General features: G+C 42.5%; 3 protein-coding genes across 18 annotated transcripts; 1 reads left to right on the top strand and 2 right to left on the bottom strand.

Moving 5' to 3' along the window:
• The first annotated feature begins 14,002 nt into the window (after positions 1–14,002).
• Positions 14,003–18,346, top strand: LOC124297880 (UDP-GlcNAc:betaGal beta-1,3-N-acetylglucosaminyltransferase-like protein 1). Of its 4 annotated transcripts, none has more exons than XR_006906677.1 (10): positions 14,003–14,372; positions 14,595–14,817; positions 16,189–16,253; positions 16,404–16,469; positions 16,558–16,721; positions 16,873–17,025; positions 17,104–17,260; positions 17,461–17,610; positions 17,700–17,871; positions 17,926–18,346. XR_006906677.1 is itself a non-coding variant. In XM_046749232.1 (9 exons), the coding sequence occupies exons 1-9, from the start codon at positions 14,334–14,336 to the stop codon at positions 17,778–17,780; spliced, it is 1,098 nt and encodes a 365-aa protein (XP_046605188.1). In that variant the 5' UTR covers positions 14,003–14,333; the 3' UTR covers positions 17,781–18,346. The 4 variants fall into 4 exon arrangements, 2 of the variants coding, with proteins under 2 accessions (XP_046605188.1, XP_046605189.1); XR_006906676.1 differs by having other exon boundaries at positions 14,005–14,372; positions 17,937–18,345; XM_046749232.1 differs by having other exon boundaries at positions 17,700–18,346.
• Positions 18,347–18,456: 110 nt separating this feature from the next.
• On the bottom strand, positions 18,457–35,718 carry LOC124297879 (facilitated trehalose transporter Tret1-2 homolog). 7 transcript variants are annotated; one of them, XM_046749227.1, is made up of 12 exons: positions 35,211–35,246; positions 31,524–31,722; positions 27,151–27,311; positions 26,522–26,687; positions 24,220–24,355; positions 20,804–21,012; positions 20,330–20,599; positions 19,970–20,192; positions 19,616–19,818; positions 19,176–19,355; positions 18,798–18,932; positions 18,457–18,664 (listed from the first exon to the last, which is right to left on the bottom strand). In XM_046749227.1, exons 3-12 carry the CDS (start codon positions 27,198–27,200, stop codon positions 18,587–18,589), a joined length of 1,650 nt encoding a protein of 549 aa, XP_046605183.1. In that variant the 5' UTR covers positions 27,201–27,311; positions 31,524–31,722; positions 35,211–35,246; the 3' UTR covers positions 18,457–18,586. The 7 variants fall into 7 exon arrangements, with proteins under 7 accessions (XP_046605183.1, XP_046605182.1, XP_046605186.1 ...); XM_046749226.1 differs by lacking the exon at positions 31,524–31,722 and having other exon boundaries at positions 35,211–35,718; XM_046749230.1 differs by lacking the exon at positions 27,151–27,311.
• A 7,311-nt stretch (positions 35,719–43,029) lies between these two features.
• On the bottom strand, positions 43,030–68,466 carry LOC124297842 (uncharacterized). Of its 7 annotated transcripts, none has more exons than XM_046749164.1 (5): positions 68,111–68,466; positions 54,349–54,449; positions 54,058–54,195; positions 52,268–52,464; positions 43,030–46,920 (listed from the first exon to the last, which is right to left on the bottom strand). In XM_046749164.1, exons 3-5 carry the CDS (start codon positions 54,119–54,121, stop codon positions 46,366–46,368), a joined length of 816 nt encoding a protein of 271 aa, XP_046605120.1. In that variant the 5' UTR covers positions 54,122–54,195; positions 54,349–54,449; positions 68,111–68,466; the 3' UTR covers positions 43,030–46,365. The 7 variants fall into 7 exon arrangements, with proteins under 7 accessions (XP_046605120.1, XP_046605125.1, XP_046605122.1 ...); XM_046749169.1 differs by having other exon boundaries at positions 52,268–52,458; XM_046749166.1 differs by having other exon boundaries at positions 68,115–68,466.
• Between the last annotated feature and the right edge of the window lie 1,979 nt (positions 68,467–70,445).

The following is a 70,445-nucleotide window of genomic DNA, read 5'->3' as shown; positions in this document are numbered from 1 at the left end:
ATATATATATGTATATTCTGTAGGTTTCCATAGCTTTTAAAAATTTAACAAGTACATGTACTCCGACATTTTTCAACTGTGTTTATGAAATTTCAGCTAGTTCTGTAAAATTACTGACTATTTTCTGCCTCGCCGATGAGGCTGTAGTGAAATCACGTCATGCAGACACGACGAAGGGCAGAGAGAGAGAGAGAGAGAGAGAGAGAGAGAGAGCGAAAGCTTGCGTGCGACGACCCTGAACTTGGGGTGCGCGAATAGTTGAATTGTTCGCGGTGCAGCCGACGATAGCAGCTAAAACCACGTGGTGGGCGCCCCGCCGGTTCGAATTTCGATCGGGCAGGTCATCGCCGAGGAGGCCCGACCCAGCTTCGGATCTTCCCGGCACGCGCGGCGTGCCGAGTCGCGACGCGGCTTAAGGGATGCTGGAAGCTCGCCCGCCCTTTTCCACCCCCGCTGTGATCGAGGGGTCCTCGAACCTCCGATAGTTTGACGGGAAATATACCGTTTCGACTCGAGCGGAATACCTTTTCCGACATTCTTGAATAACTGTGTCTATATTTACCGTCGAGAGAGGGAGAAAATTTCATCCGAATTTCGAACTGGTGTTACGTGTGATTTTCACGTCACCGAAGATGCCTCTTCGAGTGAAATCCCGTATTTTTTTTTATTTTGTAACAATTTAAGGATAACTGAAAAATGGATGCCGATCGGTGGGATGACGCTTGTGGCGGAATGATGATTTTCATTTCTTATTCAATCGCGGGGACGATGAAGGATTTTTAATCAGAACTTTAGGGAAAAAAGAAGTCGTCAGGGATATTTAAAAGTATATCACAAGAGCGGAAATTAACAATAATACTAAATGAGAAAAATTTGGAGTCCAGGATCCTTTGACGAATTTTAAATTCCGATAAGAAATCTGCGAGTACCTGAGAATCCAATATATGTAAAATTGTGTTAAGAAAATCTTAGATGCGAGAAACGTGAATATGTTTTTTTGTACTTCAACAATATCTCGAGTGACTTCTGAATACCAATATGCGACGCAAAGAAGTTTGGTTCATTTTCCTTAACGCACTGAAAATAATATTCATTTTTTTGATTACTTAGAAAATGCTGATAAAATTGATATTCTTTAAAAAGAAAAAACGGTTTAAACATTGTTAGAATTACGTGAAAACATGCCATAAGCAACCATTAAGTGTGGTTACAGTGGCCCATACTAAATTTTCTGATTACTGCAACATTACGTCTGTTTTTACGATCGACTAAATTTTTCGAGTTAAAAAAACAGCCTAAACATCGTTTCATTGTACCAACAGCATGAAATTATCGCAATATTTTCAAGAAAATACAGAACTCCTGACTGCGATAAGAAGGAGTTTGGTAGGAAATGAAATAACACATACCCATAAATTTTACGGCCACGGTTACAAAGCCAACTTCCATTTGGTACTCGGAACAACTAATTGTAAGTGTATTTTACATCTAGGGTAAAAAATGAAAATACTCAAGGACCGTGGATCAGCCTGCACGGCTGGATTTTTTCTCTTGAAACAAGGAATAAAAACCCTGGCGAAAATCGAAGGCGGTCTTTTCAATCCCCCGTGGATCTAACAATAAACCTGTGAAACTAATTGTGATAGGTGACATTATAAGCCTGGAGCCCCGAGATCCGCCGTAGTGGGAGCCAACCGAGTGTGACCGCTCGATAGCAACACAGGCACACACAACACACCCCTAAATTAACCCGCAAGAGTGGCGTATTTCCCGTGTGCCCTTAAATTGCCCCCAGGTCCGTTCCCTCTTTCACCCGGCTGTATGGTACGCGCGCCGAGGTTAAACACGTGGTAACAAAAGCTCGCTCACCCTTTTTCCCATTAATGCACGAGGTGCGCTACCTACTTTCCTCGTCCTTCGCGCGGCTTGGCGCGAAACAAGGACGTTGAAACTTTTCCTGTAGCCAAACCACGCGGAAGGAGGTCAAGGAGTCGAAATTTTATGCATATTATGCGACTATTTGCTTTTTCCCTTTTGCTACCGCGTTGCTGTTCTATTCTTTTGCCGTATTGGATACAACGACAGGGTGGCGACAGATCTTTGGGAAAAAAGTTCCATGACATTTTTCTAGTTCTGGAAAAATTTCTGAAACTTAAATCTTTCGTATCATTAACTCTATGTTCGGTTCGAATTCAATTCGAATTTATGAAAAATATAATGTAAAAAAGATCAGTTGAAGCGAGTTTGTTTTCTCGACGAAAAAAAGTAACCTTGTTACCTCAAAAAATCATATCTAATTCCCATCACAGAAGACTGTTATTTCAGTGTTTTCCATTACCAAATTAAAAATCCCCTGACAATTCCAGGTTTTCAAGATGTGTGGCCACTCCGAACGATACACATTTTCACCGTTCACTGCGATGCGTTTATTTTTCTCCGTACGTACCGCGTTTTCTCCCAGCTGTTTCTCCTATACTTTTCCTCCTCCCCATGGAATCCCGCCGCTTATCCACCCGCGTGCAATCCACGCGAGCTAGAGCTGTCCGGTCTGGAATTTATATTGCATGTTTTATATTCGTTCGGGGGTTAAGAAGCTGCAGAGGTCTGTATTCGGGTGTACGTGTATTCACAGGTTCATTAACGGAACGAGCTTTCGCAGTTTACCGGGCTTTTTATACGGGGCAGTTTTCTCCTACCTACACATGCATACTTGACGTTCTCTCACAAATAAAACTTATCGCGGTAAGAAGACTGTATCGCCTCACTTCGCTTCACTCCGCGGTGTTCATGCCACCCTGTAAGTCGGGTTGCTTTTCTATGTATGTGTGTATTACACCCTGCAGCACTCCTGCAACTTCTTATACTTTATTCATCACTTATTCACTCTTATAAATCGTCCCGCTTCGTTCAACTTTTCTCTTTGAATTCTATTCTCTTTCTTTCTTTGCTCCAGCTCAAGTTGCCTGAATTTTGCATTATGCCTTCCAGCTCTCTCTCTCTCTCTCTCTCTCTCTCTCTCTCTCTCGGCAATCATCCCCCTCCCTCCCACTCACAGCAGCTTTGAGAACGATGAAAATAAGAACAAAAAAATTATCCCCCGGGTATAAAGCTTACACGAGTTTGCAACTGTCCTGATTATTATACCAGTTATATTTCGAGAAGTTTATGTACGAGTTCATCACGCCCCTAGGATTGCGTATATTTTATTCGACTTTTCGAGGAATAAATTAATTCATGGTTCTGGGATAAGAAACGGTAATTTATATTAGCACACCGTAATCGCGATACGTGGATAAAAGATTAATTGACTTTCCAGAAAAATCCAGTTCGTACACAATATTGTCCAGATCGGAGATCAGCTCGTTCTGAATCTTCTTTCTGAAAGTATCTATCTTCTTGCCAACAAAATTATCGTTATACATTGAACAACGTTCATTATTAGAGAAAAATTGGCCACCATCCAACGTTCCGCGTATCACGATCATCGCGGCAGTAAAAGAGATTGCACAATTCTCAATTGGCTAGGTTGACTCCAACTCCGTCCGTGTGTTTTTTTTTTTGTTTTTTCCTCCTGAGAAGAGGAAATTAGTCCTTTATTCGAGGGCAACGATGCTCCGGAAGGTAAACCGCGTGCGGAAACATCGCGCGGAGGTTTATCAGCCCCGAGTAGGCGAGTCAACTGCAACGAAACCGGTGAGCGTTAAATCAGAGAGACAGTGAGATTAGTTTTTGTCCCTTTGATGCCGCGGGGGTGGAATGGAGGTGCTAATTAAAAATTGCGCGACTGAATTTACCCGGCGAAGCGGACGATCAGTCAGCCTTGACATTAAGGCTGAGGCACATTAATTTATCGTTAAGGGAGCTGGTCCCTCGGAGTGGGATCTACAGCTACGCGTATATTTCTGTACCCCCTACCTCCCTTTCTCACCCTGCAGACCCGAAGCGTTTTTACCCCCGTACCGTTTCATCCTGTACACACACGCACGAGTGCCTTACAGACACGCGATCCTGCGCTGGAACCCCCGAGCCATTTTTCAACACTTCCAAAACGAGACGACATCAAAGGTATATTACTATCGTCCGCTCGCCCGTTGTCCGCTGGCTAGTTTCCCGGCTCGCCTGCTGCGGACGCAACGTCTCTACGTTATTTACGTATGCATGTATGTACGTATTTACGTAGGTACATGCGCATACTTTATACCCAACGGGCAAAGCTGCCGCTTTTTATCCGCTGCAGCGTCGCGGATGCTTGTGCACGGAGCTACACGCCTTGCAGGATGAAAGGCTTTTAGCTCGTTCTTCCGGGAACGAGAAGGAACTAATTATTTTATTAAACCCGGCCGGTTCAAGGCATCGCCGTTTTATTCGTGACTTTAACACCTTTCGTTCGACTGTGATACGGAGGAGATTCTCAAGATGTTTGAGAAAATTGTGCGTTTTAGCTGCCGATGCGAAAGGCTCGAGCAATGCGGTATTCTCGAAGATTTACTAACACGCAATTTAAGGCATGGTCCATGCTTTTTTTTTATATGCTATGAAACAAACCGTATCGAATTATTCAAACGAACCATCATTTTTTTAAATGCTTTGACGATCGTGGCCAAAAATAGTATTTTTTCTTTGGTCAAAAAAGTGTTTAAAGAATATCAACTCTCTAACAATTATTTGTTTTTCGAACTAGACGCTGTTGTTCCACATTCTGTACCCCAAAAAACGAAACCTTTCGAACAAACCGATCTGCTGTTTGGGATTTTCTACTCAAATTCATTTAACAAAATTCGTTTTCTTTTCCCAGACCAGATATGATATTAGCGTTTGCTTTCAGAGTTTCCTCAACACCTGTTCCGGGCGGATTCTGTCTCTCGCGATCGTAAACAGGCTTTAAAAACACAGGAGCGCGCCATGTACGGATCACTTGACCTTTGCACAAGATAGGACGAAGGAGGACTCCCTTTGTTACCCGAAGCTGGACGACGGGAGGAAGCGTTATACGTCGAGTCTGCAGCAAGAAATTCGAGCCTGGAAAACGATTTTCGAGTAGAAACAGCGACGAAGATTTCGCTTCTCATCGAAGGGATGACTCGACTCGCCCACGCAGCTGCCCGACATACTTTGACTCTGATTAATTTATCCCTGAGCGTTTCAAACCTGCTGAGGAGGATGACGGAAATTTTTTGCTGAACTTGCGGGAAAAAAACTGTCTGTACAATTTAGACTAGCGGTTAAAAAATTATTACCGCATCGATGCTGATAGATCGAGATCAAAATCCCGAGGATAAGCGATGTAAGCATAACCAAGCTGCAAGCTCCGAAAGCTCGCGCCAATTCTCGGCGAGCGAGTTCCACCCTATTCGCTCAACATACTCGCACCCTGATACACGTGGGGCAGTCCAAACCGTTTCGACCAGGGTTTGACCCTTGACCCCTCGGATTTCGCCCGTGATTTTTTGTATAATTGTTCTCACTTTGAGAGGCACTCTGTTTTTATTTTCAAATTTTTTCGACACGGTTTTAATTTTCTACAATTTTTGGAAACCACGTTATTGATGGACACAATTTAAAAATCTGAAAGATCGCGTGTCAGATGTCACACAATGTTTAAGCTTGGATCTGGAGTGGGAAGATTTTTCCATCTCACTGTTTTCAAGCCGTTTCTGGAGAAAAAATTAGAAGTGAGAGTCATTTTACTGTTGATGGCTGCTCAAACATTTTTATACGTCACATCGGATTTAAAAAAATTTTTTCTAATTTTTCAGAACCATTTTACCATGTGCAATTTTTTTTACTAGCTAAATAAGGAAGAAAAAGAATCTCTTGCCAAAAATATGAAATATTTTTCAAAAATCCGACGTGACATATGAAAATGTTTCGGCGACTATCCATGGTAGAATGACTGCCGCTTCTAATTTTTTTACCTTTTTTTTTCGGAAATAGGTTAAAAACAATGAGAAGGAAAAAAACTGTCAGCATTCCGGCTCGGAGCTTAAAAATTTTCATATCTGACACACAAATTTTCAGAATTTTTTCACATTTTCCAATTGCGTCGATCAATCGCATGCTTTTGAAATATTGTAGAAAGTCAAAACCGCGTCGAAAAAATCTAAAAAAACAGAGTGCCTTTGAACTATTGTATAAAAAATCGCGGGCCAAATCCGAGAGGTCAAGGGTCAGACCCTGGTCGAAATGGTACGGACTGCCCCGTATACATAACTCTTTCTTGGGGTGTATAAGAGACGCGAAAACTACCCCGAGACTACCTCGAGATTGCTGTCCAGTTAAAGATTTACCGCATCCGTCTCTACCATCGCCGACAAATTGATTAAAGGACAAGATCAAAAGTCTTTCCTGATTAAATTCGCTTTACCGTTGTACCTGACTAGGAGCGAAAGCGCTGGATATGTATGTTCAGAGTGCGGGACGCAAAGGCGAGACGCGCATCTTATATCTGTTCCAATCTTTATCAGAAACGATTGAGCAATCACCGGGCGACCTCATTCTTTTTTTTTTCCTTCTTTTTTCTTTCCTTTTTTCATTCACTGCACTGGCAGACCGATGTGAAATATCAGTTGTACAGTGTCTGGGCTTAATCAAGTTTGTCATTTAATTGGCAAATTGTTGTTTAGTTTGTCTGTATTTCCAAGTACGATACACAAGAGAGAAACGGAAGGTGAGAAGAATTTTTTGAATTATTACGCTATCGCCTGACGATTCGAAGTTACTCGAGATTCGGGCTTTGCACGTTGAAATCCGCCAGAAATTGTTTTTCCGGGTTCAAAGGTTGCGGAACCATGCACGCCCTTTTTACGCTATATGTACGTCAGTGTGTTATAGTTTTCTTGTACGGCTTCCTAGCATAAGATGAGAGAGAAATGTCGGGGGGAAAAAGAATAGCGAAAAAGGTGAAAGGAATGAACCCTGAACAATTCCGGGAGGCGAAGCAATATGCGAATTCAAAGACCGCAGAGCGGAACAAGCATTTCTTCCAGTTTATTTATAACTCCCACAGTGATACGTTATACATTCGATATTGGCGCTGCAGACCGTGCCGATGGCTTTCGCTTCCCATAAAAGGTATGGGAAAACTTTCAACCGTGTTTCGAATCAATTACGAACTGCTTGACTGCGGCTATGCAGTGCTTCCACGGATATGAACATGTGTTCGACGTCATATGTTCGCTTACGTCGTACACCCGAACACTGTACCCATACGCAAATACCTTCCCCGCACAACCGCTGAAGGAGAATTGCGCTTCGAATGTTTCGCATATATCCGGGTATTACGAACACACGATCCGCGAATGCATGTACGCGGAAATCCCGAGGGAATTCGATGCCTCCGTGACGGATATCAACGGATCCTTGACGTGTCCTGGACGCCTAATGGATGTCTAACGTTCTCCGAATATCTTCGGCCTCGCATATTCTGTACGGGTGAAAAAATATCTAATGGATGTCTATCCGCCGGCTCCAAATATTTACAAATCATTATTACGCCTTCTTCAACTCTTAATGTATAATACGTGATGCCGGTTTGCACCGTCGACCTCGATTCCTTTCGAAATGGATTGCATCACGGAAATGATTCGTAATAATATGAGACGAAGAAAATCAAAGTACTTCGGCGAAACGTCTCAAAAATGTTGGTATCATTTTTTTTTCCCATCAAAAATTCACGATTTGCAAATAAATGCTTCGGTAGCGTAAGTACGTACAATTATACATAGTAGTTAAAACGCGACGAGACCGGCAATTTTTTTTCGACCAATGTCTGGAAAATATCGCTTAAACTTAACGAGTTCCATAAAATTACAAATATACCTACATCCAAAATGACGTTTTGCCGATATCGTTTGGCTGTTGGATTTTCTTTTTTCTTTTTTACTCCTTTTTTTTTTTTGAAATAACACCTTCACGAGGGATGTATAATTTGCACTATCGCATAGTCAAGGCTGGTGAATGCTTTACAGGAGCAATAGAAATTCTTTTCTCCCAAATCAATGTACCTTCTCTTTTGCCAATTTCCCTTCATTTTGAACGGTTGAATTTGTATCCGCGGTACAAGGAGCGAGCAAGATTTGTAATAATCGTTCACGGCGTAACCGGAGAATGCGAAATTACCGCTGGGACCGGGAAAGGGAATATTGGTCGAACGGGAACCGTGCGCGAAATAGAGTATGCGGTGTATTTTAGCGAGCCGTTTCCCGGGCCGTAATCACGCGACTTAAGGCACCTTCGCCGGAACCGAGAGAGGGTGAAAGGGAATTGGTGACAGGCGAACGGTGAAAGATATCGGCGGGGAGGCCGAGGAAGATAAGGTTTCGGTAAACCGCAAATTAATCGATACGTAGGCGCCGACTTAATTAACGTACTTTGCGGACTCACTCGCCGCTTCCTGCTCGACGTGTGTGGGTATTCTGACATTTTCAGAGGGGGGCTAAAGCCGGATATTAACAACCTAGGCGATCATGCCGAGGATATTTCGCTCCACCTCTCTCAAGTTCAAAGAGTTAAGACGGCCTCCGATGCGGCTAGACGTCTGAACATTATCGTAGCGAAGAATGCCTTGTACGTAATTATTTTATCATAAACACAAGTATTTCGCGAGCGCGATTCCCGAGCTTTTTTATTTTTATTACGCGGCGAACCGCGCTGAAGGCAGCTTTTACTTCTGTTTCGGTATTATTTGTTGAAAAGATTTTTCTCCCCCTGTAGCGTTGCGTTCCTTTTTCAACACCAGCTTGCTTCTAGCTTTCTATCATACCCTCGATTTCTTATGCATGTACAAAGCGGAGCTTGCGGCAAGGCAAGTTTCGCTGCTTTACGGACAGAAGCGGCTTATTTGAGAGAGGATCGTCGAGTCTATTGCCAGCATTCAAGCTTCCACTTCACAATCGTAGCTTGTTCGCGTCTCTGCGGATATACAGATGCCGATAAAGCGTCTGTGGCCGCTTCCAACTTTCGTAAATACATCTACTTCGTATCTATGTATAGTGGAAGGCGGGGATCCAGCTTTTAACTTTCGAATGATTCATACAGTGCGGAGAGTGCGACTTAAGTGCCTCTGATTTTATTTCCTAGAAATACTAGGCGATGTATAAATTTATAAATACATTTTTTGTTTCCCATTTATTTTTTCACTTACGATGCGTTTATTCTACTTTGGATATACCATATTATGTATGAATAAATTCCTCGTTGAGCTTTAAACATTTCTCCAGATGGCCGAAGTATTTTTATACATAATAATATGAAAAAAAAAAGAAGTGAAAATAACACGCTTATCGCACGAAATTGAAATCTGTGATGCGTGCAGGATACTTTGACCTCTCAGGTTTCAAATTTGAATATTGGATGTGGATGACGCTTCGTTATAGCGATTTCTCGAATTTTCTATTCTCGCATTCTTCACCCAGTGTTTTCTACTTTTGGCTTCTTAAAATAAGTTCCCGTACTTCTTGAATAAATTTCTAAACGTCTTATACCTGGTCTGCACTCAATGGGTTATATTTATCTCATTTTCTTTCAAAATAGACCAGTCAGTTCTTCGAAACTTCTGTAACGTTGCCACGAAGTCTACTTGACCAGGATCCAAAAAAATGTCGAGTGCAAAACAGGTCAGTGATCCGAAGGTGCAGAGTTAAACTTCGGAACGATTAACGGTACTTGTGACAAGTCCTGATATCTAAATTAATTGAGTGAAATCATGTTCAATTGGAAAATTCGAGAGGGGAATCAATAATGTAATAAGTTTATCCGATTTCATTCTACAATTTCTCTTCTCTTTGGAAGAACATTTCGTAAAAAGTCACTGAAACAGATTTTTTTTTTCTTTTGTATAGTATTTATAAATTGTATACTGCAATTGATTAATCACAATCAATATCGGGAAAATGTTGTAAATTGAAATGTTTAACGATGCTAAGAGAATAAAAAAAATTATAAATCGTGTGCTAGTAAATTTTGTGGGAAATAGTCTTCTGAATGAATCGAGCCATTGGTGAGTGAAATCGATGGAATATGGATACTAGAATTTCAACACTTTCGAAGCGGTTCATAAATTCAGCATTTTCTATTTTTGTTCGAAGAGATCCTTTAGCAGATTAGGAATATAATAATGTGAAAGATAATTATACCTAAAACTCTACGATTTCTGGCGAACCGACCTCCTTCAAGTTTCTAAATGTCGATCAGCACCTGGTATAATAAATGATATAACAGTATGCGTGTGTTTGCAGTAGACGGCAAGCAACTTCGTGCAGAGAATTGATGTCAAAAAGGTGTAAAACAATTTGCCACTGACCCGTACCTGTGATTATTTTCCGCAGAAGTTTCAGCTGGGTGTAAATAAAAAGGAGAAGAAACGATAAAAAACGTATCTGGTTCACGCGAGGCCTAATCTTTTATCGGGCAGGCGTTACACGCTAGCAATGGATCTGGTTATTTATGCCCGAACAGACGTCGTGCCGGAGTGCCGGACACGCGATACTAAATTGAAAAAAAGTAAACTTTTTCCCCTCCTTCCAGTCGTCGTCGTGCCTATTACAATCGAAGTGGGCGATAATGGCAGGTGATCGTTGATCTTCTATAAAAATATCCGTCTCGATCGGCGAGTTAGATCACACTCACGATCAGGGCCAACTTCTGCCGATATGCCTTTACGATTATACGCTTCCCGTCCATTATCTACGTCTGCAGGCGAATATCGGGACGCGCCTGTACAAAACCCCTTGTCGAATACATCCGGCTGTTCGCTTATGTCATATACGTATACCTATACAGAGAACTTTCCCACTTCCTGTCACCGGGGCGACGAAAAAGTCGTTTCCTAAACTTTGAACGGACTCTGGGCGTCAGGAACACTTCGCCGAAACAATGATAAAGCAAAGTTCCATGAACTTTAGGCGCGGGAAGGAAGCACGAGGGGCGAAACAAGCGCTGAGAGGGCGGCTAATTTCTTTTACATAAATTCACCGCTCGCTGTACCGCGCGGGTATTTCGCGACGTCCTTTATGTGCTCCTTTCTGTTCCATAACTCGCAATTCAATGCGCACACTGCCAGCGTACATCGTATTACTGGCCGGGTTTCCTCTCTGGAAAATGACGTCTGGAATGGGTCGTATGAGTTACATACCGATGTACGAAACGCGCGTATCGCGCGTTCCGCGTCACATCGCGAATGTGCGTTTCGGTGTGTGTGTGGATTGATGGGTTCACGGGTTGGAATGGTTCGATACTGACGGTATACCCTTATTCCATGGATACTTCTGCCACACGACGCGGTACATGCTCTTTACGTTTTTGGATACCAGCCAGACTTTCGTCGAACGAACGCAATTTCCCGGACGAGAATCTGCTGCAGTCTGTTACGATTTGGCTCGGCGTACGTCTTGTTCAATAACCCAAAAGACAAGCAATATTACCAGCGTCACCGCTTACGTTATGTTATACCTGATGTATACTTTGAAAGAATCCCTGCTCAGATTGTATGTATATATTCGTATTTTTTCTAAACTTGAGTTGTTTTAAATCCGACGTTGATCGCGAGTCTCGAGCCTTCGGCGCCACGCGTCGGTCTATTGTATTCGGCTCGCTATCTCTACTGTTATAGTGCCTATGGTATCAAAGCTTTCTATTCTTAAATATGACGTGATTTTACGGAAAATTTAAACAATGTAACGGTCCGCCTGTTGTACTTTATGCTCGGTATTTATTTTAAAAAAAACTGCGAAATGTAACACGGTGCGAAATGTAGAGCCTCTTGAATTTTTCATTTCAAGAGTCGCTCTTGCAAGCTTATACGTTTCGCCCATCACGTGCAATGTGTCGGTCCCACTTTGATATCATGAGCCGAAAAGAGTGCACATCAAACAACACAGAAGAGCAGGACTCGAGTAGCGAGCTGTCATTTCCCGCCACCGACTCTTATACTTTTGTTTTAAAAAAAATACACTCGTGACACATCATACACATGCATATAAATTCACTTGTACATGACTGAATTAGCTGCTTCGTATGCTCCGTGACTGTGTAGGTACAATGTTGAAAATGATTCTGAAATTACCATACCTTTACCGCCCAAAAGAGTTGTCGATTTACAAAATCAGGTTGCAAATTTACAAATTCGGTGCAGTGACATATATTACTATGTAATTGTCTTAAATATGCAATGAAAATTTTTAATTTACTAAAATTCGTAGGACTAAATTGTGTGGTAAATTTGTTATGTTTGTAAATTGAATAAACAGTAAATCTATGGTGAATTCGCTGTTCGTATCCGAATAAAACTTCCAATAGGTACGGCGTAGAAAGTTCCATACATAAATTTTTAACAGTGATAGAGTCTCTCACGCACTGTAGCAATGGAATTTTGGTGAAAATGATTAAAACTCATCCGAGAACTACAAAATATCATTAGTTTACCCAACTTTGAAGACCGAGTGAATTTCGCGAATTGCAGAGACGAGACGGCGTTCCACAAGACGCAAAAAAACTGTTTGAGGGACCTAATTACACCCGGCTCCCATATCCTGCGGAGAAAGCAGAGCTTTTCTGTTTCTTTACCTTTTCGTCGAAGGTTCCCTTTTTGCTCTCATGACACACGAAAGAAAGTGCCGAGTCGTTGGAATTTAATAATGCCCATGTGTCAGCGGTATCGATCATATCCAATATCGTATGCACACAGCGGTATTCGCTTAAAGGTGTGCTCAATAAAATTCTATTGATATAAGTTACACATGTGCTCAGTAGGGTGGTCCTTATTCAGGGTGTTGACGAATTTTTGCCAGACCATCTCCCAAATCAAGTTCAAATAATTCGAAAACAATCGGCTAATTTTTTCAGATTTTTACATCGACTCTAAGATAGTCCGCATTGTGATCGAAGTTTCTTATGGAAATTAACACGAGTAAAACTTTTTTCTCAGTATATATCTTATTGCAAGAGTTCAACAATAATGTTCCCGATAATCTGTAACCGTGAGGTTTTGGTGAGAATTAGTGTTACTATCTGGGAAAAAATACACATCATCGTACCAGGCAATCTAGACGAATTGCGCTACCTCGAAACCCGACTTATTTTTTATTTAGAGGAAGTGCAATTCGTCTAGATTGCCTCGTACGATGATGTGTATTCTTTTTTTCATATAGTATTACTAAGGCCGACTAAAACCTCGCAGTTATAGATTTTTTGGAACATTATTACTTTCACGATAAAATACATAGTGCGAAATAAAGTTTTTCTCACCTCACTTCCATAAGAAACTTCGATCACAATGCGGGCTATCTCAGACTTGCTGTAAGAATGTGAAAAAATTTGGCAACTCTTTTTAAATGATTTGCAATTGATTTCAGTGATGGGGCGGTAAAAATTTGTCAGCACCCTAAACAAGGACCACCCTAGTGCTTAGATTTCCACATCTTTTTTCTTAGACTTCAACGGAAACTGACATTGCACGCTTCATCTCATGATCAATAAAAACTCACGGGTGGGTAAATAAATAACAGGACGGATATCGTGTGGACTCTGGTGTGGGGGAAACGATTGATAAGAAAACAGACTATAACAAGACTACGTTTGTTTGGTTATAAAATAACGTAGAAATTGCTCCCAGTTGTGTAGCACAAACAACGTTTTTTACAATACCATTCATGCGATATCATCGATTTCTACAGAGATTTTGAAGAAATTTTAAAGAATTGAGGTACGAAGTTGATGAAAAATATTTTCTGTTGTCTAAAATTTGTTGTTGATCTGGAAATCCGCGATAGTTTGCAATGGGAATGCGCAGCAATCTATACACTTTGTGAGCGTGAAAAAATACTCAAATACATGCTTACCGTGTGACGTAATGTTCCGTGAATCTCGAATATTTGATTGGCTGAAACACTCACGGAGCACTTCACATCATTCCATTATGACGTCACGTCTAAAATGATCGGATATTTCGACGATGTAGCTGTGCTTCTGTCGCTGAATTTGACAAGTTATAACACACGTGATTAATTTGTCGAAACACTTAGCTTATTCACCAAAAATCAGACAAAAAACGATCCAACTAAACAGAGATCTTTCCTCTTTTCCAAGCGAACACGTTCCGTGGCGTTCAAATTTTCCCGCCACTCGGCCTTCCGTGAATCGACGTAGCTTTTCCGACAACTGCGCCATCAGCTCTGCGACTGCCGACTGTCGTTTGTTTCGTCCGCACTGCAGGCATTCTGCTTTGCTTTCAACGGCCAGCTGCCGTTTGCTGTCATAAAAACAAACCATGTGCTGTTGGTTTGAACTAAAACCGGGCAATAAAATGGTTTTTTGCAGTGTATAAGCGCGGCTAGGCGATGCTCACGATGAACGCAGATACCGCCGACCCCTTAGTGGTGCGTAAATGTTTTTATCATCAATAACAGAATCGACCTCAATTCTCTAACCTATTTTAAACCGCGTAACGCTTCGTTTTATTCAAACTAGGAAGATGTTACGACTCTGGTTAATTTGCATGCTTTCCAGTTTCTCGCTATGCTAATTATCGGGCTAACATCTTTCTCATTCTTCCGTATATTCTTTTCAATCATGTTCTAACGTTCTGTCCATATTTTCAGTCCATCATCATTCCCATTCGCAATGGAGAAAACTGGATCGACACCTGCCTTCAATCTGTTTTAAACCAGACAGCGTTGAGCTTCGTGAAAGTTGAGGTTTCCGTTTGTGACGATGCCAGCACCGACCGAACCCCGGAATTACTCTGTACGTGGAAGTTGAGACTGGAAGAACTGTCCATTCCTGTCAAGATATTCAGGAATCAAAACCAAGAGTCTGGAGGGGGTGAGAATTTTTATTTTTGAAGGCAATGTCCGTATTCTTTTTTCGCTGGTAAGGAGAGTGGAATTTAGGAACGTCAAAACATTTATCAAAATTGAGAAAACAATCAATACGTCACTGTGTGTACATTTCGCAGATGAAAAACAGAGTCTTTCGCAATTCTCTTTGTACCTCAGAGAATCTAAGCATCTGCATTATTTTGACTTATGCCACAATAGCAATAGAGTTAAGCAAACTATTCGACTAGTAACAATAATTTAATCCATATTTCTAAAGGATATCTTTGTGAAAGATCATATGATTTATGCCTAATGAATCATCGGATGTTATGAAGTGAACTTTTGGTAGTCGCAATTAAAATTTATTGAAAGAGTTATAGTTTTACGTACCAACGATTTAAAATTTCCCACCCAGTTTGTAATTGCACAAGAATTATTGCAGCATCTTTGGCCTGGAATTCAAAGGAAAATTTTTAGTTACTGTTTTGGTCTTGGGATGCTTAACAAGTTATTTCTGAATGACATATGATAAACACATATCTTTCGTCTCTATCCTGATTATTAATAACATATAAAAGTAAAAAGTTTGACGGCGTTGAAACAATTTCACGAAACTGCTGCAGCTGCTGACAGATTATTCTTTGTGCAAGCCTTTGGCAGAGCCTTTGATCTGAAACAGTGCAAACATATGCCTGTCTATATACAATGCTTGCAGTTACTGTTCAAGAGAAAGAAAATTGCAGTTTAGTAGGGATTATTCAAAGTTCTTAGTGTTGAATATCACTCAAAGTAAATAACATTACAGCTGTTCGATGCTCCAGTTGCAAAAGTTTCTAATAATAATTATTTCCGCTTATGCTAAAGGTTCAAATTTCTATGTTAAATTTCAGATTAAAAGGAACTGAATTTGCTAGTAAAGTTTTGCAATGTTCTACTTTCAACTAAAATTAGCACATACTATTTCCATTGAAATTCAAGTTGTCACTTGATCATAGTAGTTAGATCTCCTAGAATAATCAGTATTGCAGGCATTGAGGCCCGAAGGCATGTTTTGACCGAGAAAGAAATAAGTGCAATTACCCCAGTATGCAAATGATTTGGTATTGTGAAATATAATGCATGCAGTTTCATACAATCTGTGATTATTTGACCCAGTATAATATCTGCAGTAGGATGCTGCAAACGAAAATAATCAGTGAGTTATTTGTTTGAGTAATAGCATTAAAAACTTCAAAACTTATGTTTTCACTTCAAACATTATTATTTCATGCGCGTTTTTACCAAACTTATTCAAAAAGTTGTGAAACAAAATCAGATCAATTTGTTTATACCACAATCTGATTGATCTTTTATTTATACGCGTAACTTCTTACAGTTGGTTATGCTAAAAACAGAGCGGTTGAAAATTCTACTGGAGAATTTCTGTGTTTCCAAGATGTGGTAAGCATGCGTTAATCTTCTACAGAACCAGGATTGAAATTATTAAGAATAAAATGCAATTACCTTTTCGAAATAACATCGTTGGAAATTCTCACAATTCTAATTATATATTTTTCTCCTTGCTACTATCAACTGATGGAAAATCTGCAGGATGACATTATGCTGCCGTGTAGGATTCAGGCCCAGTACGCTGTTGCAAAAGAGAACGAAAATGCAGTAGGTAAAATTTGGCATATTATTTTTTCACTGCCGTACGTACCGATGAAGATTCCAAGTAAATACTTATTTCCCAAATGTTACACAGATTGTTGGAGGGCGGTTTAGAAGAAAGCCGGAAAATGCAACCGCCAGATTTTCACGATGGGCGAATACAATCGCGAGTGAAAAACTTGAGGAACAAATCTACACTTCTCACGGACCCACGATCGTTATGCCAACGTGGTTTTGCCACAGATCCGTGTTTCAAAGGTCAGCGCAAGAACTGGGTTAATTTACGAGAAAAGAACTATGTGCAAGACGAGATCTCTGTCCTTTTCACACTTATTCGCAACTCACCGTTACAGCTGTTTGAATCTTTTCTCCCCACGATAAATTGCATGTTTTTTTTCACTTGTTTCAGGGTCGGTGGCTTCTGCGAGGCTGGTCGCGGTTGTCCAGAGGATTTGATATTCTTTTATTCGCACCTGGACCTCGGTGGCAGAGTTCTGAGGGTAGATGATACGGTTTTAGAATATGTGTATCATCCTCAAGCAGAGACTTTCTCGATTTGCGAGTAAGCGAGTGTACTCCGCGCACAGTTTACATATGTCGAATTTGCTAATACTCCAGAATCAACGATTTCTGTTGTCAGAGAGGTAATCAGGATTCTTATCAACAGGCAAACAATATGGGATCTAAGAGTTGCGCGTTTGGAAAGACTCGTTCTTCCTCTGTGGGATAAATTGACGATATGGAACGGCGGCAAACAAGGCAGGCGATTATTACGCAGCCTGTGTCCTCAGTTTCGGGTAAGTCTGCAGTTATTACGATTTTTGATAGTCGAAGTAGTTCATGGTAAGGAGTGATTAGTAATTGAAGACACTCTTTCGCTGATTTGGTCAAATCTCCTTTTCCTTTCAGTCCGATAATTGTTCGACTTACTGAATAATTTTTAATAATCCCGTTTTCAAAACTCTGTCATTCTTATTCCTGAATTTTCATTCTTCAGGACAAAGTTGTGGCCTTTTGTGACGTGGACAAGCATAAGATCGGACAGAATTACGTATCGTATGAACCAGTCCGAAAGAAAATAGGACGACCAATTCCGATAATTCACTTTACAAAAGCCAAGCCTCCGTTTATCATTTGCGTGAAAATGGTACGTAAGTACTTACGCGACGAGATTATTCGTAGCGAAGAGAAGCTTGTATTTATAGGAATCTTGCGATACATCGGCACGTTTTTCAGGACATGACGAACGGCGAGTTTGAACGGAATTTAGAATCCTTGAACCTGAAGGAAGGAAAAGATTACGTCCTGTTTAGCTGACACCTCTGCATTAGGCCCGATGGCTTCAGAAACGAAAACGAAGAACAATCATGAGTCAGAACCCGACGAATCTCCAAACTGCAATAATTGGGTAAGTTAACAATACGCTTGTTTATTATCCTTACAGACCCTATATTGAAAAAAGAGTTTCGTCAGAGTTACCACGGGATTCGGGGAAAAAGGGCGCTGCAGACACCAGCAGCCGACAATCTCCTTACCCTCGACTGGTTTTCCTCCTTTACTGTGGTAAAAAGTTTCACTGCGGTGATTCTTCTGGTCGGTAAGCTAAGTCGAGGTTGTTGGATTCCAACCAGCTAGGTTTATTTTATCCGGATCTAATAACCTGGGTCTGTATAATTCTAGGAATGTCCAACGGTCGGTATATTTTCTATATATATATATATATATTTTTATTTACGACTTCTAAGCACTAAACGAAACATTGATGTGAAGAACAGGTTTTACCGTCGAAGTGGAAAAGGAATTTGAAGATGTATTTTTCAATATTTATATGCGCGTTTATTCATCCGTCGCTGTCGTGTTGTGAAAACAGTAAAAAACATAATGTATATATCAAGGTACATAAAAAATAATAACGAATTATCTAACGTATATTACAGCATTTTCATCTCCGTCTTTTTCACTCTTATCCTTGTTCCCACTCTTCAACTCTTATTTTTTTTCTATAAATTATTTGGCCAAACGTTTCCACAGCAAAAATTTTCACCTCTATTTACAACATGTCTATTATATAACAATTTAATACTCAGGCCCCGCCTAAACTAAATCTATAACACGTGAACGCGTTAAACATTGACCAAAGGGGTAGTCGCCGAGTTTATCTTTGGCTGTTTCTTCCTCGTAACCCAGAGAACATTTCCCTCCTGAAACAGGATAAACCAAACACACGATGAAACTAAATACAAAGTTACGTGATATATTTCGAAGTTGGGTGCGGTAAAAGGAAGTAAAAAAAGAAAGAAAAAAAAAAAATTACGCAACAGCGGAAGAACTTACCTGGAAGTAGTCTTCTATCTCTTGAAGCGTTCTCCCCTTCGCTTCCGGCAACGCAACGTAGACGAATACAGCTTCCAAAAGTGCCGAGGCGCCAAATACCGTGAAAATTCCCGTCATACCGATCGCGCCTTTGACCTAAATCGTCGAAATGAATAAGAGCTCGAAGAGGAGGAACTGTTGAAAAGGGTTGATTTTAAAGAAGAAGATTCATCGGGTGACGTACACAAGCGCAATGTTTGACCGCGGTTCAGAGCCGAGAATTCCCCCGGGGTGGTAAACAAAGCCACTGTTCAAACCTACCCAGCTCTGCACCAGTGGTATCACGTTTGTTCGTGACTTTCGCCGTTTCTCTAGACTAATTAGGAAATTTCCACTCACCCCTGGGAAGACCTTTGTCACTCCGAAGAGAGTCAAGTTGAACAGGAAGAACGTGCAACCGCCGCCTATTCCTCGAGCGTGTTGGGGCAAGAGCTCACCTACCATAAGGCCCGGCAACGTTAAAAGGCCCACCGTATTCGCGCTGACGTAAGCGATTATGCAGGTGCCGACTACGTACATCTGCGAATTCGAAAAATGCCTATTACTGCACCGAGAGAAATTCCGTTCATTAGCATCGATTTATTTTTGAATCATTAGTTTGAAAAAAGCAAAAGACAAATTCAATTGACCATAATCGAAAATAATAGTGACACGTGATATTATATGCTAGATTTTTATAAACTTGGAGTTTTGGTAAAAATTGAACACGGTCCAAGAATATGCATAGTTTCTACAACTAGAATTTTTCAGTCCACGAGAGTAAAACGTAAATTACTCACGTCCGCGTCGGTCGTCGGCTGCCCTTTTCTGGCCAGCAGGTATCCTGCCAGGACCAATGACGTAACGGCTGTTCCGAGCGCCGAAATGATTCCCAAAACTCTTCGGCCCGTGGTGAGCAGCAGGACGCAGGAGACGAGGCAAAAGACGAACCTCACAGCAGCCGTGATCACTGCCACAAGATAGTGATCCACTCCGTCGCCCTCTGCGCAATTATTGGGAAAAAGTTTGTCCGTTAGTAAGCAAACCCGGGAATTCATCGTCTGCTGTCATGCGGGAAGTAGTTACTGAGTGGAGAGGAAAATTGGTTGAAAGAAAGCGAGAATGTTTTCCATGTGAAGCTTGATTCGTTTTACCCATTTCCCTGATGAATTCAACGGCGTAAAAGACGAAGACGTACGTTCCGGACAACATCTGAAGAAAATTGAACACGTTTATTATCGCCAGAGGCTTGATGACTCCGGGACTCAAGATATTCGACAACGCCGAGGACGCCTGCTGACGCAAAGTGGCCGTTGATGATATTCGAGCGATGTCTTCTCTGGCTCTTGACTCAAGTTGGGCCATTTCCGTTTTCACCTGAGAAACAGTGGAGAGCTTTTATAGATTACGGGCTTATTTGTTACGAATGTACCGATTGGTATCCTTAAAGTTTTTGCGAAATCTTACTTAATCCGATAAAATTTGAACTACGACAGTGATCGTTGCTGGCTTACCTGCATCACATCCGCCCCGCGAAACCACGAGAGAGCTTTTCTGGCGGCCTCGGTTTTCCGCCGCCTGACGAGCCACACGGGGCTTTCAGGGCTGAGGCAAAGAGCGACGAGGGCCAGACCGGGGAGAATCATTCCGCAGAAGGCGACCGTTCTCCATGCGAAGCTTGCGCCGAGGGCGTATACCAGCAGAATCCCAAAGCTATAGGTGGCGAAGGGTGCGCCGACCAGGATGCCGCGAAGGCCAGGATCCGCTATTTCGCCGAGGAGAACCTGTCGGAATGAAGCTTTTTTTTCGTTCTCTCTTTCACCTTTGAACCAAACACTCCTCCTACAACCGCTGTTGCCTTATTCGTCGCGCGGAGAAAAGCAGCAAAGCTTACGCCGGAAGGGCTTTTGGCTTTTGGAAAAGGCTTTTGCGCGTGGAAAATGATAATGTCAACTTCGCGAGGACGCGAGTGATTATGCTCAACTCACCTGACCGGGCACAACGACGAGGCCAACCGCGAATCCTGACATTATTCTACCGGCTATAATGCACGTTATGGTCTGCGCCAAACCCATAACGATCCAACCTACGGCTAGCGGAATTGCAGATATTTGCAACGCTCCCCGTCTGCCAATCGCGTCCATCAGGGGACCCGATAACAGCGAGCCAAACGGCGCCGCCAGACTGTGTACCGAGGCTGAAAAAATAAGCAAACATTCTAGAAACCCAAGACAACTGCGTTGGGAAACGTAAAAGGATTTCACAAAAGGGTCTGATGTCATTGATCTGTCGGCTTATAGTAAGAAGGATGTCGCGAAGACTAATTTGGTTGAAATTTAAATGAAAAATTATCCACCTTTTCATCGATATTCAACGTTTGAATGCCAGGATATTGAAATAAAAAGTCATGTTTGGCTAACCGCATTTTTATTTTTAATTTTCATCTCCGCGATTTCATCTTTTTCACTGCAATAAGCTAAAATTTCGTATCTTCTTGACAGAAGCAATGTGGCGTTGCTTTTTCTGTGATAATACTACACGTTGACCTTACATTGCAGAGAAATTTAGGACGGAAAAATATAATCTAAACTCAGGAACAAAAACATGAACTGACATCGTGAAGCTCGAAACACTCGACCTGTCCGAAAAATTGAGTGTGTATCGAAGAACTGTATCTATAAGTTATCATCGCTCGAACTGTTGAGGATGTTTTTTTTTGTCCTCGATTAAGAATCCAAGTAAAACACCCTGCGGTGGAAATGCGTAATAGAGCGGAAAAGGATTGAATGGGTCTGGTGGCGACCTGGATAGAATCTAGTTTGGTCCAGAGCCTGTATACTCCCTGAGAGACAGTGACGAAGAAGTGAGGATATAAAAGGATGAAAAAGGGAAATAAAAATAAGGAGGCAGCCTATTCGGCGCCGACTGTAGAATAAGTAAGGTGGCATAGAGTGAACGACGTGACGGAGCAGAGTAACTTGATTACTTAGGAATTCATCGATTGAAACTCAAAAGCTTTTAATAACTTTTTCAATTACTCGCTGCTTGATAAAAATTTCAAACGACTGTAATGAACTTTCCTGCCAGTATCCATTTCACGCCTTCGACTCGGCGTGTCGCTGCAACGACTGTGAGGGAGGAGTCTCCTTGTTAAATGACAAGCGATTATCGCGTTGGAAATAAAACTTTTTTATGTGCACTATACAACGGAGCTTGAGTCCCATGGGGATGCAGGACGATATGTAGATGGATAATTGTTATAGAAACGCAAAGAAGTTGAGTGAAAATGACTGTAACCGCATTTGAGGTGTGGTTCGAAGCGTTTCACTGACGAAGTTCCCGTTTATCGAATCATCGTTTATAAAAGGCACGATTGTCCACGATCAGCAGTTGTTTGCAACAGTATGATCAATCTATCGTATGTACCTACATACTTGCAGTAGCAATGAATGAAGCCCGTAAACGCGTACAGCGCGAATTGCGCAAGTGTTGACCTAGAGCGGGGTCCGCGGCTTAGGGACAAGGTAAAAACGATCACGATCAAAGATCAAGTGCAACGGGTATAGGGATCCGGAGCCGGTGACTGCATTCAGCTGGACAATCATCAACTACGCCCGGTATTATAATAATAATAAAAGGTACGTCGTGGTGGGAATTGGGATTAATCTATTATTGCATACCGAGCAAAAGCAGAAGTGGTTACAGTGTTTTGAAGGTCAAGCATTATGCGTTGACCTTGACACACATATCACTTCCTTCCTACGCGTTGTACGGTTCGCGTACGGGTGGTGCAGGCTGGTTAATATATCCGTTTGAGTAAATCAATTCTAACGGCACGACAAATTGTCACTGCCATATAGAAAGAACGAAATAAAACGCCCTTAACACTAATAGCTAAATTGTCTTTGCAAAAATCAGGCTTGATCAGTAGGTCAGGGGATCCGGTTTTGGCAACGTCTCTACACGCACGCAACCGCAATTTCCGTCGATCCTTCGTTCCAGATCCTTCCACAATGTACGGTACTTGCCTTCTTTCACACCCCGAACATTCTCTGCTCGTCAATTTTCTAACTCACTTTCGTACCCGAATCGCACTGCCGAAATTTACGCCGATGTAATTCTGGAACCCTAACGATCATTGCCGTGCCGATTTCACGACTGACACTGGAAATTACATATCCCACCTCCTTCCAGTCCAACCATCATCCGCGACGTATTTCCGTTTGACAAACGTGACACAAGACACCTGGACAGAAGTCCATAAATTGTTCCCAGTCTCGGGGATAATAATGGCTGAAAGTCGTGAAAATTTGAAAAACAACCCCATTCTACGAAGGAAGGCGAGACGCTTGATTGGTTCGTTATCGCGTCTTTCCCCGTCGGTTCGAACGCCTCTCGTTCATCGGTTTTTACCGCGGAGCTTCAAGTTCCATTCGATGTTTCGCCCCTTGGCTACGAATTCACCGAACCCTCGGTACACCGAGTGAGACGTGCCGTGCCGCTCATTGTCGGATGACCCGAGCTTGCAGCCATTCGGCACGAAAACAAAGAAACATTAACCCCCCGGTGGCAGCGACACCGAGTTGACAACGTGGTGGTGAAAATAAATGCATTTTAAATCAGTACCGACGATTGTACAGACGTTTCACGTTCCCCAAAAGGACCAGACGAAATTATTCAATGAATTCGTGTATCTGTGTCAACGACTCGGTCCGACGTCAATTGCCTGTCGCACGTTGTCCCCGGGGTTATAATGTCGATGATTTCCAATTTTTTCGACCCTTCGTTATCCCCGCCGCCGTCGGAAGTCCCACCCCCGGAACTCCGGAAGCTGCTGATGCAGGCATCCTGGGGAAGAGTCTGGGAAATGATGCTTTTCGCGAAACTCCTTTGTCGGCGTGTGCGGTATGGAGATATCTAGTTTCGAGCAGCTGTCAAATGGGTTTTATAGTGCCGTTCGTGAATCGTTAACCTCTTTGTTAGTACCTACCGACAGGCGGTACAGCCGCGTTACGGGGGAAGATGAATTACTATAATATCGTCGCTGGAGACAATATTATCCAATGAAAAAAACATATCTGGGTCAGTAAGTTCGCTGTCCGCACACAACGCGTGGGGCAGTTGCGAATTTCTTTGCCACTTTAAACGGTCATTTTACCATCCAGTAGAGGGTTCTGGCAATCTAATAAATAACATCGTTACTCACTAATCTCCGAGTAATGCGGTGCGGTCATTTTTACTACGGCGAAAGTCCTCGCCTTCCTATGCTTTCCACGCGTCGGTTAATTACCAACCATTTGTCAACCCCCAACGCGATCGAAAACCTCCCGATCCCCTCCTTAGCTGCCCTTGTAAATTTTAACCACGTTCATGAATAACAGATCCAGCAACATTCAAGACTTACCGATCCACGACCCTAGGTCCTCGTCCACTTGCAACGATCCGTTCGTTTGGGCAAGTTTTGGAAGAAGTATGGCGCTGTATCCTATGGGCATGCCACATCCGGCCGTGAGTAATAGGACGGCTCCGGTAACGAGGCACTGAAAAAACATGCAAATATTTGCACTTCAATGAAAGTGGGTAGTACACCTGGGCGATGATCGGACTACGAAGATGACGGTGATGATAATTTGAGGGAGTGTCGTAAGTAACGTGTGCGTCATGTATGTGCGGGAAAAGCTCTCGTCGAGTGAAGCTTTCCAAAATTACGGCTTACGGACAGCTGGGGAAAATTGGCAAACATGGTAACGAGATTCAAATTATACTGAGAGCATATTCTAGCCACCCCTCACCGTATAACCTATAATTGTCAACCACCGCGCTTTATGCAAGAGTGTGTGATTATATTTCCTGGCGAAGTGTCGGAGCGCGTTTGACGCCTCGTTTCGGAGCACGTTGAGTGACTCGGTAAACCTTGAGTGTAACGGATCAAGTTTTGAAGAAAATTTCTCACTCAGTTCGTGGTAGGGATAAGGTGAAATGAATCTCCGGGGCTAGATTAGATGACACCATAAACTCTAACGACCTTAACGATACACTCCACTCTAACCGGATTGAGCAGCGTCCCTTGTCTTCATAAACCGTCTTTGACGCTTCAGTGGCGAAGGGAGCGAAAACGCTTTGGGCGAAGTAATAAAGTTGCAACGTGCTCCAGTTTTGAAGAATTTAATTAACATATGAGAGCTGATTTATCTCTGCTGTTAAAGTTGCGAATGAAGTCGTAAAAATTTGTCTAAAGCACCTTGAATTTCAGTGAATTCGTCATTTAACGAATTTTCTCATAACTTGGATAGACTTCAAGTCATCAAATTCACGTTCCATTATGCTTATCAAGTTTTTTCAGTCTTCAAATCAGATCACGCTTCATTAGTCAAGCACTTGGCTCTTTGGCTGTGAGAGGGTATGAATAAGTTGGATAAACTAAATCGAGTAATATATACGGTTGAAATTTGTTCGCGTTGGCTACGTGCTCAATTCCACCGGCAGTTGTTCCTGATTAATGTGGGAAAGATTCTTCGCCGTTTAGTCGGTAAAGCTCTAATTGAAACTGTGCTTTAAGATGAATTGATGCCGACCGATGTGCAGTCTTGTATATCTCGGATTTACAAGCTCTTTGGAAAGCTTCATCCTGGACTTTCGGGGGCATCATAATGGTGAATTTTTTAAAAGCAGCTTAACGTCATTCACGTTCAAGCGCCCGAAGTGGAAGCACTTATTGAGTACCATTGCTCTTGCCCGGAGTGCTGGGATTTTCAGAGATCTCAAATATATTCTCCAGGATTTTCCTAAATAGCTTCAAGCGGTCCTAACGCAGAAGAACTTTCTGAGAAATTGCAATCTCGTCTAGAAATTTAGCACGGCGAAGTTATTATACCCACTCCGTTTCTACTTGGGTAGAAATTGTATTTAGATGTGTTCATTGTTCGAAGCTCGATGTGCGCTGTGTATTGTAGCCGTTCAAATACACACGATTTTTTCTTTCCAAGGGAAAAATATACATTTTACCAGCAAACTATATAAACGTGTTTACAGTAATCGTAATCAATTACCATGTTTATTTTCAATTCGTAATTTGCTATCCCATAGAATACAGATATTGATTGAAACGTAATTGGACTTCTTCAACGCCACAATTAATATTTAGGTGCGATTGTACTAATGACTTTTCAAATTCTGTTCTTCACTGGTACTAAAAAAAAAAAGAAAGTTTTCGCGAACCTTAAACTACAATATTATAGTGGAATTTACAATAAAAATAATTGAATCATTTTTATCACGATATCAATGAATTTATCTCTGATATTTTGATCTTTATTTAGACTCTGATCTTCATACTTTCACCACAAACAAGGCAGCGAAATGTTTTGAACTTATTGTAAAAAAGCTTTGGCATGTGGTCTTACCAGTATTCACTGTTGGCAGATTTTTTTTTCAGCAAAGTATTCTCAACCGCGAAACTAGTTTCCGTCAACTCTTTATACCCACCTGTCGTTTAGATTGTAGAATACATGCAGCAATAATATCATAGCTATTTTCCACCGGCAATAAAACCGTCCTGAGGCGAAAAGTCTCGTAAAACGAGTAACGTTTCTAGTGAACCATTTGCCTCACTTTTCCGTGCGAAAAATTGCGAGTAGTGTGAAAACGCGAATAGCCCGAACAACAGTCGAGTGAGAAAAGGCAGTGAAAAAAAATCGTAAAGCTACCTGAGCGAAGACCCCTCTGGGATTGGAGGAATACTGATGTTTCGTTCCTACGACGCTGATGTGTGCTCCGTGTTTTCTTCCTGGAAACACTTTCTCTCCACCTTTCTTCGTGATTGATCCAAGAACCTTCGGGTGGCCGGAATTCAGGAGCATTTGTGCGTGGTGTCTAAAATTGAAGAATCGAGAGGAAAAATTTAAAAATCACACTTTGATACTTTGTCACAAAAATTCTACTCCACACATGCGATTCTGACGCTGACTGCAATTATGTATTATCAAAAATGCAATTGGTCGATAGTTTAACTCGATTATCATGCATTAAAAACAGTTTCTGCCGTGTCATCTTTTTTAATAATTTACGTACACGAGCAATTGATTGCTGACTTTGTACATTGAATTAGAACAAAGTGTCTTTTGGATTGTACTTTTATTTCCAAATATACGCGTTCCTCCATTCTTTGCAAATTTTAATTAGCGACTGATTAAACATAATTTTCGGAATTAAGCAAACGATTCACAGCCTTTCATAGTAAAACTACTCAAACGAACGAATGAAATTACATGCGAATAAATTTGCCGCTAGCACACTGAATGCACAAATTATGTTTGAAAGAACCTTATCAACTCACCCCAGTCCTTTCTCCATCCTGCCTGGCAAAATCGGTTTAACCAGTGCCATTTATACCGCAAAACACACCGTGGCAGCACTATGATTTGCACTATTGTTCGAGTGTTTGTTATTCTTCCTTTTTCCCTCTGCTCCAGTCGTGCAAATGGTTTGATTTTATCACTGTACGGTGAATAATATTTTAATTTCAGTCACTGTCCCTGCACATGCCTCTACCAATTCCCACCAGACTTTCCATTTGATGAGTAATACCCACGTATTATACTTATTTTTTGCGTAGCGAAGTTTTCGTGGGTGCTTAGAATCAACAGGTCAGAAAAAATTCCCCTAAAATATGTTCTTCGATAACCCACGTTTGGAAGATTAAGTTTCTTGTGTTGAAATTACGTAGCGATTTTCGTTGAAAATATACGAGCTTCTTGAATCGTGAGTATTTTTATTTTTTTTTTTTCAATCTTTTCGTTTCACATCGGGTTCGAATTTTAATGCATTTCAATCGCAACGATCTCGATGTAAGGGCAGATCGGTGATCAGTGATCGTTCGCCGATCCGCCGAGAAATTGAAAACCGAGTGAAAGAACGCAACAACGAAATGAAAGGAGCAAACTGTAAACGGTGCGTTTTGTTGTTCCTTTTCTCGTTACTTACAATTCTATATAGAAAGACTCGACGTTTCGCAACGTGGGCTTATCCGCCGTCTGGCGATGAGTAAGAGATTTGCCGGGTCCGCACTCATATAAATAGTGACTTAGTTAAGCTTAATATAGTCTCCACAATCATACAATTATTGTAGACCAGTTAGCCCCACACATGCCGAATAAACACGCGCGCGCGCCTCGCTCGGCCCAACGTGCGATCTACGTCACAAGTGTTTCGTGATTTCGAACTCTTACCTACTCGGCCAATAGGAATTACGAGCAGCTTATTACCGCCATAAACTTGAATGAATGAAATTTGAACGGAAGACCAATTTTCTTGAAAAAAATGTGAAGTTGAAGCCGAAAGTGCGAAAGTTCAGCTTGCGAATCTAAACTGGGAACGATTTTCGAATATCGCAAAAATTGGAGCGCAAGAGTCGTGTCCTAGTTTGTTACTAGGTTAAGTTTAGAGCACCCTCTGTCGTTTCGCAACAGCGTGTTAATTTTCTCTTCTTTTTCTATATGCCAGAACGTGATTTGATTTGTAAATTAGCATTAGCCAGGCGAAAGGTAATGATTTGGACAATTGGTGCAATGTAGCGAATTGAATCAGACAAGTGATTACGGTCTTTACAGTGACCAGGTTACCGCGTGATCTTATAACTTCTTCAGCCGAATGTAGAACTAGGTGAAGCGGAAACGCGGGATTACACAGCGCGAGAGAACGAGAAATCGATTATAAATTAAACTTTGTCAACGAGCTTGAAATTTACATCATTTATCCGTAACCACCGTATCCTGCTCGGAAGTCCATTGAAGTTTGCTGCCTAATGTTTGGCACTCGGATTTCGAAAGGTCTCGAAGACGAAGAGCCGAGGCAGAATCTCCGTGTATATTATCGCCGAGTTTTCCCTCGTTTCCTTTTTTCACCTCCCTTTTGGGCCGACCGTTTCCGAATCCTAGCAGCATCCATCGGGCGTCGATCGGTCCCTAAGTACACGCGCCGTCGCGGCGAGAATTGAAACAAGTTAATCTCCGATTACAGGGGCGCGGAATAGACATGTAGGCAAGCGAGGCTCGCAGACCTTGACCCATTATCTTGATAACCGCAACTGACAAGGCTGGTGGTCAACTTGACGGACCCTCAGATCGATCTCTTCCTACATTTCTCATGGACGAACTGCGCGTATTGAAACGGTACGAAAGCTAAGGTACCTAACAAGTGGACTGGAGTGGAAATTCCGCGTTGGATAATCGCTGAAACTCATTCGGGGGAAAATTGCTTTTATTCATTCCTCATTGCGCAAGTTGAATTACCCCGTCTGGATCAGCAAGTGACGACGCACTCTCCGAGTCGGTAAATAACGATTCATGCACTTATTGTTCACGTCTGCATGGCGAATGGGTGACAAGTGCATGTTATCGACCCGTATCAATCCTTACAATTCGTCGACTTTCGAAGAGCAAACTTGGTCCTTTACTTTGCAGCTCGCTGGAGTGCGGTTGCCAGGACAGACTGCGCTGCAACCCGAGCTTTCGTCGATACACTGGGAATAACAACCGCGGGGACTTCGAGTTGAATAAACACGCAATCTTCACCCTCTCGCACGCCTCTTACGTTACGTAACAACAGAAAAAAAAACCAGAGAACGTTCGAGGACGTTGTCAGTTTCAATTTCTCGGTTTGGTTCGGATCTGCGTCGGATGGAGAACGATGGAATTCACTCAGCGAATCACGTGTATCTCACTTCCTCTGATGGGACGAGTCGATTTTCCAATGAAAAATTGGAACACGATCGGCTGAAGCGGGCTTTCAAGACCGACACCGATTGTACAATGAAGCTTGTCATGAGGGATAAAGGCCTCAATGGAGTCGGACTGAACTGGAAACCGATCGCCTCACGTTTGTTTCCGATCCAGAGGCGGGGAGAATTCATTGTCTTGGTACATCTGAGATTAGCGCGAGTTAAGGAAGAATTTAATTGGCGTCGTTGTGCCCTGCTGTGACTACATTATACCAGCACAAAGGCATGTCAGCGATTCCTATCTGTTCCCCTATCTCTGGTGAGATTTCCATTGTCTTGGACGATGTAGGACCTGTAAGCGTTGATTATCAAATTTCTGCTTCGGCTCTGGCAATTACATTGGAGTCTTGCTGCGTACGATGATTGAAGATTTCACGATATATGCGAGTTGAGGAAAGACTGAAAAGTTGTCAAAAGTGTAGCAGCTGCACTTTATTGCACTTGCAACACAGAAGGAACATCCTTGATTTGTATCTGATAAGGAAGGTGTCCCAAGTCGATTTCTTTTGTGATACGTTACAGTAGACTAAAAACTAAGGGACACGTATATTTCTTTATCTGCTAATAAACGGTTTAGAGAGGTGAAAACGACCCCCAAAAATGGGCACCTAAACGGGGTGATTTCTTGATGCGCTGGATGTATTTGAACGACATCAACGCTGAAATGTTTCATTCGTGACGCGCATCAAGAAGGTGCTCATCCTTTCGTTTTCACCCCCTGGAAGTATTTTTTGTCCGATAAAAAAAGTACGTGTCGCTTGGCTTTTAGTCTACTGTAAGATATTACGAAACAAATCAAATCAGAGAGACCGACCTGGTATACTTTCCTTGCGAGTTCTTTCCACGTTCCATTTTCACTCCACTCACCACTGGCCGATGGTGGACGATGAGTGGAGACATTTGTCATGCGAAATGGTCGCGACCCGATAAATCGTGCCTGTAATGTATGACCGTGCTGGATACTTCGTCCCGTATTCAAAATATCTCGTCGTAAAAAGTGGAGACGACCAAACGATGGAATTTTACGCCGTTTCCTCTCCGACGTGAAACTTCGATAGGAGGTCCTTTCACCATCCGTCCGCTCTCTGCCACACCCTCATTTTTCTCCGTAACCGTACAAGTTCAATTTTCACGATTTATAATACCGAGATTCAAATCTTCCGAACGATTAATGCTCCCGAACACGTCCATTGTGCACCTCGATAATCTCCCTGCGTCCAGAAACCGTCCAGATAAATCGTAACTCTGTTTATCTCCAATTTCTACGGCGATTATACGTATCTGCCACTGATTTATCGCTCTCCCGGTTTTTTTTTTTTTTCTTTTTTGGCAGGCGGCGAATGAAATCTGTGAAAGTGAGAAAGGGAATCGTTTCGAATTCATTTATCCGATATCGTTTTCTCCGTTTCGCCTTTTCTCTAAATCGCAAACACATTAAAAAGCCGCAAATATTCTTTGCTTCATCGTAGCGCCGCGAATTCACTGGGGTGAAAACCAACGGATTTTATAATATTACGACTCCTCGAAGCTAAATTAAAATCTCGTCGGTCTAGACGAGTTTATTACTTACTCGCATATCGATGCAGGTTTACGACCCTGTAAAGAACGGCTGCTTATGAATTCTTGCTAATCACAGTCGAGATACGCAAGGGCATGGAAGGGTACGCAAGGTACACCACCTATGCATTACTCGGGGTAATTCGAAACAGTCGAGACGTACAATCGGCTGTCTATAGACAGGTGTTATAACTCCTGTTTTCGATCGATATGCAACTACCGGCGATACGTGTGCCTCGTGAAATATTGAAATCTATTTTCTGCAGAAGTAGCATGTGGTCGTGCCATCAACGGGGTGATTACTACCCTTGTGCAAACACTTCGTCAGTCGATTCTCCGGCTCCGAGTAGTTCCAATGGCGTCGGGATACTTACAGTTGTTAGGTACTTTCGGTCCGGGCGTGACTGCGAGGCGAGAATAGAGCCAGGACAACTCCGAGGGATATGTCTTGATTGGAAACGTTAGACGAGTGACATCGGAGAAGAAGAATGCGGCTTTCACATCAAGGAAATTCCCATCCTCCTCCATCCACCCGTCAATCACTTTATACCTCCGACAGATTCCGCCAGAAATCTCAAAGACGAAGAGGCGTCAATCAGTCAATCTACCTCGAACGATCTCACGAACAAACTCGTTGAATCGTCAATCACAGGTCTTCTCATTCGGCATTCGCACGACACTTATGTTCAATGATACAAATTAATCTGACGAATGCCTCGATCATTGACGTGTAACCCGATTAACCACGATCCGCATATTCATGAGCGAACATTTGCGGAAATTACGCATCGAACTTCGAACTGTACCTGCGATTTGGAATGGAATGGCAGTTGAGATAATCCTGATCAGGTTTCAAGTTCAATTTCAGTTATACCTGCCAGACACCCAAGAGTCAGTTTGCCTGAAAACTTGAACGAGCATTACGTTAGTTTCGCAAACATCGACGGCAGAAACGTGCGAAATCCGCTTTAGTTCCACCTCGTTGCATTGCAGATAAAATGAAATCCTTTTATGCTCAAGGTCGCCGGATGCAAATATATACGCAGAAGGTTGTGCGGACAGAGAATGGAAAAATGAGATGATTCATATTCAGAACTGCAAAGTCGGAATTTCTTTACTCCGTACAGTGGTTCTGTTTCAAAATCCCGGAATAGAGAAAATACAAGGGTAACTCACACCGCTTCTGAAAATAAAGCGGCAGGCCCAATTTTCCCTTCATGCGAAAATTACAAGCAGCGAGTTTTCGAAACTACTTTTAATTCGACTTATTGTTTCAAGAGGTGAAAAATCAGCCCTGTATTTATATTACTTAATTAAGTCGGACTGGTCCAATTCTCTGCTCTGTTACGACGATGTTGAAATTCTGCAAAACTCTCATCCCGAATCTTCTGTTCACTCTGAAGAGAAGACTTAAAAACAATCTAAAGCTTACCTCCGCGGTATATGGATGTAAATACACGTACCTACCTGTACAAGGTTCAAGAGTACGTGGAAAGAGATCTCTTCGTTCCTCAAAGTTTGTTAGACCCGGCTCATGCGGTTCTCCGTCTGTTAAACACAGTGTCTGACTGAGGCTTCGTCAAAAATTCAACGCTTGAAGTACGCGTGCCTCTATGCTCCGAGGAATGGATTTAAGACTCTATCTCTTTAGCTGGAAAAGCGTGTTACAGACAGTATATTCATGCCGTATTCTACGGAGATATATATTTCGCTTGCAGGCTTCGCACGGGCTTGAAGGAATCCACTGTACTAGTTCCCGAGTAGACCTAGTTATTATTTCGAGCTTGTGACAATAGGCGCGTATCAAGTTCCTCAAGGCATACCGGTGCGAACTAACACAACCAATCCTTGTCGCGATTAGCAAAGCTGGAAAATAAAGTAATCTTGAAAGTTATCTCGGATTGTTTTTTACAGCTTCGAAGTAGCCGAGCGAAAGGCAACGTGCTTATCTTCAGTGATTCTCCGCGGGTAGATTCTCACCACTAACAGCTCCGTAACGATGATTGAAAGAAAGAGGGAGGAAGAAAAAGAAACACACAGAAAAAAGGAAATAAGATAAAACGAGAAGCTCAGGAGCGAGTAGAGAAGAAGCAATGTCTACCATTGTCTGGTCGTTAACCCTCCAGGACTTTCAGAGAAAGCTCTATATGTACACCTACATAGTGCGGCGGAGGAGTTTTACAGCCGTTGCTGGAAAGGGTGTCATCTCAACTGCCACGGTCGACAATGCGCCGCCGTGCATCCTGGATTACGTTTGTCCTAGGTCGAGAATGCGGTTTTATTAGACGCAGGAAATGCGCAGATCCAACTTGAGTGCAAAGTGCACTGCTCTTGATCTCCCATTTTAACTTTTCCTGCCGATCCTTCGCGTGCGGAGGATACGTAGAGATGCAAACGGCTGCTATAAAGGCTGTGAAGGTGAAAGAGGGAAGGAGGAGGAAATAAAAAAACATTTCCAGCTATGAAACAACGCCGGTTCATTGTCGCCGTCAAACAATCGCGCGAAAAAATACAAACCTAAAAATTTACCTACTCGGCAAAGTTTCCGCCGGGGATTTTATTATCCGGGCTTTGGTGCAGCAGCGTGAAATATGATCTGGATTTGAAATTCAAATCACATTGTTCTCCGTTCTATATTGATTTACGAAGACGCTGGACGATTCCGGGCAAGACGTACCGAAGAACATTGTCGGGCCCACTGAGGCAGAAATAATGTAGTAGCTTCGTAACTGAGCTTGCGGTAGAATGTAATTAGCACTGTGGAAGCGACCTACGCTCGTTTGAATATAACTCGATAAGTATTCAAACTGATTACGGTCACAGTCCAGCACCTTCAACGAAGCTTTATTGCCATGTAGTAAAGAGTTAACGGTGTTCTCTCTAATATTCGCGAATTTTATTTCTCTGAACTGATCGTTTCACGCATCAAAGTTATTTATGCTTCTACGAAGACGTAGGCTTTTCACACCTGCTGATATGATAGAAGAAACTCGTTGCACTGAATTCTTTCAAATTACATCAGCTCAATAGACAAACAATTTCCCTTTTTCTTCCCTTCTTTCTTTCATTCCGAAGTTTCTTTTCTCCTGCAGCTGTTACGCTTGAAACTATCGATGGCTGAATCACGGCCTCGTTGGGAAAACAAATATTCGTCGATGGATAAATATTTTCATTCGTGAACTGACTACAGAATAGGAAATTTCGTTGCATAACAATATCCGCACCTTCAAAGGGAAAGTGTTTACGTAGCGTTCCGTAAACCTCCGTTTTCCGCCCAAGCTGGCTATTCATTTGACATCACAATGCTCTTAATTAATACCCTACCTCCTCATTTGTTTCGTAACACTAACAAGGTTCGCATGAGAATGACGTACCAGGTATAAAGTACGAAATTACAGTAACTCGTCGTAGTTTCACGTCACTTGCATACGTCACGTGCGCTAAAGTAATATCGTAGGATTGGCCGGAATCGCGCGGTAAGCTTTGTCACAATGCACTATTGAGCCGTTGCTGACGCATGTCGATATTCACGAGAGAAAATAGAAACACATATTCAGACCTGACGTGTATTGGTCATGCTTAAACCCCCTGAAATCCGCCTGATTAAAACCACCGCCGTTTACCACATCACTTTCCACTGATCTTGCATGACGCGATATCGCACAATGCAGGTGTAGCCTCGATACCTCGGATTTCTTCGCAGCTTGCAGGTAAAACGAAGCTATAAATACTGATGAACCCTTTGGAATTCTTGACGAATCTTTCAATCAGATGAATTCTTCTGCCTCGATAAAGAGAGAAAAGAAAAGACTCCGGACTGTGGAAGAGAATCAATTTTCGCATTCGAATGTCGATTGATCCAACGTCAACAGGTGAACAGAATGACATGAAAGTTATGTGTACTGAGAGCTTTTAATGTTTCTTCAAAATGAGTTCAAGATCGTTACTGATATCGGAAAGTTGCAAAGAAAGAAAGAAAAAAATAAAGAGAGAAAGCCCGCTTAGTGGCAGCCAAAACGCCAGTTTCGAAGTTTAGTAAAGGTGATTTATGTAAACCTTACCCTTCTCGCGTTCGAACCATTGAATTCATGACGTTTTCAACCATCCGAAGTTTTCCGGCACTAAAGCTGAAGGTTCAGCGTTTCCGTTTCGTTCCTCGTTCCTCGTTCCTCACGCCCGCAACAGTTGAGAAAACTCCACTTAAAACCGCATGAGTCACGGTATTTACCAACGAAACGTGTCGAAGATATTCCAGAAGGTTTGCCGAGATATCGATAAATCACTTTCGATGCCCAGGAGAGGTTCTGGGCTTCGGATAATCCGATTTCAAAATTTATCGACCCGCTGCTTGCAGCTGTGATGCAAAATGTATAACGCGCACTCGAGAGGAGTGGAGAGCTTATCGCAAGTCAATTTATTGGCCTGCACGACGGTTGATGCCTCTCGGATGTTGACGACAATAGTTCGTGGCGGGGTTGAAGTTCCGGATTCCAAAAGTTCCGGAAGCGCCTTATTCCGAATTATTTGGTGGCGAAACTTCAAGTAAAGAGATTAAACTTTTATAAAACAACGTGGTTTAGAAAATTCCGAAAATTCAAGTTACGATAGAGCGAAATTCCGAAAAATAAAGTTTCGATAGAGTGAAATTCCGAAAATTAAAATATACTCACACAGCGTAGTTCGCTCAACGATTGGGTGTAAAAAAATCAGAAACACCGGAAGTCAGAATGACCAGGATACCGAACGTAAAAATATCGAAAATCCAAAACAAAGAGAGATCGAAGTGTTGAAATTTCACCAAACCAGCAATTCACAGTACTGAAAATCTTCGATTTAAATCTTCTCATTCTCGCACTTTCGGAACTTTGACTTGTCGGAGTTATGACCTTTCGGAACTTTGCACTTTCGAAACTTTGACCGTCGGGTTTCGGACCATGAGAAACTTCAATGTTTGGTCAAAGTTTAATTTCTTTACTTTAAGTTTCGCCCACAAATAATTCGAAATTTGTCGCTTTCGGAACTTCAAGCCCGCTCCAGTAGTTCGACACTGGTCCAATTCCAGGTGATTCAACGCCTGCAGATGTGCCAGCAATTATCGAGACGAGAAAAGAACTCCCGCTGTCCCCATTCGCCGCGTTAGTGATGTTCGCGTTTTTACTAAGAAGCAATCTTTGCCGGACGTGTTTTTATCCCTACTCGGTTCATCCATTTTGCCGTGCAGCTCAGCAGCCGCAGCATCGTCGATCTATTTGTCCTAGAAACAAGATATCGAATTGCTCTGCACCTTTCCAGATAAGATTGCACCGCAACTTTTTTAAAATGATTGATCAGCGGAATCGCCGTGACGACGATTCCGGGAACGTTGACGGGGTGGCCACATACTTGAAAAATTCGGAAAACCTGAAATTGTCAGGGAATTCTTAATTTAGTCACGAAAAAACTGATAATATTAGTCTTCTATCATGGGAATTAGAAATGATTTTTTGAGGTAACAAGTTTACTTTTTTTCATCGACAAAACAAATTGGACTGAACTGACGTTGTTGTACATTATATTTTTCTTTTATTCGAATTGAATTTGAACTGAATATAGAGTTAATAAGCTGAACGATTCAGGTTTTAGTAACACGCCAGAGGTGGAAAATGACTCAGAGAAAACGAGGTTTTAGATTTTAAAAAATCTGGAAATGTCATGAAATTTGTTCCCAAAAATTTGTGACCATCCTGGTTGATTCGTAATTGCGTACGCTAATCGTTAATCGAGCAGACGTTTTGTTTTTTCGCCTCTGTATCCGACCGAGTAACGTAACGACCGTTTCACAATTTTCTCCATTTTACCTACAGGTATGAAAATCTTTCCAACACTAGTTAAGCGTGTCAAGCTTTCTGGGGAAAATATGGCGTGAGTCAATTTATTTTTCAACTCGGATATTATCTTGCCTACTCACCGTGGTTTGAATATTTAAAAAGTTTGGCTGGATTCCACTCTCGATAATACCCCGTGTCGTTATCACGAAGGCACGTACGTGATGTGCACGCAAATTTTTGCGGTTCTCTCCCACCTTTTTCAACCCCTATTTTTCATACCAATTTTGCAAAGCACCGAAACGAGCATCTCCGATCAGTCGCCGAGGACAGAGAAGGACTCAACTTTGAATCGCCGTCACAGTTTGCTCAACTTCCGAATATACTCAGGTGAAATACTCTCTCCAATTCGTGTTCCCACCTCATTTGCCACATATCAGGACTCATCCATCTCTCCATCCGCATTCTCGGCGTATACATTCGAATTCCACTGATCGTCAATAATCACATTGCACAGGGAATGGAATGCCAAATGCACGTTATTTATAGGCGAACAAAGGTGTACCTGGTCTCTACCTGCCTCCGCTCCGGGGCCTTATGCCACGCAAACACACCAACATAAATGTACGTTCTCGTGCACCGATGCATATTGTTGTTTGTCGAACGAGATTTTCTCGTTGGTTTTTATCTGCACCGTCGTTCGCTTCGGTTATTTTATATCTACAGCAACGACGTTGGGTGCAGTCGCGAGCAGTTACAATATACCGGCGTATCTCGCTTGTCTGATGCTTCGCGATGCAGACGTTACCGTCAACTTCGAATGGCTAAGCCAAAATAAAGAACAGGATATTCAATTTTACCGCAGACATTTAACTGTGTAAATTACAAACACCAGCTTGTTCCGATCCTCTCAACTTCTCCTAACCTAAAAAAAAACTAACATTAAGCTAAGATCTGTCCTCCCTTCATTGAAACTTTGCAGAGGCTTTTCATTCGACGTTTAAGTTCCAACGAGAATAGTCTTTATGCCTTTGAATTTCCAAATTCCATCCACCTTCAGAAACGAGAATCTCGAGTCAAGGATTATATCGAAATATTTGAAGAGGTGAAGGGCGACATTATCGCGAGAAGGGAAAAAAGCAATCACACTAGCGGAGTCACGTGAGCTGCAGACCTTTGTCGTTGGGGTTCAGATTTATGGGAGACCTTAGCGGTGTCCGATGATCTCCGTGTCCGGAATTGGAAAACCCAGACCGGTATCGATCCCTCGGCGCAATACGTACGTCGTACGTTGTGGTACGTAGGAACTGCGCGTTACGCTTGGCTTTGGATTTACACCGCGATCCTTGATCCAGTCGTCCATTGCTCACTAGGAAGCGGTTGCCCATTTCCCTCTCGATTTTATCTGCGGTTCGGAACACCAACCGGCATAGCAATTGCCGCACGTCCGATCAATCAGGCAACGCAAACACTCGATTCCAGGGTTGAGTTACACCCTCGAGATGACTTCAACGACTCACGACAATCTGCAAACGAATCGACGTCGTCGATTGAAGATAGGACGGGGCAAAATGCTGCAAGCGAGCGTCGCAGCGCACGGAGATGAAGAATTGAGAGGTATAAAGGTAATTCGATACAGAGAAAATCCACGACTGACGCCGCCGGAATGGTTTCTCTATTTTCCCGACTGCTGCACCGGATTCGCTTATCCGTCGTTGTATCCCTCAGGACTGCCTCCCGTAAAGGGTCAGCCCATTCGACAGTTCTCACTTTCCTCTTTTCCCCCGCCTATCGAACTACGTTCTCTCCATGCTCCCATTCTTCGACCTTTGTTATATTTTCTTTCCTCTTTTATTTCTTTTTTCGGGCTCTGCTCTTTCTCCGAGCTAACCAACTAAACCGATCCGGTCCTAGATCACCCCGTTACAGTTTTCCAGGCACCTTTCCACGGCGAAACTTGGCCGTAATTTACTCAACGCATTCCCACCACCATACTGCGGCATCCTTTTACAAACAGGTGAGAAGACTACACCATTCGTGCAGTCCAACGGCAGCTATTCACCAACAATTCACTTCTCTATAGGCCCGGAAGGAAAACTTGAGACATGATTTGCGAGCCGTTCAATACACCGTGTATTGGATGCTCGGAATTTTCACCTTTCGAAAGTTCAAAACATGCGAAATTTCGACTCTCTCAAAAGTAGATAATTTGGAAATTTATAATTCCCTTGTAATTTTGATCAATTCTAGTCACGTCATTCGAGAATTACAACGGTTTCGAAGTTTCCAACCTTTGAGAATGTTTATGCCATTCAAAAAGTTGGCCGTTCGCTTTCGAGATCCAATCGACAATGGCGGATGGGCTTTCATTGCGAGGACGACGTTGGGATGTTCGACTTAGACTCGAACTCGAGACTTCGTTGAGCTTAATTTCTCCGGCAATGTAACCGGGGGTTGAGCTTTATTCAAGTATTATTAACCACTGCCTGCCGCTATACCGATTCGAAGTGCCGAGTATCACGGCTGTGCGCGGTTTACGACGACGCGGTTCCAGTTCCTAAACCTGAATGGGCCGTTAATTTCCCACTGCAGTAACGACCTTGCCAGGGACCAATTTGTTATTACCCCTGCTTTTCGACGTGGGGTTTTACTTACTTGCTTCTTCATTTTTTCTTGCCTCTTTCGGACCCCCGCAGAAGCGGATAATTCTCTCTCTGCAGCCTGCTCAAACCATATACGGCGAAGAGTTGCGATTCGCACGTGTGACGAGGGAAGAAACAGGGAGGGGTGGATAACTTTTTTCATTCCGTAGAAAAAATCGGCACGAAAAAATGATCGTGAGTGGAACGAGTTACTGGCTTTTTTGGTAGAGCGACGACGTTTTCTTTTCCTTTTTTTTTTTTCTTTCCATTCTTGCTTCTCGTTCCTTCGTTCGTTGTTTTTCTTTTCTTTATCACCCTTTGAAACTCCTTTCTCTTTTCATCCCCACGGAGGCTGAAGGGGGGTGGCGAGTTTTATATCCAGAAAAAGAAACCGGGGAAGGATAATCAAATCGGAGGGGAGATAGCCTATTTCTCGCTACTTGAGCCTCCAGCCCTCGACCCCGGCACGTAACACCGTCTCTCGGCATTTGTCTCTTGGGGTGAAAAGCAGTTATTTCACTTCGCTTTGCGACGCCTTCTTTCTGCAGCCCGAGACGACGAACGGCGATGATCAGTGGCAGTTGGGAAAACGTATTCACACGTACAAGATTGATCTGTGGCTGTTTCCTGTATGCGTCTACATGCGCAAGGTACACCGATGCCTGTATGCACACCGTTTTGTCGCTCCAGTAAATATTGCAAACACTCGGCAAGTTAATGCGAAACACAGAGGAAGCAGATCCTTCAGACGCAATTCGTATTCTCCTAGAAACCAGAACTTTACTGTACATCGGTTATACCAACTCGTAACCACCCTCTAGCTGCCAATGCATTCTCTGAATATTCACCGCTTTCTTATATTTCTGTCACCGCGATTCATCGAAAACGCGTCGATCCTGTGACATCGATCTTATCAGCCGCGTGTCAAAACTCTGTAAGCGTCAATCGCTAAATTATATTCGAGATCGCGGTATCAGCACAAATTTGTTTGGATCACTCATCGGAATTAGAAGGAGTGTAAAAATGAAACTGCGCGATTGATTCAATATTGTGGTTATATATGGGGCATTCCGTCACATCTCGATCAAGATTCTACGTTTAAAAAAATTATAAAGCCAATCTGAGATATCGAGGTAGAACCTTGGTCGAGATGTCATGGAACGCGCCATATGCACAATCAAATTCCGGAATATTTGACCAAATTTTCACGGCAAGCAATCGTGAAAGGTACCCAACCATAACCGCAGCAGTAAAATAAGGCTGCGAATGAAATGGATGAAAAATGTATCCCGGACTTGATCGAGATCTGAATTTTACAAAATACGTTCTCTTAGCGTTCCAGCAGTGAAGTATGTAGAAGATACGTTTGATACAGCGATTTTTCCGTCCCGTGAAAACAGAGTCTCACCTATTATAGTTTAGGCCTTCACGCGGTTGTGGCACTCAAAAAATACGAGTCGCTCGCAACCTCGCAGAAGGGCGCGGCCTTTCCTCTGCTACTCGCGTTGAGTTTGATTGAGGAGAATTTAATTGTGCCACGGGGTTAATCTTCGGGTCAGTAGTAAATCCGAACAACATTTCAGCCGCACGTGCTTTGCAGGGAGTAGGTGTACACGTACGTGGGTTCGTACGCGAAGCACAGGATCGGAATAGTTTCTCGGTCTTCCTTTTCTAGTCTCCCTCTTCTTCTCCCATCTTTCCAGCAGAGAATTAGCAGTCTTCTGAATTTCCGCTGATGTTCCCGCTCGGTACGCTGGCCGCGTCTTTCCGCCCTGATAACTCGCCGGCTTTCATTAAAGTTGCACCGCTTTAAGACGGGGTCGCGTAGTCGAAAAATGAAAATATAATACGAAATTCATAACCCGTGAATATAATTCCCGAGCTACGCGGCATCGGCAGGCAGCGAAAATTCTATAATCCATCCAAGTCCGTCGCGCGGAGGGTTCTCGATCCATCCCTCGTCCCATGTTGTACCTATCGGTGAATTACGCAACAAGGGGTGAAAGTTCACGCACAAATAATCGACGCGATCCTCCGGAGCTTTTCCGACGTGCCAAAGAACAAAACCCCTCTTCTGTTACATCCTTTGGCACTTCACCTGGGAGAGGTGTACAATGAACGCGAGCAGCTTTCCTCACCCTCGACTTTTTTTTACCCGCATTGTGTACCTCGCACGATGTAAAACCCGTTGTTGCTGAAAGATATGATGTAAATCGATATCGATATTGAAATTTATCACGGGCAGGCTTGTTCCTCGTCGTATTTGAAAATTTTCACGTCGAAAGGAACGCTTGGAAACTAAAATTTATACAGTCAGACGCAGGCTCCAGAGATCGTGGATGATACCTGATGACGGGAATATAATTGAGGAAACCGTCGAAAAATTACGAGTAGCGATATCGTATTGGACCGTATTTTATTTATTTTCATCCCCCTGCCCCCCTCATCCATACTCCTCGCGTCTAATAATACAGTCTCTACTTTTGAGCTATTAACTTTTCTTTTCTTTAAACTGCCAAATGTACATTATTTACTTGGCTCAAGATATTCGGTTACTTACTTTACTTTGTATTTTTCCTTCACACGTAGACATCGTTATATATACTCTTGATTTTATTCCGTTCTATACATCGACAACATTGTTTAATAATATTATTATTATATATCTTTTCACTTTTGCAGACCTCGTTAAACTTTTACAACCATTTTTGATTCATGATATTTTATAATACATTATGTGTATAATACACAAGTACATGATGTAACTTATCCACATACGTGACAAATAATGAATGTAGAATTCTTTCGGTAACGGTACGTGTTGTTCACGTTGCCGTGTTACCGTTGTCGTTATCGTTATCATTATCATTATCATTATTATTATTATTATTATTTTCCGAGAATACGCAACGAAAATGTCGACGATCAATCATTGCGAATGTTTTCAATACCACGTCCGATACACGCAAGTTTATATCAGTAAACAATTCAATAGTAAACCAGAGTCAGTTATATGCGTTACAAGCATGCAATGCGTGGGATGGAACGAAATATCCAATATTTCCCAAACCACTCGCGTTGGTAAAAAAAATTGATCACCTCAAACATAACAACGTTAATCGCGAAACAGACATGATTTGTACTTGAAAATAAATCTCTTCGATGACATTCATGCAGAACGATACACGTAATACTTTTTAACGACCAAACTTTTTTTGTTGCATTTCTCATCGATGCTCAATGTCTAAGTCGTATGTTCTTTTTTAAGAGGGTGCCTTGGTCGATTTCTACGTTCGCGTATCTCAAACTGTCATTTCATGATTTCTGCATCAAATGAAAATGTATCTGAATTTATTTGTTCAGAATTGCTTTTAGAATTGGCTGTTGAGCGATTTATCGCGTTTGAGATACATGGACTTCGGTATTTGGAGATATACAGACGTATGTAAATAATCAATAGAGATAGTTGTAACGATCTAATTGCACGTGTATAGCGTATGGATGATCGGATGTTTTTTTTTTTTCATTCGCTGTACACGTTATTCAACTTACATACTATGAATTTGATCAAAGGTCCCAAGGTTACCATTTTAGCGTCGATATATGCTTATCCTATTATAATAATATGTTATATTCTATTATTCTATACCTACTGATAAACTATAGTTATAATATATGCTACAGATTTACACAGTCTAAGGTTGTTGGTCTCAATTATTGACTTAAACAATGCATACTACACATATCTCATTCAACACGCGATGTTTACTAGAAACCCACAGTTTGAAGACCTCACGTATCTTCATTAGAAAACGATATAACGTTCATCATTGCATAAAACCGAAGCGAGTCTCGTTGATACGCCCGAAAATTTATGCTTTTAATTAAACCCACAAAAGGTGAATAAATTTTTAGCATTTTGTGAAGTTTCGTTCGCCGGTATATGTTTGATTTTATTTTTATTCGTTCATTTTATCTATAGTACCAATTATATTAAAGGCGTTCGATTCGCTCAGCGAAATTGGAAAGACTGATTCACTGTTGTATAAATTGTTTATACGCAGGCATTCGAAAAAAAGGGGGGAAAAAAAATTTAAAGCGTTACACGATGGCGGTTGCGTAAATATGTTGAAAATACGTATCCTCCGGCCCACCGTAGAAACGTGGGTTAAAAATTGTAGAAGCGACCGCTGAATTCCCAGATTTCGATATAATTCCAGATGTTTGGAAATACAATATTTACTGCGACTTTTACGACGACCAATACTATCGATTTAATACCTACTCCATTTGGCACGGGATTCGTAGAGAATGCAGCTGTCGGTGGGTTTGCATAGAAATATTATATCGTAATCAATTTCTCATACAAAAATATCATCTCACTCGCGTTCGAAGACCGAAGAAAAGACTTTAAGCGAACTCGTGGATATAAAGTGCGATAATTATAAACGGAACGGGGGTGGAATCCTCTAATTCAAAGACACACCGATCAGGGGCGGGGCGGAGAGAGGGAGAAAGAGAGAAAGAGAAGAGCTTAATTACGATGATATAAAGATATACAGAAGAAAGAGAGAGAGAGAGAGAGAGTGAGTGAGAGAGAAAAAGAGAAACATGCAGAGAAAAGGAGAAAAGGAGAAAACGAGGTCCAGACGTCCGAATGGATAGTCTTAAAGCTTTCGCACTCGTTCAGCTTCCTCTTCTTCTAATTCGTATTTTTAGGTTCGCTCTTTGTTTTTTTTTTGTAAAAATAACAGTTTCTGTGCGCCACGTTTTTTTGTGGCTGGATGGACGTCATCGTACCTAACAATATAACGACTATCTAGTATTAATAAGTGCGTTAAAATTTCTTTCATGTTACATCGTAGTTGCGGTTGTGGTAGTGGTAGATAATGGATATTTCTTTGTATATCGAACGCTAATTCACCCCTACGTTTCAAAGCCGTCGACCCAAGGATTTCCAACGACGTGCAAATGACGCGTGGGGCGTACGCCTGTAATAATCTGGCGTCTGAAGACGAAGGGCAATTGCGCACCGATTGCTTCGTCGATGGTATGAGTCGGCTTCAGGGCTACGGAGTGTGTGTGTGTGTCTGTGTGTGTGTTGTGTGCCTATACACATTTTGGCTCGCGAAATATTTGCCTACCTTCGCCCGGCGAAAACAACCTTTACTTGCTTCAAAGTTACAGCTCTGCGGGTTATAATTTTCACCACGCTGCCTGCAACCTGAGATAAGATGCTTGACGACGGTGTGAAGGTAGCTTGCGAATCTACCCGCCATTGTAATATCGTAATAAACCGCAGTCTAATTTATTTGTCAAACCGATCACGCTCGTCTGCGTCTATTATATTTCTTGATAGGCTATTTTATTGAAAAAATATATTCACGTTATTATAGATTATTCTTACACATCATTATCAATATATGTAGGTATGTATTCTGCGTTTTTAGTGTCAGGTTGCGTTTCTCAATTATAACCTTATTCCATGCTTATTTCTGTTTCTTCTTCTTCTTCTTTTTTGTGTATTCGATCTGAGTTCATAAATTTTCAGAGCCTAGACGGCTTACCCGATGTATAGGTTATATTTATTTCTTATACCGAGCTCCAACACTGCTCGTATATTACAGGAAAGGAGAATTGACGGTACGATGCTTGGTTCTTCCAATTTGCTCAGTTTTTTTTTTCTTTTCCTTTCTCTTATTTCAACAACCCGGAATGTAGGAAAAATACTGCTATTAAAAAATTCTGTATACAAAGTTTAGTCGTTATATAGGATTCAGTTAGTATTTTTGTATTATATTATTATAAATAGTAACATGTATAGATTTTATATTTTATAATTTTGAAGTTTTAGCGTGTATAAAAGGCTTATTTTGCGCTATTCTCTTCGTCCGTGTATTCTTCTTGCTTTTGTTCCCTACAGTTTCTCACACTTTTATAGACACGATCATTTTCATTGATCGACGAATAATTATAATCGATCACCCGCGGGATGCGGAAACAAATTTCTTACCCTAACCGTAAATCGACTTTCATTTACATTGTTTCATACTTTACGTTCGTTTTCTACCTTCAGAAATCGAAAACGAGTCTCCGGAATAGAATTACTTTAAACAAGGTGAACTTATACCTTTTCCCTGAGATTAAATTTCTACCCTGAGACGATCATCCGCATCGTCGTTGCTGTTTCGTATAACACGCGAAATTGAGTTTCCACAAACTGACAGTACGGTATTATGAGAGCTATTTTTTATCACGGATTTCATTTCACACCTTTCAGAGATTGGAGTGTGAAGATTTTGTCGCCCCCCCCCCCCCCCCCCCCCCCCCTATATTCACACAAGCTTACCCATGACATCGGAATTATTTATATTCTGAACTGCGGGAATCCACTGTCGAATTAAAAACTTAACTTCGAAGAGAACTTGGCCCTGTTTTCGCATCCACATCTGGCGTTCGATTAATCAATCTGATTCAAAAGAGAAAAGAATATATTCCTTTGTCTCAACGATCCCACCGTAATTCGTTTCAATTAGTAATTCCACCGCGGATTTGTATCCTCCAGATATAACAACGGGTACCTACAACTTTTCCGTAAAATCATATCGAAAACGGAAAATGAAAGAATCGAACCGAAAGTAATAAATTTGCATTCTGCAAATGTCCGCCAAGGATGAACCGATCCGTATCATCGACGGCGTCGGTGGTGCGGAAATTCTTCCGGCTAATTTCCGTCGCGGAATACCGATATCGTATCCGTACAAGCGTAATTAAACGCAGGTTGCTCTGTAGGCGTGAACAGCGTCCGGCGTTTTGCTGCACGACGGCATTTGCTTGTCGAATTGGCATATCGACATCCCTCTCTCGCGTTGCACGGCAGCCGGTTTGCCGAAACTCTCGCCCCTGTCGAAATGGCAGATGCTCATCCCCCTCTCGCGCATCAGAGGCCTCGCGAGTACGTCGGTGCGGTCGAAGTGGCAGATGCTCATCCCTCGCTGCCGTTGGAGCGCGGGGTTCAAGGAGCGCGGAAGGTCCGGGAGCCTCAGGGATTCGCAAAAATTTTTCGCCGATTCCCTCCCCGCGCGCTTTGGCGCCTCGCCGAATTCACCCGCGGCGTTTTGCGGCCCGCACTCCGCCATTATCAGCGTCTGAATGTCAAAGGCGCTCTTCGCGCGCCGCGGCGCGTTCTGCGGCGGCAAAAGCGACATGCTGGAACCCACGAAGACGCTGTTCTGCCGCGGCCTCGACAGACTCGATCCGCAACCCGTGGGGTAGACGATCGGGTGCTCCAGACAATGGATGTTGAACTTGGAGCACGCCCGGTGCTGAAACAGCCACACACAAACACACCTGTAGGTATCCCACGTCTCGAGATTGAACCTTGGGCAAGGCGGTTTTTACCACTCTTCACCCTCCTCGAGTGCCAGGACAAGAAATTCGTGAATGTCGAGGGGTTTGTTTGCCAAAAATCGATACTTTTCGTCAATTCGTGCTTCGAGCGTTCCTCAAATTAGCGCATTCGACGGGTACGAAGATCTTTTTAAAAGAACAAAACGATTCATTTTATCTCTAAACTGTTTTTTACAAAGTCTGAAACAGGTATTTTTTTTCATTTTTCTTTACAGCCGACTCAATATTGGCATCCTTTGATCATAATCCAATATCGTTGCAATGTTGCAAAATTGAATATATTTAACAAAGTAAACGTGATGAAAAAGAAGTTCAGCGGTTCGGCGAATTTTTGAAACACATTTTTTTCAAATGATTCAGCTCGCGTAGAGTGAAATCGAACCAATCTACTAGATTTGCTTGATTCTTTCTTGTTTGTATTAATAAAAAAGATCTTCCACAACGATTTAATAAATACCCAATGTACGACTATCTCGTGATTGAATAGATAAAAATATCGATTCTTGACCAGCCAGCCCACTCAATTATTGTTAATAATGAAACAGAAAGCGAAAGTCGTAAAACCATCTGTATAATTTGAAAATCATAAGATTGCTCGTCACCTAGAGAAATCAAAGGAGAAGCAAAATTTGATCAATCCCAATTAGCGCAATACTACATCAACATGCATTTTTCTTATCGATATTGCGGCAATTAAAGGTAGATACAACGATCATTCGCCGTGCACTTTTCATCACTATTATTCCCTTTTCATAACGCGAGTATGTCTTACACATTTTTCCCTGCTTGTTTTCCGTACACAAAGTACCCGTCTCTACGTCGGTCGAGTGCGTCTGCAAACGCGCGTGCGCGGAGTACGGAAAGGGCCACTTTTAACTCCTAGAAGCGTTGCGCGCATGCGCTGTCGCGATCAAATTTGACACTACGCGACCCTAACCTCAATTCCGTGATACGGGGAAAAAACGCGTATCATACTCTTGCTGTATAAAGAATGAACATCGTGCGCAACAAGGAGGCAACGGTCTTTTCACCTCGCGTATATTTGAAATATGAGTCGTAGGTGAAGTCGAAAACGAATATCGGAGACTTACGCTCCACCCGAAAAGACCGAGGAGTTTGCCTCCTCGTTAAACAATATACTATTTCTCGCCCTCCGCAGAGTTGGGGAAAGTCAAACGGTCCTCGCCCGAAGGTGATTCCATCCACTCGTCGAATCCCTTTCTTGCCAAACCGTGCAATATGCGCCCCCGCAGAGATAGCCTTGCCCGATTCCCGCTTATCCGAGGCAAACCGGCTCCTATCTGCCGCAAATGATCGCTTCGGAAAGCCGCGTCCTGCAGGTTCGCAGCGCGTTACTCGGCCTGATTTAGGGGAAACGAACCGTTGTCCTTCGAGTCCCGAGGCGCTGGGCTGGGGATGACAAGTGAGATCCACCCCCTGGCTACCCTCGTACCTTATGCGACGGATTTTCGTCGCTCGGGGAAATGTGGTGGCCAGTTTATCGGCCTTGCCTTGATGCGACGTGACTCGAGCCTTTCGAGGAGCGGATGTAGTTTATTTTCACCGGACCCTAGCAATTTTCGACGTGAAATTTCACACCCGCCGATTCCTAGCCATTCCATGTCCGACGTGGTGCTACTATTTTCTTCTCCTAGGTATACTTTTTTCTTGTTAATCGTAGAATCGTTTTTATGGCTCACGAATCAATATCGTGTATAGTGTACCTTTTATATACCTCCGTAGTATATCGGAAACTACTGGTCGTTGGAAAAATTTATTGTCAATAATGCGTTTCAATCATCCGCACGAGGGGTTTCTTCAGAATTTAATGTTTATTGTTTTTTTTTTTTTTGTTTCTACGAGGAGAGAAATAGGAAGTTGAAAAGTACAGCGGATTTTTGTCATTTGATAAAATAAAATATTGTTTTTGTCTTGCGAATTACTTGAACAAATTGAGCCGGTTCAAAGTTGTGTCTAACAGGGACCTTGGAACTATCTCGGTTAAATTAGGGGGTGCAAAATAGGAAAGCGACAGATGGTAGGTTCAAATTTCTGACTAATGGAGTCTTGTTAGTGAGATTAAATTTTTGAGAACATTATAACTACACTCTTGTAACGTAATCTTGGTGTTGATGAATTGCCAACACAGCCTACAGCGTGACACGTTCCATGAAATTTGCGGTTTCGTGTAATCCCGACGGCAGTAAAAGTTCCAAGCCGTTCTTCTCGTTTTTTTTAGAAACTTTTCACAGTCAATCGAGTTGGCCCGAAGGCTCCGAACTCTTTGAATTCACATCAGTTCCATTCCGATAAAATGTGTTACAAATTTTTCAGTTTTTCTCGTATTTTTCCGAATATATCGTACACATGTAGGTACGTTCTACATACACCGGATGTTAAATAATTCCGAATTCAGAGACTGTCGAGGGGATGAATTTTTCAAATTAACTCCATTAGACTGAAATCGGGTCTTGAATTCCGCTCGACGTAAATCCATATGATTGTTTGAACGAATTTCCCTTCCGCAAGATGAAATTGAAAACGGTACTACCCGAGTTGTCGGCATTTTGAATAATTGTACGACACGAAACTCCCATTTATTATCAACGCCATAACCACGCGCCGAATGTTCCCCTGAAAATTTGTCTTACTGTAAAATTTCCCTCCATTTAATGCAAACGAATAATCATCACTGCAGTGATATACGCGTGTCGCGGATGAATTTGGCAAGATTCCACTTGTTCATTTTTCGACTCTCCGCGATTTATAACCTCGCTAGGAAATCCGGTTCGCACAGAGATTCGCGTAACGTCTACATGCACGCGTGTATAACGATAAGGAAAGGGGTGGATTACTGCACTGGCACTGCGGATCTGGCACGGAATTTGAATACCCGATATTGTCTTTCGACTTTTTCCTTGCTGTCTATGCTTTCATCATCCAGTTTTATCCAAGCGTGATTCGCGGTTTAAGAAATTTGTTTCGAGGGCGACGTTGCGTCGTTGAAAAACTTACGCCTGAATTTTTTGCCGCAATTTTATAGGCAGCGATATTACCTTGCGCAAGAAGAATCGTCTGCTGTTCTGGAACATTGAATCCCATGAAAAAAGGTGGATCCCTATTACTTTGCTCACTCCATACTCCCAGAATATAATATGCTATATTATTCAGACGCAGACGACTGCAGATCAGAGCCTGACACGTGAACTGATTCGCAATACGCGATTACCCTTCTCGCCGATGAAAACCGATTCCAAAAATAGACGGGAATTACTCACAGAATAACGTTTATCATCAGTGAGCGAAATACACGATAAAAAAAAGTCTTCAAACTCGCAGCTCCGCGGAATTTTCACAACATCCATCGATTTACAAATTTGTTTTTTTTTTTTGTTTTTTTTTTTTTTCACTTCGTTAATCGCATTACGGTGGCCAGGTCGAAACGGTAAAAGTAATCCCGCCGAGGATTGAAAAGAGGGAAAATAATATGGTGTGATATTCGAAAGGTACGAATTTCAATCCACTTTGCCACCCCCACATTCCACCGGATCTAATTTGCGAAGATTAACTCGTCAGGGTCGAGAGTCAACCCTTGTCACGTATTCCATTTGTCGTTTCCTCCTTGATATCCCGGACGATAGCCGCACGTTGAACAAATGGATTTTGTAATTGCACCTTTTTTAACGTGACAGTGTCATTTCGAAGCCGGACAGAAGAATTGGAATCGTTTTTGAGAGGCACGGAAGCGCAGGGAAATTTAAGCGGTCGCGACGGATTGCCAGATAGGTGTGTGAATATTTCATATCTCGTCGTCGATTTTACCAGCGAGTGAAGCAATAACGTATATACGAGGAGGAAATGGAAGGGGAAACGATGTCGACGTGAAAGTAATGAGGCGGTCACCGAGAAGGTCGGGATTTATTTTACGATAAATGAATCGCGGTAGAGAATCGAGGCCTGAATCCTCCGCGATTTTTTTTTTTTCACCCCTGCCGGAAGCCCGGATTGAAGGATTTGATGAAAAATACCCAACAGGCAACGCTTTACGCGCGGGTCATCTACCCCTCGAAATACCAACACTTCGACTTATCGACCATGTGATAAAGTGGCGCAATAATAAGAAACGTTCGAGCCTTTTCGGAGGATAATCGTTCCGACCGTTCGTTCCGCCATCCGCGATTAGTCTATCCGAAAGATGTGATCCGACAGAAAATTTGCATGAAAATCACATTTCTTCAGAGTCGCAGACTTTTAATACTAAAAATGCAATTACACCGGTAGTCCAAAATTCGGAATACATTACGCTGTGCGTGTACGTATATCGGTCCGCTTTAATCGCTTGGTAATGAAAAAATTTACATTTCTATTAACTCCTGCGCGACATCGTCGACGCGCGATAAAAACGACGTGTTTATTTATTTATTTATTTTTTTTCTCGTACCCGAGTTAATGTGGTCTCGGGAAACCGATTCGTGGCTTTATATCGAGCGATTGAAACGGATGTAATGTAATACGCATATACAAGGTATAACGTGAGGAGAGGAATAGTAAAAAGGGCAACAGGATTATCGATCCGATTTCTTACGCGAACCGTAGATTATAAATCGGCGAACAGAACGTTCGAGCGAGCTTCTTTGTCGTTCGTTGATTCGGAAATTGAATTCCCCTCAACTCGATAATGCGGCTCGCGGAAATTCGCCTCGGCGAGACGCCTTTTGTAATACAATCGCAATCCGCGGGGACGTTTTCAATTGGCAACTAAAACCCTGTCGGGTAGAAATTTAAACAACCGGTTGCACGCGGCTGACTTACCTGGTAGCGATGGCCACTAAGCTAAAATTAATCGAACACGACTCGATTGAATGGGTAAAAATGAATCGATTAATCGATGATTTCGTATTTTTTTAAACGATGCGTACGAAAGCAAAATTATGTAAATATCGGTATGCAGTCTTATTAGCGGAAATGTTTTTGTATGATTTATAGCTTGATTCAAAATATTTTTCAATTTCATGTGAATATATTCACTCATCTTTCACTTATCGTATCAAATAGGTACTCAGCAAATAAGACAATTATAATAATTGATACTCTGATCACATAAATTGATAATGCATTGCGTCGTTCATCGGAGTAAGAAACAAAAACCGATTGTGAGGAAAAATAATCGAGTTTAAAAGTTAATCAATTATACTCGATTGATCGGGGAAAAATAATAACGGATCTAATCGAAAATCTATTACTTCTTATCATTCTTATTACCTGGACCGGGTTTGGATCGATCATCGCACAGCTTTGTCTGTGCTGCTGCTGGAACTTGGGCTGATACGGTTCCAGCATTCGGATCTTTCCCCATCTGTTGAAGAAGAGCGCGATCGCCGCCACCCAGAGCACCAGCACCAGTATCACGATAAGAGCTTCCTCGGCCCTCACGACGACTCCTCCCGGCTCGACTGTACCTTAAAAATTCAAAATCCGTAGAATCTGCCGCTTGCCGTTCTTTCGTCAAGCCTTTCCTCGTGGTTTCGCCCCAATTTCACCCCCACCCCCGAAGCGGTCGAAGCTACACGTGTACGACGGCCGTTCATTTGCGATAGACTTCGATTCGCTCGGACTCGTCACCGCGATGTTTGTCGCTAAATCGATATATTACTTTTTTTTCTCCTTTTTTTCGCGGGCAAATGTCGGTGATTAGGTAAACGTGTTTGTGTATCCCAGAGGAAGGTAAATTGTATTATACTAACTTGGCCATTTGATCAGTTTGGATAGTTCTTCTCGTTCAGAACAATCGTACATTTACGCTATCTCCGAGTGTGTCAGTCAATCAAGCAGCTGTAATCAAACTTCGAAAAGTTGTTTACGACGAGAATATTCGATCGAAATCACTTGACGTACATTTTTCAATTACATTCATGAATTTCCTTTTTGTTTACCGAGTAGTCGACGATATAAGCAACTGGAAACAGTCCTTAACTTACGAAGCTCACCTGTATTGAACAAAGACACTTTTTCTCTGTTCGTTGAAATAATCAAGCCTTACAGAGAAGTGACATTTGCGAATTTGTTCAACACCTGGGAAAATTGAATTCTTACGCGAGAAAATAAAGTTACAGAATTTGATTTTGGCTTTTTACGGCGTTCTGCAACGGTTTATTCAACGGACGAAAGAATAAAGGTAAAAGAGTGTGAAATAAGCAATCAAGTACCAGCAGCGTTAACGGCACAGATTTTTTTCTACCGAAAACTTTTTTCCCATTAAAAATATTAACGACCGTTTCAACGAATGATTGGATCTTGCGCGCATTGCGATCGCGAGAAGGAATTGATATCCCCTTTTTCCAATTTGAATTAGTGAAAGTACGACAGCTTATCGCCTCGCACCGTATCGTAAATTCTAATATCGACGTTTTATCCGTCGCGCAGCCGTTACATGAGGTACTAAATATTGATGCGGGGTAAAAAATTATCGCAGATATGCCAAGCGATAATCGATTTATGAGTTATCGTTGACAAGGCACGGTGCATCGTATTAACGGGTTAAAATTAAATCGGGCTCAAAGTCTGTAGCGGGTCGCGTTTTAGAGATGCAGGCTGAAGTCTAACTGTGTAAAACGTAAGTTGTTCAAGAAAAAATTGAATGAATAATGGAGGAGAAATTAATACTCGGTTCATTTAGCGTTGACTTGAAACGACTGTTTTAAACAGGCCGAAAGTTGCCGAGACGTTGCACGTTCATAAAACAATAATCGCTGCACGTGCGTAAAATTAACCAACAATATTCCAATTCGAGAGAAACGCCGGCGTAAATTTCAGTACTCGGTTTTAATTTTATTCATTATTCATTACAATAAATTGTAATACATACCCTTTTGAATTCTTCAGCACAAAGGTAGAATGAAAACAACCGATTTACAAAGGGCAGGTGTCAATTCGATTCACACCTTCGTTATACGTACGCGAAAATGTGTTAATGGCGGTGATTTCACTGAAAGTGGTCGAATCGATCCGCAGAACCTCCCCTCGATATTTTCGCTATAAAAGGAGTAACTCACCCCCAGGGTAGGTCGCGTTCACTTCCGGCGTTGGGCTCGCGCCTGGGTCCGGAATTGGGCCCATGATAATCGGCGGAACTCGACCGTCGATATCGAACGGGGCCTCTTCCAGTTCCACTTCGATTTTCGTCACGTCATCTTTGAGGAAATAGGGTAAAAAAAATGTAACGCTTTAACCAACCTACGTCGCGATGTTGTATCATTCCAATGTCGATGAATACTTTCCCTCGAATACGACGCGGAATTATTAAGCTAGTAAACCCAATGGCGTGGCGATGCATGCGGACTCACCGTCAGTCACCTTGTCGTCTCTCTGAAATCCCGGGTCATGTCGACGGTTCGTCGAGAGGCTAGAGCCGTCCACGATGAGGCAGGTGGCCGCGGTTTAGAGTCTGCGAAAAGGAAACGGGCTACGTTCAGGCTAATTAGAAAATTAGAAATTGGGCGAGTGCGGGTGAAACGGAGTCGACGTGGGTGAAATATTATTCGAATTTAAGACGGGGGCTGCGGCGAGATGGTGAAACGGAATTTAGGCGGCAGCAGGTGCTCGTAATCCGACTAATATCAGCCCTGCGTTAATCCGAAATTCATACAACAATTACAAAGCGGTAATCAAACATAGTCGAGCCTCCCTGTTGAACTAGCTCTGGCCATCTGTTGTTCGAAAGCCGTTCAACCGTTGATATTGTCCCGGCTATCTCGACTCTGATAAAGCAATTCGTAATTATGCGCTGCACGTACGAACCTGGAGAGGAATTTTTTATGTAGAGGAGTAAGAAGCCGACCCGCGAACTCGGATCGCGAGGGGTTCAAACAAATTGCCGACATTTTTCAACCCTCTGACTCACGTAGATCAACCGGTGACGGGTCAAATTACTCAGGGGGTCTTAAAAGCTCGTCGCTAATTGCGGCGTCGCCTTCTTCTCATTTATGTTTATACTTGGACCGAGAAGCGTCCGCGGGTGAAAAAGCGATCTGAAAACGACGAGGCTGCCGAGTCAGGCGTCCCACTCCTTTTGCTTGAGGTGTTCTCTCGACGAATGTCGAAAAACCCTTCTGCAAAAAATGAAAAAAAAAAAAAAAAATCGTAAGCCGCAAACGATTTTAAGATGCTGGCTTTTAACCTGTCAGAGTCACCCTCGAGTCATCCGTTTATCGATAAACTACTCAATTTCCTCGTGAACTTACAGAGACGCTATTCTACGTCGGCTTAGACGACTTTCAATTTTTAGCCGAAAATCGAAGCCACTCAATGCCCGCAGACTACGAAAAACGACGCTGACCTTTCCTTAAGCAGGTTTGAGAATTTTTTTTACCCTGGAGCCGGATCTGCGGAGTTAGTTGAGCCTTTTTTTTTTTTTATTTGACTGAGACCTAATTGGATGTCTCTGAATTCGCCGAGATTCGTTTCACGATGTCTCGTGTTCTTTTTCCTCAATTTATAAAGAAAAGTTACGAATAATTACTTTACGTTTTGCGGACCTTTCCAAAGCGAGTATACATGTTCCTTAAAACAAGACGATAATATTTCTTCCCAGTGTATAATATTTTATTTCCATCAAAGAATATCCCGCTTTGTATAAACCACCAAACGAACGTGGATAATATTTTTTAACGATCAACACCCCGCCGTTTTTCAATTCATTTGGCGCGCTGGTCCACGATGTGTACATACGTAGATACGTTACAGAAAGCAAATTGCGCCTTTCGTTGCGTCGTTCGCTTGAGGGGATTTTCCTCGTGTTTTCAAACAAAAGTTTAACAAATGGTTACGTAGCCGAGTGTAAACCGTGCGGGGTAAACGCGACCCGAGGGTCCTGTTTGCACTCTCTGAAAGCAGGTTTAAAGGGGTGAGGTGAGTATCCGTAATGTAATCCAGAATTAGTCACGGTAAACGTTACGATAAGGAGCTATTATATCGGCGGAAGAGTCTGGCCGTCTTAAAAATTTAAGTAAAATCTAAAAAAAAGTTCTATTTACCGGCAGAGTTGCCCAAGTTCCACCGCAACCTAACTCAAGGTAAAGTGTTTATGTATACATTATAACGCGCGTTTCGCGTGAGGGTAAAATTTTCGAGGAAGGATCAGACGACGCGATTTACATGAAAAATAGCTCGCTCAGCGTCGGAGACGAGGAATACAGGATGGGATGTATATCCTGTAAAAATACAACGAAAGATATAACGATAAGTAAACCCGGGAAAGGACCTCTTACCTCGCGGCACGTAAGCATTCGTCCTGTGCCGAAAAAGCTCCGCGATTCGTTGCGATGACGAATATTTCACATGCTTGTATAGATATAATGTAGGCATAACGTATCCCAGACGATCTGGAAGACGGACGAATCTTCTCGTGAATTATACCCACTCAGGATTTCCCCCGCAAATGATCGTTATAATCCTCCAACACACGAGGGGATGTGGGCAATTGCATGTTGTTGCGTGATCTCGAGTCCGAAGGGTTAGAACATCAAAGATAGTTTAATTGGGAAAATCCCTTTGAGAGTATTTTTCCGGCGTGTGATGGTTTGAAGGGAATTTCACGTCGGATTTCGCGCGGCTAAAATCCGAAGTCGTTGTTATATATACTGACAGATATATTTTCGTTGGAAGAATTATGGCAATCGTAACCGAAAAAAACGCCTTCTATGAACCGATTGAACCTAAGTATAATATCGTGAAAGCACATTATCTGGTTGTTAGATGACAACGTATACACTCAAGAATGCATACGAAGAATCGATACAATATAATCACAGTTTAGTGCGTCATACTCTGAAGATAAAAATTTCCACTAGATACACTCTTATAAGCTTAACTACTTTTAACGACGAGAAAGCTTACAAGCTTAAAATTTAGTTTTAAGTACTTAATAACTGGAAAAACGCAATCAAGTTTACATGTTTCGTCTTGAGCGCTGTCTAAGTGCGTGCATGTCGACTGAAAGGAAATATTCGATGCTATTAGACTTTGAAGATATATTAGATATTTTTGCAATTTAGACTAAAATACTGTACTAAGCGTTTCGAGGACATAATCAGGCGTGGAAGTAGAAATTCGGGCATTCTTTCGGTGCTTTAATGCGTCAAAGATGATCGAACCGTCTCCGTTCAATCTTTTATTACAGTATGAAATATTTCACAAGGTTTATACGTACCGTGTGTCGGCTTTAATCTTTGTTTAGAAATTTTTCAATTTCAATCGCAGACATGTAAAACCGAAATGGAGAAAAAGTATTCTGCTCTTGAATCCCGCACTGAATATTATAACATAAGTATACCTACGTACAGTGAACCAACTTTGTACCGACATCAAATTCTTTTTTCAGCACTGCAGCGAAAAAACTTGATCAATTTTTTCGCCATACCAACTCAGCAGTATTATTTTCTTTTACACCGAAAATTCTTCTCGCAACGTTCCTCGGCCAGACAGATTTTCGTCATTCCGGCAAAATAAACCGCGTGTCGTTATAAGATACGGGACGAAAATTCTTGGAAGACGATTTCTCGTTTGGCAGAAACGGTAAAAAATTAATCAACACCCACACGTATCTTGTTTCTTCCCAACAACTTGATGTCAGCAGCGCAGCGCGATTTCAAAACTGGGTTGTCCATTCTGGGCCAATTTCATACCGGATTAAACGCGACCCTGCATAATCCCATTCGCTGTGTATCATGATCACCGGCAAGCCTGGTTGCAATGAGATCATTCCACGTCTGCGCGACCAGGGCGACAACGCAAAGCCTTTGAAACGAGCTGGGTTTGTGAGCCGAATTCGAAATGCGTTTGCAACAGCCTGCGAAGGGACGGCACGAAAGAACAGGCGTCGTAACAACGGAAGAGGAGTTTCGTGAGCGTGGAGTTTAAGGAATGAATGCGTCTTGTTCCTCAATTTTTCGGAAGAACGTTATTATTCGTACGACAAGAATAGAAGGGCGGAACTAACGGCGTTGATTAAATAACGCGGCACGAGCTCGACTTCCGACAGCTGGATCGTTCCGTTGCCTCTTCAGTAATATCGCTTTCCAATGAACCGAGAAATGCTGATCGAGGTAAATTTGATGCCACTCACCTCGGAATTGCCCGAGGCTTATTTCAGCTGGCGTAAAAGGGCTCCGACTGTAACACGAGCCATTAATATAATTGGGCTGATTCGCAAATAATTAGCCCCTTAGGGCGCACCCTTCCTTGTAGGTTCCCAAGGTACTCGTGATATTGCGCAAGCCTTCACCAGGGAATCATAATAAGAAGCAGCTGCCCTTACGTTCTGCTTAACTTCTTGGCAACGAACCGCGCCGTAAGACGGCTTACGTTGGCACTAATTTAGCGGGGATAGAAAAGGAAAACCAATTATTCCTAGCCTTAACCTCATCAACGCGATCTCTCCATCACCTTTGCTTTTATATCCGACTGATTGTGAGATGAAATCACGCACGAAACGCGAATCGAATCGTCGGAATTGTTTAACTTGGTGAAACTTGCGTCGAAGCCGTTTTCTCACCCCAAAAGTTCGACAGTTTTCCTACAGACTGCACGATCCTCGATCCACATCCTCCACTCTTCTCATACGATGTTAATTCGCTGGGTAAGATTCACGGCTCATGAATCACTTTCGAACCCTTCTCACCCAGTTTTGAACAAAGACCTTTCCAAGCCATAAGCTCTATAATATTTATGATTTTTTTTTTTTCTATTGATTTGTCTCCAAAACGGATAAACGGATAGAAATAATTCGGGAGTTGAAAATTCATCGTAAATTCAACCCTTCGTTCCGAGGAAGAAGACTGAATCTTTCTTCTAATTCAAATAAACTAGTCAAGTTCTTGACTTTCTTTTGCGACTTACGATTAAATCGAGTTATCGTGATTGATTGAAAATTTGAATCTACTCGTCGAATCGTCACCGATTCTGATTATTTGAATGGAAAAAAATCCTGATTAAATTTGGGACGGACGATCTGCGAAGCTCCCTTGTACTGTCATTTCCACAAGTGAGCCCGCACCGACCGCTTTTCACCCTCCGGCGATCATTGCGGTTCCGCTCTCTAAATAACTGAACGCACATCGTGCGCCTGGCACTCGGGATTCCAAACAGCGATCGAGGGTAACGGAGTGTCTTGCAGCCCCGGACACATCACGGGGATGTAAACAACCACCGCTGTTCCCCAAATGACGTAGGGAAGGTCCTCCGGAAGGTCCAGAAATTCTCGGCTAAACCCGAGCTTGGCTAATTTTGTGGCGGTAGCTTTACTAAGCCCGATGAAATTCCGCGACGTCGTAACGTCGAGTGGCCCTTGTGGTTCAATTTCATTCTGGGGAATTCGATGATCGATAGAAAAATAAAACGTGCTGCGTGAGTAGATTCCGTTGAAACAAAACTGCGAGTCTTTATATTTTTTTTATTAAATGCGGACGGTGGTGATGTATGGGGTTTTTATTCGACTTGCAAAAACTGCGCGTGATAAATTCTTGGGGAATTACGTGAGTACGTGCATATTTGCTCTGGGTAAATTTTAGTCGCAAAACCCAGCTGCGGATACACCCTCGGTTTTTATTCGGTGTTTCCGTTTCTTTCGGTTGACATTCATCCCGCGTCGCGCGGTTACGCGGATTCAGTTATACGTGGATTTCACATGTAGCAACGTTGTATCTCGTGTACGACGCGAATTTACTGCCGTTGCATGTACGGTATAATCTTCTCCGACTGTTATAAGCCCGCGGTTCCGTTACACGAGCTTATGCAACGCGTTGGCCTCCCACTTTCGTGTCTGTTCAACATCCTCGGCAATAACATGTGTATGCTTAGTTCACTAATCACCGAATGTCGCTAATGGGTACAAATAAGGAGAAGAAAAGTGACGATAATAGAGGCAAGAAAGAAAAGATTGATATTATCTTGAGTGATTCTGTCCGAAAACAATCAGAAGATGGACACAATTCTCGTATTTCGTGAGCTTTCCTTGGACCGGCTGCTGCTGGCACGCATTCATTCGAATTTCATATCGGGCACATATGGGGAATTCCATGCAAACTCGACCAACGTCTGACCCTCGCTATTTTTGATTTTGTTCAAAAATGTTTGCGCGATTGTCTCAATTCTGACACAGTATCCTGAATAGTTTCAGATTTTTTGTTCAACCGGTCAATTGTTTATAAATATTTAAAGCTATTTTGAAAACGACCATTGTTTATGTTCTCAAAAACTATATTTTCCATCCCGAACATTTGCAGACTGGGAATATTTCTCTATGCTTTTTAGAACTTGTCGTTTCTTTTTTCATCACCCAAAACATTTTTCAAACGGTTTGAAAATTCCCTAAAAATTCTTTAACTTTTGTTTTTCACTTCGATTGGTTGGGTTCGCCTGGATTTTCCCATATATATGCGCAACAATCATTGCTGAACATTTTGGGCGAGGAAACTTTGATAATGTCAAAACTTTCCAGATATACCTCGAGTTAATACTCAGGGAAATATTGAAGGGAAAAATAATATCTGGCCAAAGCGCTATTCGGTCATCATTCATTTCCATTATTTAGCACCTGCGAAACGTGGAGGTAAAGTTTCCCGGCGAGATGATAACGAATTAGTATTATAACGGTACGCGCAAAACTTTGCCCGAATACGCAGCTGATATTGGACAAAGTACGCAGCGTATATTTATTACGTACGATAACTTTGCATACAGCTCTTATATGTAAGTCGGTTTACGATCCAGTAAAGAAGACTTTTTATACACCAAGTATTATACCCCGCGCGAAACGTGTCAGCGGATCTGCCTTATCCGAAGATCCGAATCTTGGCTGGCTCAGCGGTTGGTTCGGTCGATGATTGGGTGTAATGTCGTTCTCCTCACGATCAGGGACCACGAATCAGCACGGTTTATTCAAGACGTATCTGTCAGGGATTTATCCTTTGTTTTCGCGGGACGAAATCCACGGTGATCGATGGCCGTTGGCGGAAAAAGGGTCATTGGCACCTCGACGAACCGGCGATAACTACATCAATCGCAAATATAACCACGAATGGCAACAACGGTCTTTGTGCCAATGGTGTTACATCCATAATCGAACATTAAATTTCTGAAACAAGAAATTTCAGTTCTCGCTATAAATGGAAATTGGACTACAATACAATTTACGTTCTGTACCATAATTACACGGTTTATTCACCCGAAGATATTCTCTTTATGCCGAATGCAGGGTTTGGCTGTACGATTAAAGGCTCTTGTGGCATGTTAAAAATTCAACGTTTAAACAAGGAGATCGGGTCTCACTCTTCGGAGACCCCGTAGTCTATTGCTTGAATTAGAAGTACGGTGGCGAGTGATACAAACCGAAATAACAGTGTCTCCAAAATTGCTTTAAACGACGACGAAACTTTTTGAAAATACCGACCTCGTTACATAGAATTTCGGTAAAGCTTTTCACTCGTTTTACCGACAACTGCTTCGTTTCGCTATCAGCGGTACACAAATTATTTGACACGTCAGATATTTTCATACCTCTCACCCTGTTCATTCGCGTCGAATAACCCAACGGAAACGCAAGTGTGTCGGTGACCTCGACCAACCAACCGCGGAATTCGATTATTTCCCGACGGTATTTCAGTACATACCTATACATATACGTGTGTACATTCAGGCGAGAATTCAGGCAGCATGCAATCGAAAGTGGAGAATATCCCAGGTGGATTATGTTAGCCGAAGCACGGGCGAGGAATAGGGAACGGCAAATTGATCAGTCTAGGCTTAGCTCTGTGCCTTCATTTTCCGCTCTGCGTTGACTGCGGCGTTGTCCGACGCCGCGACGCGTGGAATGCACTCACTCTCGGCAGGGTGAACTTGCAAGCTGCTGCACTTGCACGCGGTTAAAGAGCAAACTCTGCTATGTTTGCAGACACATCGCGGTTCTCCGCAAATCGAATTTTGGTACGTATGGATATGCATGTTTCTGCGAAAGGACGCATTATTCTGCTCGCCCCGAATCTCGCGTTTGCTCGGTATCTATAAAATCCGCCGAGGGATTCCTTGGCGCTTTCGGACCGACGGACGATGCTTTTCGACGATTTCGCTGCTGCGTGATGGGCCATAGGGCGCTTTTTATTTCGCTTTATCGACTCTCGTTGCTGCTGCGAAAGCACGCGAAACTGGTGGAAACTCATCGTTCGGCCTCATCGACTTCCGATTCGTATTTTATGTTCAACTGTACGCCCTACACCGGCTTTACCTTTGACCTCGGCGCGACGGAATCGAAAATTCCCTTTCGGTCAAGCGCGAGGCGTGCCTGAGGCTCAATCGAGCGAAAAATTAAATTAAGATTGAATTTGCGTTGTGCGAACGGAGAACTTCGCCGTGGATTGTATTTTCGGAAATAACACAGCTGATTTAGCAATAAAACATCGCGCGTTGATACAGTGAAGAAAGAGTATAAAATGAGAAAATAATCCCGGCCTTCTAGTTTATTATTCTTTTCAAATCTGTTTCATTTATTTCGACAGACCGAATCTACCACCTCATTATTCTCCTCTATTCGCCCAGAATGCGCGTATATGATACACGGGGGAAAAAATGGGAGCGTTGAATTCGTTTCGTTTTTCATTTTGCGTACGTAGACGTTGCGATTCATGCAAAAATTATACGACAACTCGTTGCAGGAGTTGGATGAACAAAGCGTGTGCGAAAATCCGGAAAAATGTTTTTACTGAAATTCTCCATCAAGGTCAAAACATCCGGGTCAGACTTTTCGATCACGAACTACGTCGAACCCTTTATCCCCCTGCATTGTTAGATCGGAGCAGCTTCCTTCCCGTTGTAATTCCGTTCTGCGGTACAGTTTCCCAAAACACAGATTTCACCCTCGCGCTTTGCTGATCGCCGCGTCTAATCCTATCAAACTTTTAATCGGATCAACACCCCGGCAGGTTTCAAGGGCGTGGCAGATGTCTCGATTAACCGGAAGTCCCGGACCACCGAAGGCTTTCGCGTGTAGGCAAGCAGCGTCGCCGAGAGGTTTCGGCTTTTTTAAGCGTGACCCGCCCGCCATCGTCAGGGATCCTCTTCGCGGGAAAAAAAATCCTGTTTTCTTTTTTCCACTCGAGAAACTTGGCACTCCTCGCCCTCGGCTCGTGAAAGTATAGAGTTGGCGAGGGCCAGAGGGTGACGAGGTATCTCATTTATTACACGTACCGAGATAAGCTTCGGGTCGGCCTTCAATTTCCACGCCGGCAACGCTTTTCTCAGGGAAAAACTGCACTTCGCAATGCGAATTCCGGCCATTCCTCGATCCTCGGCTTCCCGCATACACGCACAGACACCCACACGTGGTCTGGAGAACCTTTCCTCATTCACGGCGCGATTTTTCCCCGAAGGAAAAGATCGATGGACGTTGAATACGCCCGCTGAATCACCCTTGAAAAATGATCTCCGCTTTCTTTTATCTCGATTTTTGATCAACGGATAGATCGCGTGTAAAGTATATATATAATGCATGAGAGGAGCGAGATGGGTAGGTGATTTTTTTTTTTTCCTTTGTTTGACTTTTTGTAAATCTCACACGTGACCCTTTGTTACATTCCGTGATCTTCCTAAAAAGCTCGGCGAGCTGCGGCCTGCAAGTTGTGTTACGTGTATATGTATATTCTTATACACGCGGGACTTCTGAGAATTTGATTTTTCTCTCTCAATTTTCATTTTCAGCCTGCGGTTTTGTGGCCGCGCCGAGATGGCACTACGTCTGTTAAATTATGCACTGCCCCGATACTACAAATTAAGGAGCAGAGAAATCTAATGTGTGTTCTTCGCCTGATATAAGTACACGACGGTACGGGCTGAATCAAGTCCCGGCAAAGTTTAGCGTTCATTATTTTTAGCCAATCGATAGAATATCGATCAGTGGATGTAGCATAATGCATAAGCTAGTATTTCGCATCGACCACTCGGCCCAGGTTCGGCCTGACTAGTGGAATACATCCTTAAAGTTAAAAGGGTAGAACCCTTATCCCTTGCTTCACAGTACGTCGGATGTAATATCAGTCCGTTGGTTATTCTCTTCCTCGTGGATTTTTTGCTTCGCCAAACACGTGCTTATCAAACACACGAGAATCCGGTTCTTTTTTCTGAACTTGGAAGTCTGCGATGGGCTTTTGAAACGGAAATTTGGTTACACCGGAAGAGCGTTAAGTATAATCATAGTTCGTACGCGCAGGGAAAACCTGAAAAACCGGGAAAACTCGGGGAATTTAAAAAATAAGACTGGAATTTTGAGTCCAAGTCGAAGAAATAAACTCGTTCTTATACAAAGTACTATTGCTCTTGAGAAAAAAAAAGATTGCACGGCGTGTATATTACTTAATACGAAATCTTCTTTCGTTTTTATCTTACGGAAAATCCCAGGCTAATGTTTGTAAATTGATAGTCAGACGGTAAAATATAGTTACCAGGTAATATTAAAGGCATCAGTTTTAATATGTAAAAAAAACTTTTCATTAATCTGCGTCATATTTCTTGAAAGGTTAGTGGAAAAATCCTATTTCCAGGCTGGAATACGTGGAAAACTCGGGGAATATCAGGTTCCAAAAAACGTACGAACCCCGATAATCTACCATAGCCGGTCTCTCGCATCCCTTTGCAATTGCACGAACTAAAATACGCGGAGAAAATTAGCTACAACAATGATGGCTATTGCCGAACTTGCGAGAACTAATTTGGTTTGCTGTCTCGAATATTCGACTTGGTTAGCCAGGTTAAAGAAAGCTCTATCTACTCCCCAGTGAGTCGAGTTAAGTAGAGAGCAGAGGCGGGTAATTTTGATAAGAAACTCCACAATTAAGCATTTTCACCCTCGATTACCCTGCAGCCGCATCTCGACCCAGCTCAGGTGAGAATAAAACGAAAAGGGAGAGAGAGAAAAAGCAACAAACCGCTATCCCGTGTACAATCTAAACCTACGAGTCGCGGGATTCGCGGCGACTGTCGGATGTAATAACAGGCCTAAAGATTCCGCCGAAACAATACAGGATCAACAATGGCGGCCTGAGTTGATTAACTGAAATATAATTTGAACCGGGTCCGGGAGGCGAGATTCTCTCTGGCGACGCGGACGCGAAGATTGCGACGCGATACAAATTCGCTCCCCGAAGACCGATCTCCCTTGGGGAAAGAATTTAATCATCCGAAAAGCTGTATTGTGTTTACATGTCGCTATTTACGCCGTCTACTTTCTGCATGTAGGAAAGTCTTGATAATCAATCTCGGTGTATATTTGCCACGAGAATCTTGTGATGCGTCTGCGATATCTCGGACCTGTCAGATTCAGGCCGCCTTCCGCATCGGTGTGCCACAGTGTTTATCCAAAGCGCTCGTTTGGCTAGGGAATTTGACGAACCCAAATTTTACCGTTCACTTTTTCCATTTTTAGTGAAAATATTATCAATCTAATTGATGATATTCAGTGAACTGGAAATTATTGGTGGATCGATGTCGAAGCTTCTGGATTTTTCGACACTATAGAATCATACACGTAAAAATGAGCAGAGTAACAAATATGGCGATCAATGTTTCATTTGTCACCACAAATTCTTGTTCCGAGCATTTTGTTCATTTTTTTTCTAAAACAGTTATCATTTTTTTAATCCAAAATCACATTTCTGTCGCCATTTTTGATCGCCGTACGTTGTAAAGTTGAAACAATTTTATTTTGTGCGTAGCTTGTTTTAAAATTAATGAATTCCGAACATGGTCTTCTATATTGCTAAAACATATTTGAGAGAATGAATATGAGAGATCACAGTGTCAAATCTGCACGTTCGAAAACGGATAAACATAATTCACGAACTTGAGCTTTCGACGAAATGTTTTTGCTCGCTAATATATTTGGTAGCTGATAAATTCTTGTATAAGACACGACGAGTTGATTGGAAAAATGGAACCGAACGGTGCAAGCTTCGGAAAGATGGGGATCATTTTGACAGTGAAATAAAAAATGAACAGCGAAGACAGCGAAACGCGCTGGAAGAAAAGTAGAAGAAAGTCTAGTTTTTATTTATCTTGGATTGGCACAGGCGGCACTCTAAAACGTTTAAAAGTTTGATCGGGTCAGACGTGACGTGTGAATAATCAACGCGTGGTATAAAAACCTTGACGTCTACGCCGGTATGTATCCGAATAGTAGGTCGTTTTTTGAACGATGTTCAAGAATTACATGGCCGAGAATAGACCGTACTACATACACCAGATAGTGGGTAAAGTCGCTGGCAAGACGAGAGCGTTTCGGAACGAACGAGGAGCGCGGCATAAATGCGCGAGTTTTAAGGTACCGCGGTGGTTTAAACTAAAGAGAGTCGAATCGAAACAGACGGTCCGTTGTTCGGTGGAAAAGCTTTTTCACCACCGTTGCACGAAGCTCGATTATGTACCTTGTGAAAATATTTAGAAAACGAGAGCCACGCTCGTGTTTGACTTCCTCGAGCTTAACGATCACGTGACAGGTATTTAGATGTACGCGCTTGTTCGGCGGGCCTTAATTGAGGACGAATTGAGAGAAATTTAAATTCGTCGACTTGCTGATTCACCGACGATAACTACCTAATTTTTCACCGCCTTTGCCAGAAACTTACGTGAAATCTCCAAGGAAAACGCGCGAGGAAGCGAATACTTAGAAGAGCATGGAAAACGCCCGCTCGTTTTAGCGGCTCGTGAATTAGGGTTGTTGAAAAATTAATTCGCCAAATTTCGCGTGCACTTGATGATTAATCGGCCATGTATTTATCGGCACTTTGTACAGAAATACGCTTGACTTATTGGCCGCTGTTCAAGAGCTGCAAGCAGCCGGCAGGCAGACTCGCAATTACCGAGATTAAGTCGACCTTGCGACATATGTTCTACGTATACCGTAAAGCAGCCGAACGTATCGTGATCCGCATTTAATGTAGCGGTATTAAATTCGCAGCAATCGAATCTAGCCGAATTTAATATCCGCTGCTCTGCACAAGGGCGAAAAATTTCACCCTGCAGAAAATGTCGATGGACGGGTTACGGATGATATTATAAATTCGGAAACTTCGACCGTCAAACTCCAGCGGCATCTGGATTTTCGGGTGGCGGGTTTATATCGGTGCGCCGAATCTCCATTCACGCAATCGAGTTTAGCTTAGGCCGAGAATTCGAGCAGACCTTTCAGAAATACGTCCCACCGACTAAATAACTCTGTTAGTTGCGAACTAAAGGGGGCCGCGTCTCGACGGTGTTCGAAAGATAATCTAGACTGGATTTGTGTACATTTACAAGGGTGAATCAAATCAGGGTTGCGTAAACTCTGACTGGGTCGTTTGCATCTCTCCTTATCGGATTGACTCGACGGTGCAAAATTAAAATAATCTCGGTGAGATAATTTCGGAATTGGCAAAACCCGACGCTAGGGTTATATTTCGTGCCTCTGTATTTTTTTGCGAGATCTGATGGTGCAATAAAATGAGAAACGATACCGCATTCAAAGATTCGATATGTTGTAACTACAGAAATGTACCGAATCCCGTTTCACGACTGAACGTTAACCGTTTTAACGTTCGCCGGCGGAGGATATCAACCGGCTATGAAAAATGAAAGGGGTAACCCATACACAGTGACAAATGTAGCCACAAAACGAGTGGCGATAACCGTTTGACGATTCTCTTCACCGATCGTGTAGCGAATCGCCGATTTGCGATACACGCGCGAAATTATTGCGATCCGAGGTTTTATTCATCCCGCCATCAATCGGTATTAATTTTTGATTGCAGAGAGGGAGAAGTAAAAACGAAAATAAATGAACAAATGTTTAATATTTATACATACTTAACGAGCAATTTAATTCCACGCCGCAATTAAACGACCCCGGATTATTATCTCTCTATCAAACACCACGACATTCCGAAGCGGAAGCATTGCAAAATTCGCAAGGAAATGATTCGGTATTAATTCTCCAACCGCGTACATCGTGCAAAAAATAAAAATACAAAAATGTATGACGGCAGGAAAAGAACGCGAAGGTAAAAAGACTTTTGTCAAGATGTAATTTACCGACTCTCCAGTCACCGGAAGCCCTTCGGTCCAATCGGAGTTGGAAGTTGACTAACGAAGGCAGGCGAACATCGGACGAAGTTTAACAGCCTTGCACAGAGAGAAGTCCGATGTTCAGAAATAACTGCTGCAAGACGTACAACGTTCAGACGATTCGCGCGCACGGCAAAAATCGGCGCCGAGTCCGCTGCACTTTGGAGTAATAAAAATTGTAAAATTCGATCGGTCCTCAGATCGGCACGCGATAAAATTGGCTTAGAGCTTCAGGGACCGGTTGAAGGCCGCGCGTTTCGCTCGTAAAATCGCGCCTACTACTCGGATTTCGAATTTCCGTCAGCGGTCCGCGCGAACTGAAGACCTCCACGTGACTGCTGGGGAAGGTTCGGATCCCGCCCCGAACGGCGATGGGTTTACATTCAGCCGGATGGCAGCGGCGCGCATGTCGCATCGAGGGTGAGACTGAGACGGAATGCTGGCTTGGTAATGGACAAGGACGAAGACGAAAGGGGCGAAAGAAAGTTCTTTCTTTTGCACTTCGAGGCGTGTATGTATGTATGACTCTGGACTTTCTACCCTCGCGAACAATTCCAGATTGAGACTGCGAGGCAGATGAATAGACCCTGTCTGCGGCCAGACGTCCATCTATCGCCTTTTGGTACATGGTGCGATACCGTCGCCCACCGTTGGTTCTGTCGACACTGTGATCGAACCGCCGTCATTTATTATCCTTTACGAGCTCTCGAAGTCACTCGAGAAGAGCGGGTGGTTCCCTTACGTTTCTTGTATTTTAAACTGCGAATCATAGAATTGTCAGATGTCCTGACGTTTTCAGGGATTGTGCTGATTCGGGACGAAGATACTCTGAAAGCTCAGCATTGAACGATTTTTAAATAATTCACACGAGTTGGGAATCGATGGAAAATTTTCAGGGTGGCTGGAAAGATCAGGAAATTTCAAATTCTACCTCATCTAATAGTCCCTTTTGAATATTAAATATCGATGGACTACCTCTTCTATTCCTGTTTTCTACCGCTTTTTGGAATAAGAAATGTAGTCCATGTACGAGCCCTCTTCTTTACATGCCTAAACAGCTGGGAAAAGAGGATTTCTTGGTTCTAAGATAGATCGGTTCGATTCGTAGTTCTGACGTCTATAATTTATCGCAGACTCGAGCATTGCTTTCATGTCTGTATGTGCGGAATAAAAACGTCCTTAAAGATCGCTGCAGTATTTTCTGATATTATTTACGAGCCTTGGTTTGTTTCCTTCAGTGACAGATGACGGGAAATTAATGCGATTTGAACAAAAAATCATGAGACAGATTTTCTCCCTCGATCCTCATCATTTGCAAAAGGATCGTAGTTTTGTTTTTTGTGCGAGATTTCTTCGCGCAGCATCTATTCGCGGTGGGTAAAGTCAGCCGAAGAAAACCGTCGCGTCGGTTAATCGAGGGCGATCAAGCTGAAAGGGAAAACCTCGACGACACTTCCGGTAAATCTATAATACGCCTCTGTCGGCCGATGATCTCAGTCTCGGCAAATTCGACAGTCCGCAATTTGCGGAAGACCTCAGCGCGTTGTTCTGGATAGATCAACAATGGCGTCATAACTATAGTCATAGACGATGAAGCGCGCGAGCAGAATTATGCATAATAGCGAAAACTTTATCATTGCGGTGCAACCAATGCGCGATGTGCAAGCTGCGTCATTTAATTTGCAGTAAAGAGAGATAATGGCTCCGTGCAAATGTTTTACTGCGATCCATAGATCTAATTCCTACACGATTCGGGATTAACGAGATCGAAATTTCGCCGTCTAATTACTTTGTGATTACTATATATACCGCACCGTGTTCCCGTGATGGTTCCGTCGTTAAAGTTGCGAGAGCGGAATAACTATTCTCTCTACGGATCGTTACCATGCTAATGCGTCTGTACTGCATAAAGGAAAATTAAGTTATTATACGCTTTGCCCACTGCGTACCGCATCGTGAAATTATCATATAACGTACCTACCTTATTTCTTTTCCCTCAGAACTACAGGCTTCTTCGTGACTTTAAACCTGCCGCACGTAGATATATTGTGAAAAGCCGGTTGCCTGAAAATTTTTGCCCGATTTTTTCATCAGCTGAAAATAGTTTAAATATTCCAATTTTCTTTTACCGTTACAAGATCACTCCCGTAAAATATGAGAATCGTATTGATACCGCCATCTAACGGTCCATGGTCGGAATTTACTTGGAAAATTCTTTTTTTGTTTTTCCGACACAAAATATCGAATTTCACGTTAATTTTGGATGCCGTATTCAATGATGACCATTTCTCTGTTCTTATGA

The sequence above is a fragment of the Neodiprion virginianus genome, chromosome 2, assembly GCF_021901495.1.
Source record: "Neodiprion virginianus isolate iyNeoVirg1 chromosome 2, iyNeoVirg1.1, whole genome shotgun sequence".
Taxonomy (NCBI): domain Eukaryota; kingdom Metazoa; phylum Arthropoda; class Insecta; order Hymenoptera; family Diprionidae; genus Neodiprion; species Neodiprion virginianus.
This window is presented reverse-complemented; position numbering and strand designations above follow the sequence as displayed.

Coding starts and splice junctions, on each gene's coding strand:
- LOC124297842 (XM_046749164.1), bottom strand. CDS start 54,121: ATGGGCCCAATTCCGGACCCAGGCGCGAGCCCAACGCCGGAAGTGAAC. Junction 52,465..54,057: donor GAACGCGACCTACCCTGGGG/GTGAGTTACTCC, acceptor TGAATTTTTAAG/GTACAGTCGAGCCGGGAGGA. Junction 46,921..52,267: donor TCGATCCAAACCCGGTCCAG/GTAATAAGAATG, acceptor TGGCTGTTTCAG/CACCGGGCGTGCTCCAAGTT.
- LOC124297880 (XM_046749232.1), top strand. CDS start 14,334: ATGCTCACGATGAACGCAGATACCGCCGACCCCTTAGTG. Junction 16,722..16,872: donor CACAGATCCGTGTTTCAAAG/GTCAGCGCAAGA, acceptor CACTTGTTTCAG/GGTCGGTGGCTTCTGCGAGG. Junction 17,611..17,699: donor TTATCATTTGCGTGAAAATG/GTACGTAAGTAC, acceptor CACGTTTTTCAG/GACATGACGAACGGCGAGTT.
- LOC124297879 (XM_046749226.1), bottom strand. CDS start 27,200: ATGGCACTGGTTAAACCGATTTTGCCAGGCAGGATGGAGAAAGGACTG. Junction 20,600..20,803: donor TCGTCGTTGTGCCCGGTCAG/GTGAGTTGAGCA, acceptor TCATTCCGACAG/GTTCTCCTCGGCGAAATAGC. Junction 18,933..19,175: donor TGACAAAGGTCTTCCCAGGG/GTGAGTGGAAAT, acceptor TCGACGATTTAG/GTCAAAGGCGCGATCGGTAT.